The following is a 72089-nucleotide window of genomic DNA, read 5'->3' on the forward strand; positions in this document are numbered from 1 at the left end:
ACAGTATTCTAGAAATAAGCAACCAAAAACTAGCTTGACATCGCCCACCCATTTATAGCATTGAAATTATGATTTCTTGTTCCATATTTTTCGCCCTATCTTCACTTCTCTCCTTGTCAAAACCCTCAACTTACCCACAAACCCCACTATTTCTTTAATTTATTTTTTTCTTCATTGTTTTAAATGTTACTAATATTAACCCTTTTCCTGTACCTACATTCAACTAAATTGCCTTTTTTACTTAATTAGAATAAGAGGCAATCTAACTGTGACTCTACTCTTAACCCCAGCGCCACAATATTAATATAAATTCTCATTACTGACTATTTAATTCATTAAAATGTAATAAACGTATTGTTATTCAAGATTCAACACTATAATTATTTCAATTTAAATTCATTTTATTACATTGATTTAAGGTACCACTAGTTCTAATTGTATATTTTAATGATTTATTTTACAATGACTATAATTAAACCAATAAGTAAGATTATTGTACCCTAATTCTTAACTCATTTTTTAGTTAATTACATTAAAACAAACCATACTTTGAAATGGAATATATTCCAATAAATTATTCAGTAATAATTTAGAGTATTACCTAAATTACAAATTCTAACCACAATAATCCTTTGGGAAAAGTGACCTTGTCACTCAGTAAATGTGACCAAAGTAAAATTGGTCCAGAAGCAACTTCAGTCCCATATGCAGGCTTTCAAATTAGGTGTAGCGTCTCAGGGAATACGATGGTGTTGCAACATGAATGTCCCCTGTGTGGTATATGAGTGTGTACCCCTGCTCTGCATGTGGAACTGTAAGCTGACTTTTATTTTGGCCCTGGTGTCATGTTAACTTAGCGCGTGCCCAGAGGCATAGGTCTCTCCAGGACAGTTTAAGCTCCAGTACCTGTCCTCTGGCCTGAGGGTGGGGTTGCGCCAAGGAGACCCTCATATAAGGCAATGGACTACTTACATCACGTAAAGCGATCTTAGCAGCGCACCATGTTTTGTGAATTTATAGTGTGACAAGAATTTTTTTCCAATAAGACCACAATCTATGAAGCCCTCTTGTGTAAAGTTCTGCTGTTATGTAGAACCCAGAACCTTGTGCAGTAATTCTGTTGCTACGTTGAATGTGGGTGTAGCGCAGAGCCTGTCTAGAACATGAATGGTAGTATGACTATGTGTTATATGACTCTGAGTTCTGGGGCCAGCGGAATCCGTTTTGGATGCACCTGACTTGGCAAGGCAGAAGATGAAGGGCATCACACTCAATAAGTCAAATAAGATTTATTGTTAGATGTCATAAGGCTCCAAATATTACATACCTCTAAGGCACCCTGTACACAAACAACTATCAAAACACATTAGACAGTTCATATCACTCACATTCAACAGAACATATATAGTGAGCCATCGGGGACACCCAACAGCACTTGCTACATGCTAGTCAATAGAACCTCTTAGTCAGTATTAACAGAATACATATGTAAGTCTCTCAACTCCAAACAACACATTGAACAGCACTGTCTGCACTCTCAAGTGTACGAAATACCACCAAAGTTGTATAGTTGGAAAAAGTGTTGCTGTCGGATATATCTACGCGGTACAAAAGGGGGTGGTGATGGACAGAGCATCTGAGTCAATCAAACACTCACACCCAGTCAACTGATCTGGGTTTAATCCATCACCGTTCTTTAGCCCACTCTGCCATCCCAGTTAAGACATGGCTATATGCAAATCAGTCTGACCCTGTGCCTCATGGGAACAGTCCAGCCCGAACAAAATATCCTAATCGCACACAATCATTCCTAGCCCAATTTACTGAGCATCTCATTATGAACACATAACACCAGCAAAACATAGCACCAATGACATATTGTTGGCCAGTTATTTATGCACTAACAACTCACACAACCACGCTTCACCGAATCAGCAGAACATTCTAGTTAGAACATACTGTGTGAATACACACAAGAGTTGATATGAAAATATATAGCAGGTAAACAGAGATGCTCATCAGCATAGATAGTGTAGGCTGGAGAATAGACAACCAAGCACCTCTTGGAACAAAAGAAATAGCAAAGAACTCACACACAATTGCAGGATCAGGCACGTTGTATTTGTCACACTGAACAAAAACAAACCATGAATAAATACAGCGGAACGCAGCCTAAAAAAATGGTACCATAGGGTAGGAAAGCAGAATATTATGTGGTATGACTGGGTAGCCGTACCATGCCATTTTATCACAATACCCCAAAGATGGTCCTTGGATTCACACTAATAAATCCTTAACTCAGTCCTGGTAGTGTGGAAAAGAGCAGCCAGGCTTTACTAGAGGAACATGTGTTAAGCATTTCAGAGTACCAACATGGGCGATAAGTAATTGACACAACTTGAAAAAAATCTGATACCAATTTATAAAAATGAAGTGTATTTTTATATTAATTTAGACACCAAAATGAATAGAATAGCATACATATAACTGGAGTTATAGATTATTGAAGCAATATTAAATCAGTCCAAAATAATACATGGAAATATACCATTGCAGTCACTGGCAAAATCCACTAGTGACAATTTGTCCCTTGCAGGCCGTGTTACGCGAAGCCTAACAGGCTGAAGGTCAATGTGGGCCCCTGGACCAGGCCATGACAGTCAGATCAATTTTACCTAGCCCGTAGATTCTGGGTGCAGAGTTGTCCTGGATGTCCCTGGTGCTGAACGGAGTTGCGGGGATTTTACTGCTTACACGTTGCTGCAAGAAATAGAATGCAAAAACACAACAGGTACATAGCTGCTGCCATCAGATGAAGGTTGAATGGTGTTCCCTGTAGATGCAGTGCCGAGTGTGGTTAGTTGCCGAATTGTTTGCCAACAAGCCTTGGCAGCGCTAAGCACATCATAAAGGTTTCGTAAACTCACTAGGTCCCGGGGAGTGAGGTGGTGGCCTGAAACTTTGTAGCAGGTGAGACTACAACTCCCAAAATACACTGGACCACCTTGATTTGGAAGATTCAATGCAGGGCCTGATGGCCAGTGATTCTTTGGATCCGGTGAGTGTTTTTACATGCAGTTTACAGGGTACTAGTGCCACTAGTCCAGGGGAGACTGAGGGTGCTCTGGCTTCCACAGGGGTCTCTCACTTCGGAGTGCCGAGTTTTAGCCAAGGGCAAGGGTCGTTCACTCAGTTCCAAGTCTGTTGCCACAGGGACAAAGTATCCCTTTTTTTGCTTTGGTGATGTGGGCATAGTCCTGTTGTCAGCAACACGGGTCTGCTCTTGGTACTTCTTTGATGAAAGCTGTTCAGATCTGAGGTTCTGGTGTCAGGGGGGTCCCTTAAATCCTAGATTATGGGGAATTAGGGGTTTGGAAGTATTACCCAATAGGCTACTAGTCCCTGTAGCTAGTCCGATCCTGAGGTGACCACTTACGGGGGTGTAAGTCACCTTTTCTACCCTGAACCCTTTATTCTGTCATTCCTAAAGATAACAGGAATCAAATTTAATGCACATACCCGGATGCCCAACCTGGAGGTGTGACTAGCCTTCTGGGGGTGTACACTTCTCTCCATAGCTAATTTCACACCTGGCCGGGTGCAAATATACCTGGGGCAGGAGGGGGGCTGTTTCCTCCACTCAGAGTCAGCTCTGATGCATATTAGATTGGGGTGCAGCCTTTGAAGCTCACTACCTTGATGTGCCACTTCACTAGCCTGCTTTGGACGAGAGAGGTATGACTTCCTTTCTGCCCAAGCCTTTGCTCCTGACACCTGGGAGTGATCACTCTGTCTGGCAGGATGTCTGAATCCTGTCTTGGTGGCAGCAGGTACGGGAATTTGAGGGCTAATCAGCTTGAGCACAGAGAAGCTGGGGCAACCAGCTAAGCAAACACTAAGGTGCCACCAGGGCGCATGACACGTCACACAGGGTATGAGAATCCTGTCAGGGGTGAGAAGGCACATTAGTTCACACCAGATATTAAATATTTAAGTGGTACCATAATGGAGCAGCCAATTTTGAGAGTGCCGAGTTGGCAGCCCATGTTATCCTATGGACTACTAACACTTACAGTAGTTTCCAATGGGGAACACCACTATAGGGACATATAGGCTTGCACTTATTTGCCCTCACCTCTAATATACTTCACCCTGCCTCCTGGGCTGTGGAGGCCACCTTAGGGTTATCTGAAAATATAGTAAAGGTAATGCATATGACTGTGCCCCACATGATGAGGGCACAGTCGAGTTCAAGCAGTTGGCACTGGTCTTGCAGTCTGCAATGGCAGGCCTGCTGTCAGTAGTTTGCTTAGGTAACCCAGGGTGGCACAAAAACGCGCTGAAGCCCTGGGAACCAATTGACCACCTATGCCCTGGGTACCACTGGTACCATATAGTAGGGACTTATTAGGGGGCACCGTCCTGCTCAATTTGGGTTATCAATTCACACATAACAGTTTTGAGGAAGAGCACTGGCACTGGGGCCTGGTTAGCAGGCTCCAGTGCCCTGTCAAAACTGCCATGAGGGCAAATAAATGGCTGAAATACACTTCACACATGTTGGAGAAACCCTAACCTAAAAGTACAGCAAAGAAAGAATTCTCAGAGCTCATGACATTCACAGGGCCCACTGTTTGCTTGCTGGGGCAGTAATATTTTAATTCCCTTATTATATTTGTTGCCTTTCTCTCTGCTTGCAGTGCCTCAAAGCCTCTTCATGCTGCCCGAAGGGAGCGTCTTGGAGCTACATGAGAAAACCAATATAAATGAATAACTGAAGAAATAAAGTGGAAACAGAGGAACCTGTAAGTATTGAGCACACTTTCCTAGCGGTCTCCTAAATTTGGATGGGCATGCTGGAACTTTTGGTTGTTTTATGACAGGTGAAAGTGTACACTATTGAGGAGTTTGCTGTACTTTCTCACCTTAAAAACTGTCTGCATCAGCTATTGCACTCTCAATGGTTTTAAATACATTTGCCATGCCCACGACCCACAACTTATGTTAACCTCAGTCCTATTTGTAAAACTGGTATCCTGTTTTCCCTGTCCTTTGCACTGTGTTTAGAATCCCATCCTCGTCGCCAGTGATAAAATGGAGCTCCAACCACGGACTGTGGTGTTCATATATCAGTCATCACCTTTTTGGTTGTTCGTCTCACCTGTTTGGTTATTTGTCTCTGAATCATAGAGCTTTGATGCAGGAGAGGGGTTGAGATGTGGTTATGTGCAATAACTGCCATTGACTGCAAGTAATATCATTGATGCCTGCAAAGGATATACGTTTAATTCAAGTCAAGTCAAGTCAAAACCACTTTATTCGATTAATAAAAATCATAAAAGTATGCTATACATATACAATACAATTAAAAATATTTAAAAGAAGTGTATATACAAGGTAAAAAATACTGTACAAATTCATTATGCAATCATTAACAATCATTTACAGTGCAATTGGGTAATGTACTTCAGCTGTTTTTAGGAGGAATGGGTTTCTTGTGCAGCTTTCAGTCTCGCCCTCCTACTTCTAACCGACATGGCAAAAAAGCTGGCAACACAAAACATAGTTAAAGGGGATTCCAACAATTGTAAAAAAAATAAGGCTGGTCTACACTGAATAAAGTTCATATTCTTCAGTAAAGGGAGAATAAACGTTTTCCTAGCATCATGGTACAAAGGACAAAAAAATGTAAAATGCAGAGTATCTTGGGGGGAAAAGTCATCACATTTGCACAGAGCTGCAACTTCAGGTCTACTCCACCCATGCAAATCCCACAATACCGTATGTATTTGGTTAAACCGGAATTTTGTCAGTAACCATCTATGGAAGGAATTAGTCACTGTAGACAGATAGGGAGACATCATTAATGGCATGGTAACCAGAACATGGCCCCTAACCGATGGTTTACTTAGTTCTGTAGCTTCCCGCTGTGCCTCCCTTAGCATAGTAAAATTAGTTTTTACCCACTCAATATCTGACTTACATAGAGATTCTGGGTTGTGGAAAATTTCCGGTCTCCCCAAATATACTGCTAACATTTTTATGTAGGCCAGCCACTGAATTTCCATTGTGTTATCTAGGTTGATACAATCCTTTAAGATCTTATGATTTAAGGAAAGATTTGGATTCAACCAGATTCTAATCCATAGCAGAATGGGGGCTATATTAATTATATCTGCTATATACCCTATCCCCAATTCAAGGTGGATAGAATGGGTAGCTGTGGATTGCGGGAGGCCTAGAAGTGTCCGTAGGAATTTATTTTCTTCTATTTGTATGTGGTCTGGTTTAGTAAAACCCCATATTGCTGCCCCATATCTTGCAATAGCCAGGGTCTTAGCCCTGTAAATTGCCAGGATCGCCTCAAAGGGTTTCCCCCCCAACCTTTTCGCAAAACCTAGCACTGCCGCCGAGGAGCTTCTCACAGCATTTACCTTCAATGAGACCTGTGGGGACCACGTACCCCTGTCATCAAAGACTACTCGCAAATAGGTAAAAACCTTTACTCTGGAGATTTCTTCCTTTCCACAGAAAAATGTCTTAACTTTGTTTTTAGAAACACCCAATGACATGACGTGTGATTTGCCATTGTTTACTACCAGATTCAGGTTTTTCATAAAATCCCCGAATGCATCCAGCAATCTTCGCAGAGCCAACGGGGTCCTGGCTAGTAATAGTCGTCCGCATGTAGGAGCACCGAAATCGGGGTGCCTCCCATACGAGGGACGTCGGGCGTAGCTGTTAACAGGTTTACCTCCAACGAATTTACATATAGAGTAAACAGCATGGGAGCTAAAATACATCCCTGGCGTACCCCTCTACCAGATTTAAAACTTGATGTACATTTCCCCTCATTAGTCATCCTGATTGAGGCCTATAGATCTCTATGCAACTCGGCCAGAAAATACACTAAGGACCGGTCGAGTCCCATCTCCAAGAGCATGGTCCACAGCTTTGACCTATTGACAAGGTCAAAGGCCGTGGACAGATCCATAAAACCCAGGAAGATAGAGCCCCTGGCCGCCCTCGTGTATTTAGCTATGATCAGGTGAAGATTCAGGAATTGGTCTTCCGTGCTCCTCCCTGCTCTAAAGCCGTATTGAGCGTCGGAGAGTATGTTATTGACCGATGCCCACTTAGTGATCCTTGCTAAGATAACCTTTCCCAAGATTTTTATGGAGGACTCTAGCAGGGATATAGGCCTATAGCATCTGGGGTCTCCTCTTTGACCTTTTTTAAACACTGGGATTATTATTGATCGGGACCAAGACTTAGGGGGTCCCACGCAGGCCGAGGTATTAAAGACATTGGTCAAGATGTTTGCCCAGTACAAGGGGTTTGCCTTGTACATATCAGAGGGTACCCCGTCTGGGCCTGGTGCCTTTCTCCCTGCTGTGCCCTCTATTGCTTTGATGACTTCCGCTATGTGAAACCTTATTGGCGTAACAGGGGGTTCCGAGGTTGGGGCAACAAAGATATCCAGGTCCATATGGCTTCCATATATTTTTTCAAAATGGTTCAACCAATCCTCCTCAGATATATTTACTTCTAGTGCATTGTTTTGGGAACAAGAAAACAGAGGAGTATTAATAATGGACCAGAACTTTGCACTATCTTTTAGTGTAGCTTTGTCCATAAGCTCCGCCCATGCATCCTGTTTAATTTCATTTTTCCTTACTTGTACAGTTTTTGAATACTCTCTTCTAAGCTGGGCTACCCGGGCTTTGTTCCTAGGGCGCTCCTGAAGAGCTTTTTTAAGGAGGTTATGGGATTTAGTACAATTATGGTCGAACCAGCCCATTACCACTTTATTTTTAGTTGGTCGGCTATTGATAGTAAGATCTTTAGCCACCAGGGCGTAGATGGCTTCAAATGAAGTTATTACTTCCTCCCCGTTGGAGAGGACATCCTCACAGATGTTTAGATCATATGCCACCTTATTGGTAATGGTAATAAAAAACTCCTCCGGCACAATTTTACTCCACTTTAGCCTCCTCCCCTGATCTTTAGCCTTCACCTCCACTACTGCCCGTGGCAAAGCAGTTTTGTTTAAAAGAGAAAGGCCATCTACCAGCTCAATCATCACTGGATTGTGATCACTAAAAGATGAATTTATAGCATTATACTCGATAACATATCTTAAAAGTCCTGGAGAGAAAAAAATGTAATCAATTATTGTTTCACAATCCCTGCCTATATACGTGGCTATACGAGTGCTTTTATCAGAAAACCCTGCTTCATACAGGTCATTTGTAGACAGGAGTTTTTCCAAAGCTTCCCCCTTATTAGTATGTTCAAAATGCTGCGGGGATGTGAAATGTGGACCATCATAATCAAATAAAAACAATTCTCACTACAAAGATGTACATTAAAATCACTCAACAATATATATTGGCAGAAAGTGGTTTGCTTTACATTATAGGTATTTAAAAATTCTGTCAACCAAACCAGATGTTCATTTGGGGAATCACCTTGCTGGGAGTTATAACAATTCACAAGAATCAATTTGGTATTATATGGTAGACTTAGTTCTAAGACAAGAAAGTTATGTGTAGCACAATCTACCCTTTTCACTTTTCCCCTTATGTTCACAGTTACTAATAACATAAGACCCCCTCTGTCTCTTCCTGCTGTTGACCTCAATTCAGGGACAAAATACGAGGTGTAACCATCCATCCGGAAGTCACCGTCCCAGTCCCTATCCCAAGTCTCTTGGAGAGCCACTATATCATATTTTTTAACAACGTTTAACCAGTTGCTATCCTCTCTCTTGGTTCGCAGACCAGCAACGTTCCAGCTTATCATCTTAACCGTTTCCCCCACACCTTTGTACTTTGTTACTGGAATGCAGTGGGTATGACAGGGGTCGGTATAGTTTGGTCTGATGTCAACGAAACCAGGGCAGGGGGAGGCTCTTCACTGGGTCCCTCAATGACCTCTTGTCAATCACACAGTTCTAGCCCGGAGAGAGCATCAAATCTATTTTGTGTGACAATATTATGACCATAATTAAAATAATTTTCTCCTCCTGGTCCCTGTGCAGAGCCTGGTGTCTGGACCAAAGCTGGTGTATAAGGTCTCCTACTCATGCTGTGCTGGGATGCTCTAGCTAGGTGATTATAAAATAAGCCAAGTGGTCGCACTCCAATACTATTTGCATCTTGCGTCATAGAGGCTGCCCTTAACAGGACGGTAGCTGCATGTTGTGGGTGTGTAAAATTTACAACTACGCAGTCTCCTGTGCAGTTCTTCCTAGTAGGCCCAATCCAGTTTGCCCTTCTAGTTGTTATAATATCCGGGGCAAATTTAATGGGAAAACCACACTTCCTGTTTAGCCATGCTACAGTTTTGTTTTTAAGGGAGTCGTGCTTCTCCTCAAGTGTCTGGGCAGTATGCGTGTCCTGAGGTGGAACATTGGTTAATACCACTACATAGGGGCTACATTCAGGGGGAAGATTTAGATATTTACTTCTTCTCACCGGTATGTTACTAGCTATAACTTCAGGCCCCATTATTGGACGTGTGACTACACTTATCGCTCTGGGACAAGCCTCTGTTACTGGGTCAGGGCTTAACATCGGGGTGGGTGGTGGCTGGGTCTCAGATGTAGTTCTCTGCTTTTTCCCACCCATGCCTTTTCCCATTGATTTTGTACTATCTACTACCAGCGGTTGTTTAGCTAGGAGCTCCCTTAGTCTCTTCAATTCGGCAGTTACACTGTCAAGTTTGCTAATACGTTTAATTCATTCAGAGGATAGTGGGTTAAGATTAAACAATTAAATGCAACCTTGCCCGCTGGCGCCTTGCCCACAGTAACCAAATGCAGAGATCTACTTCTTCCTCACAACATCTCCAACCCCTGGTAAAATATCTGTCTTGCTTTCCTGAATAATAATTCTCAAACACATCGAAATTGAAAACGCCCTGGAGGATGTTTATGGTAGCCAATGATTGGGAAATGTTGGCCTTTACCACAGATACAGCATTATGGCACCCCCACCCTCCCCTCACGAAGATTGCGACATTGCCTAAAATATACGTTATTTGCAATTACTTTTTCATATTGAGCACACCTTACAGGCAGGGTCACTGTTATGATGCAGCAGTGGAAGGCCAAATTATGTGGCAGGGTTGATTAAATGATGTGGCAAGAAAAGGCAAATTGTGTGGTATAATGCAGGACATTTTGTGATAGTAAAACTTGGTTATGTTAGAGACTAGTTGATAGCTTGTAGGAAGATTTATGAAGATGAAGGGAGGAAGGCAGAAGGAAGGCCCGGGTGATGAGCAGGGTAGGCTGACCCCTTTCCATGCAAGGGTGGTGGCCTACCACCATTTCAGTCACACCTAGGCAGCAAAAGGGTGCAAGTCTTGTTGGAGCGAGGGGCATTAGACAATAGGACTAGATTTCCTGAAAAGCATCTATCTTGGGGTGTTTTAGGAAACTTGAGAGTTTCGTGGAGTGCAACAATCTAATACTGTTTGGTCTCTGTATGGCAAATGTTCGCATGTGGCGTATTAGACTTTAAAGAGTTCCATATACACTACTCTTGTTCCCAATTGATTCTGTGAGTAACAGAATTTCTCTAAGCTTGCAGCACCCTCTTGCCATTCTGGCTTGACTCACGCTATAAATGCATTTAATAAATACAAAAATGTTGTTTGCTATGGCATCACGCGTCTGCTAGCAATCCCCTCCTGCTTCTGGCTGCCACGTCATCATGCCCTGCTGTACATGCCACGCCATCTTTTCTCTCCCACCCATGCCATTCCACATTTTCCTGCCAAGACTTCTTGTCCCTCTGTATATGCCATGCCCGGCTCCGCCATGATGTTTCTGACTGTCCCCCAATCCTGTCTCGTTGTGGCATGCCACCCTGTCTCTGTGTGCCTGCCTTGCTTCCTGTCTCTCATGGCCATGACATCATGACTTGACCTGGCAGCCAAGCCATCCTCTCTTTGACTGACATGCACCGCTGCGCCTTGCCGTCACCCGGCCGGCGCGTGCAAGCATGCCACCCTGCATGTGGGCGAATGCCACGTTGTCGTCCCTCTGCCTGCCTGCGATGGCAACACCCTGTGGTATGTTTCAGGCGGCAGCAGAAGAAAATCCCCCTCCTGGAGCCCGGGGAGATGTCCCCTGCATCTCTGGCATTTACAGCTACGGGAAACCACCAATTAAAACACGTTTCAGTCTCTGGACCTCCTGGGGTCTAAAGACTAATGAGACGTTAATTAAAATCTTTTAGCTGAGAGCCAGGCTGAAGAATCACCAGAAAAAAAATCCCCAGAGACTTTCACCTCTCAGAGCGGCATATTTACAAGCCCTTAGCGCCACCAGAGTGTCATGTTGTTTTGACTCTCCCGTGGTGTTGTGTGTTGGCCCATATTTACGAGGCCAGGCAAAGCAACTTTGCCTCGCATTGCACGGCCTTGTAAACATGGCCCTCTTTCATGTAGTATTCTGCGTTAAAGGGACGTTTGATGGGTGTTGCTGTGGGTGTTCCCATGCAAAACCCATGGGGCCTCATTTATGAAAAGTGACGCATCGCTGCGTGAAAACAGCGATGCGTCACTTTTCACTGCGCACTCCTTACGACATTCCTGATGCGTCATATTTAATGTATGACCCATCATGTCGCAAGGAGTTACAGATATGTCAGTATTTCTGATGTATCTGTAAGCGCAAAAGTAACGCATTGCTGGAGTGTGTCACAAAAGTGACGCAACTCCAGCAATGAGTCCTTTCACATGGGGAAAGCCCCATGTGAAAGGGCTTGCGTCAGTCTTACGCCTGCTGTGAGGCAGGTGCAAGATTTTGACGCAACAGCGTCCTAAAAGTGGCGCAGTGAAATCTCATAGATTTCACTGTGTCACTATTACGAGGCTTTTTGCGGGGGAACGCCCCCTCTGCATACATTATACCTGACGCAGGTATAATGTGGCGCAGGGGTTTAAAAAGTGACGCATCTACCTAGATGCGTTACTTTTTAAATATGGAGCAACTGGGCGCATTTTTTACACCGCTGGTGCGTCACAAAAAGTGAAAACTGACGCAAGGCCTTCATAAATAAGGCCCATGGCTTTTTGACACTGCTCCAGATTTACAAGGATTGGTAAATCCGCTGAGGCGTCAAGAACTCATGCCTTTCAAAGGAAGGCATTACAATGGTGCAACGAGGAGAAATACTTTTATTTCTCTTCGTTGTTTGCTTTTGCTGTGTGCTGCATTCCGCAGCACACATAGAAGGAGCAAAACACCATTAATTATTGTTTTTTTGTAGAAAGTGGTGCCTTCCTACACAAAAACAATCATCCCCGAAACATGGTGCCAGGATGCCTGCATTTGCGCATGGCTACTGTTTTAGCGCCGGCGAAGGGGAGAGCACCGGGCTGCGCCATATTTCTGTAAATAAGGCGCATCCCTGTATTTTTTTTAATGACGCAGCTTGACGCAGCAAAATTGCTTGCAGTGCAGATCTGCGCCATTTCATTATAAGTATCCCCCAGAGATAGGGCAGCTTCCAGAGCACCATGCATGCCAGAAAGACCGCATACGCCTACATAGGGGCCCCAGCCTAGGCACAGTAGAGTCAGATTCATGGTAGATTTTCAGGGTAAAAATTAAATGGATAAATGTTTTTCATTCAGATTAATTGTGAGTAAATCTATCTTCTCCGGATATAATGAAAACCCATCATTGATGTGTACTTCCTCGACCAACATTCCATTGACAAGGCATTATTGGATTTGCCTATAACGTTTGTCCTTATAGATGGATTTGCACGAAATTTGACAGTCACTTGGCGTAGTCAGGTAAGGTCTGATATACCAATTTGTGTGCATATACGTGTAGGAAGCAAGAGTTAATTGAGAATGGGTGTGAGGGGATTTGAAAAAAGATGTGATTTGCCGTTCAGGTTACACAAACATTTAGCTTTCACCTACAGCCCAAACTGCTGAACAGATTTACCCCAGCCTTTGCACGGAAGTGAAACTTTACTCAGAAAGCATTCCTTTGTTGGTTTAGTGTAAATCCGTTGAGTTGTTTGTGAGATATAAGCATTTAAACAGTTGCAGAGTGTGCATTTAAGGGGTAACAACTTCGTATATGAGTGACACTTAGGATTTAGATTTAAAAAGAGGATGTAATTGTATGAAGGACCCTTTTCTGTGGTCATCCCTTTTGAATTCGCAGTACCAGAATAGCTCAAATAAAGTAGGAGCCGTAAGGCCTGATTACGAGTTTGGCGGATGGGACACCATCCGTCCGTCATATTACAAGTTCTACAGGATATAATGAAATTGTAATACGCGGATGGGATATCTGTCACGTTTGTGATGGAGTGACCCTGTCTGGCAAACTTGTGGTCAGCCCCTCAGTCCCCAAAGGGAATCCACCCCATGACCCAGATAAGAGTGATGGTTACAAATAATATAATTGTTACAGATTTTTGCAAGATTTGTGTGTGGTCAATAACATTGACATACCTACCTTCCCAGTGGTTCCCAATCTGCTACTATTCTAGCACACATTCCTGCATCAGCAAAATGGATTAGTTTTTAAATTGTGTTCTGCCTTCTTCTCGTTTCCTATTCATGAAGAAAGACACTATCTCTTGTCTTTCAAATTCGTAGGGCAGCTGATGTGTCAAAGGCTCCTTGAGGAGTTTAGATTCCCTTTCTATGTTTGTCCAAGTCCTCAAAAGAACCTCAACACTCTAATCTTTCCTGAAGGGCCCAAACGTGTTTAAAATGTTAATGACTTGTTACTAGCTTCTGCCACTTAGGACCATTGAAAGGTTGACTCCATATACAATGAGGGTTTACGCTTTGAAAATCAGTTCATTGTATATTCTGCCATTTACCTTGCAAACCATGCCCGCAGCTAAGCATGTGAGACCGAAAACCACAGCATCTTTGTAGAACATATTGTGACTTCATTATCCCTGTCCCAATTTGTGATTCAGAACCAGCATTCCCACTCAAAGTGCCCACAAAAGTCCTGTACCAAGGTGTAAAACTCAATGAACAGTTCGGAACTAACTTTGGGGCCGATTAGGATGGCGGTGAATCCGCATCCTCCGGGCCGGCGGAAGCCACCGCCGTCCTGGGCGATGCGGATTTACCGCCGCGGACATTGGAAACACCCACCGCCACATTAGGATGGCGGTGGGATCAGCGGCGGATGGCAAGTCTGTCCGCCGCTGATCAAGGTGTATGCACGCAAATATGGTGGCGGTGTCTGCAAGACACCGCCAGCCATATTAGGATGCAGGCGGAAACATGCTTTTCCACTGCGGATTTTCCACCGTGGAAAAGCATGTGGTCTTTTGTGTTTGGGGGCCCGTTGCAGGCCCCCAGGGTGTTGGGGGGTGGAGGGTGCACATGGGAGGTACCTATGGTACCCCCCTGCTTTGGCATGCACAAGATGGTAGGCACCACGCGGTGCCTGCCAAGTTGTGCATGCCAAAGTTAAACATGCATATTTTACAAAGCGGCGGGTGCTGCTCAAAGTAGCACCCGCCGCAATGTAAACTATATGGGATGTGACCGCGAGGGTGGCGGTCACATCCTAATTGCTACGGAGGGACCGCTGCTGCCCCTGCTGTCAGTCCCTCCACCTCGGGGGTCCATCCTAATCGACCACTATGTTTGTGGGGAACAAGACCTATGCCTTGTTTGGTCAGGAACCTGTTTCCCAACTTTTGTTGTCTATACCATGCATCACACTCCCAACCGACTCACTCGGCCTAAAAGATTACCGCAAGCTATCTAAGACACCAATCGTTACTTCGCAGTGCTGTTTCCCTGGTATGGGATTGGACTGACCATATACAAAGTTCAAACTCTTGCTACACTTTGTAGGTCTCGATTGCAGCAGTTTTCGCACTGAAATACAATTCACACCAATTGGAGGATCAGAGATCTGTAATGCTGCAAAACTGAATGGCTCTGGATGTTGTCCTTGTTGCCACAGGATGACTGTCCGCTATAGTTGGTAAAGAGTGTTCTTCCTTTATACTGAATACTTCCATTGGCATCCATGAACACACAGGTCATATTAGAGAAAGCGTGCAGGAATTGAAGAAAAAAACAATGGATTTGATTTATATGGAGCATAGCCTCTGGCCCTTGTTGAAAGGTCTGTTTGGGACATAGGGGATAAGGATTATTGCACTTTTGTTGTCTGAGTTCTTGTTTCATATGCATATTGATCAGCATGTGTATCATTCCTCATCTCATCACTAATAATGGCACCGCCTCGTCTTTTCCCTGACAGTTTTTTAAGACAATGATGATACTAACAGGGATACTGGTTTTAATAATAAAAAATATTGGTGGTACTTACTTTGATGCCAAAGTTATTAGCCTAATATCAATAGATGTGTTGTAGATGTTGCAAGCCTTTAGCCTAATTATGAAGGATTGAGAAAGCATGTGAAAATTGCTGTAAAACCAACACAATAGCTGACGCCACATTGCGCCATCAACTGTCATCTTGTTTTTGTATTGTCGCCGTGGTATACACAGCCCGCTCTTCTTTACCCCTTCTGACATATTCAACCCCATTCTGATGTTTTGCACTTCCAAGCGAGGATCCATAAATGACCAGCTCAGAATCTGGTAGTTTGCAGTTCTTTTTCTTTTTCAAGATTCTTTTTCATTCTTATCATGAGAAAGTTGTACATGCGGCTTATTTGAGATTCGTTTTTTGTCATAGGTACTCTCCTTCAAAGTAATTCATGTAGAAAATCTATAAAAGTCATGCAAATAGGGGCGATAAAAATGCTTTGCACAGCAATATTGAACTTTGCTTGACTTGCTTAATAAATGTGTACAGACTTTACACAGGTGTATGAGTGTTTCATGTTATCTCTCCAACATAACCATTTCCTCCAGAGCATTTGCAGCACCATTCTCAGAGCACATGCACCGCTCACAGAGCCTGCGTCCTTATTTGAGTGTCCAGTCTCCAGTTGTTTACCTTTCCAAAAGTGCAGACCCTTTTTCAGAGCATGTGCCCCATTCTCAGAAAGCCCAGTCCAGAATACATGTACCCTTCCCATATGAGCATGTGCACCCTCTCCAGTGGTCATGCGCACTTCCCTAAATGCATTCCTCTTGAGCTCGTGCATATAAAAACATGGAAGAGAGTACATGTGACTCACAAGAGTGGGAGACTCGCACATCCTGGAATGCCACCAGAGCATATGATCACTTTCCAGAGAGCAAATCTTTTCCAGAGCATGTGTACTTCTCTCACACAGCCTGCATTAATTAATTGTATTATTATTATTTTTGTACTTACACATTGTAAAGCTTTCTACAGGAGGTGAGAGCTTTTTCTCTGTCTTTATATTATGTATTGTTTTGGGGGAACGTCCATGCTGCCAAGGCGACTTAAAAGCAGTTGAACATGAATGCATGAGTGCATGGGCGAGCAAAGGGTATATACCAGTGATGCTTGAAGTGCGACCTGGGGCTGCATGCGTCCCTCCTGACCATTACATGCGGCCCCCTTTTCAACCGCAGCACTGGGCTACTATTGACTTGGCTAGCACTAATATCAAAAAGATATTTAATAAACAGGCATGTATTTAGTTCAAGATTAATTGAAGTTGAAGAAAGGAAGTAACTGAGGTGTCCTGCGCTGCTTAATTTTAGGAGCACCTTAATTTTAAAAGATATCCTGCAGTAAAAGTCTCTTCGAAATACAAAAAATATGTAATTAATTAACATGCAGAGCAGTTTTACCTTAGTACATCAGATTACATTAGCAGGTTATGGACATAAAGGGGTCGATTCCGATTCGGAAGAAAAAAACGTCCGTATGATTCGCATCCGGAGCCCTCTCCGTACGAATCATACCCGTCCATCTGAGTCGCGTAGTACGATCCGTATTTCGTGAATCCGTCCGAATCGTCGCAATCCGTACGTATAGCAAGGCCAAAACCGTGAGCCGTACGACTCGTACACATGCCGTACGACCCGACGAGTACGATCCGGAACGTGTTATGAGAACGTGATTCGTACGGTCCACGTCAGGTAAGGGCGATTTGTACGGAAAAGCCCACATTCACATACACACCGTACGGTCCGTACGCCCCATAATCACGGGGTACGGTGCGTACCCCTGCGATCATGGGGGTATGCACCGTACCCCTGCGATCGCAGGGTGTACGCAACCCTTTACCCTGTGAACATGGGGTACGGTCCGTATGCCCCATGATCGCGGGGTACGGTGCGTACCCCCCCCATGATTGCAGGGTTACGCAATGTACCCCGGCGATCATGGGGGGTACGCACCATACCGGGGGGGGCCGTTCCGTATCTGTTTCGAGGCGTACTCTGCTTTTACGGCTGTTTTCGGCTGTCGTAGGAAAAGGGTCGTACTGTGCGTACCCGACACAAATCGTACTTGCTGGGTCAGAAAAACCAGCCGCGAACCGTATGGATGTCGCATACAGCGGGTCCGAGGGAGAATCGTTCGGAGTTTTGAATTGTACGGTCTTTGTACGATTCGTACGGAGTCCTGCTCCCGGTATGAATCGTACTTCGTCGTACATGCGGGGGACGTGGCATTGTACGAATCATACGGGAAAAACGCTCCAAACAGCTATTCAGAGCGGTTTTTCCCGAATTGGAATCGACCCCAAAGAGTGTCTGTCGAGCTGAGCAAAGGTTAGCCTGACAAACACTCTTTTCTGTCAGGTCAGGCAGCCAGGAGTTAGACATGCGCTTAATGCAGGCTCCTGGCTGCCTGAGCTGAACTCTGCTGGGCTGAGGATGTCACAGCTCCTGTGGGTGTGACCTCCTCAGATCAGCAAAGGTCCTCAAGGCCCGCCCCCTCATGATGAGGGGGGGCGCCAGTGATAGTCTCATACCTGGGCGCTTCAGTCCTAATCCCTGAAGTGCCCAGGGCAGAGGGTCTATCACTGAAACCTTGCCACAGAGTGTGGTGGGGTCAGCAGTCTCTCTGACCCCATTCGATTCTGTGACAAGGTAGGGATTGCTGGCTCCTGTCATTGGCTGACCTAAGCTCAGACAATGAGGGGTGGCAGCAGTTTCAACCCTCATGGCACCTCCGCGGCTTCCCTCCCTGAGAGCTCCAGCAGTTGTTATGTTTTTATTGACTGTTTGGTGCATATGTGTATGCATGAATCTATGTTTATTTGTGAGTGAGTGTTGTGAAGGGATGTGTGTGTGCGTGTCTGCATGTGAATGCATTGAGGTAGGTGAGTGTGTTGGCTCCCCTGCCCCCTCTAAGTTTTCTTACCAGCAGCCACTGGATTACATCAGTGCATTGAGAAGTATTTATTTTTAAGTGATAGTTTTCAAACATGAATTTAGAATAATTCATTATTCCCCCCTCCCTGACAACAATGCCGGTAGTGAACTAAGAGTCAAGTCTGATGTCATGTGCACTCTTTCGGTGGCTTGAGTTCCTATTATACATGAACAACATTATAGATTCTTAAATCAAACACAAAAGAAGATTTTGTACAGCGCACATCATAAAGTAATGTATTTCGGGGCCCACTTATAATTAAAAAAAGGAGGAAAAGTAAAAAAAACAAGTGCCTAGGATCACACAATTTGATTAAGTGGGTAGTGGGTAAGCCTGTATTAATCCTAGGTTTTCTGTTTTCATATTTTGTAGTACAGCCACTAGATGTATATGCTTCGCTTTCCCTACACCTACCTTACCGACAACTCCCTCCTCCCTCCACCAATCCCCCTCCCCCCAAGCTCCTGATATCTACCCTACTGGCATTAATGTGACCCTCGATCACATCACAGAGCATACCTTTTGCCCCCTGGGAAAATGTTTGTGAGTACCCATGGAATACGCATTATTTACAGGGATACTGGTCTTATGCAATCGTGTGGTCACAGTATTTTCTGCATCGTTATACATTTGTTACATTTGATACATAATTCATCAAATGAAGAATAATTTGCAGATTTTAACAACAACAAAAATGCATTTCTAGCTCAATTCGATCAAAAGTTCCTAACATGTAGCTATACATGTTGCAGTATAGTGGAAGGTCCATAGCAAAGGTTGACTTGTTACTTTTCAGTTGCTTATTGCTGTATCTGGATATTGAACTGGTACTGATAAGATGAAGCCTTAGCCCAGACAGTGTTAACATATGAAAAATGATAAATGAATGAAGCAATTCTATCAATAAATGTGCCCCATTGCACCATATAATTTTCTTTTTCTTGGACCTTTCTTTAGTTAAGTCTGCCGCATAATTTTGTCTCCTTCTTGCACAATTCTAGTGGCCCAGATTCTGGGTTGGGAGTTTCCTGTCATTGTCACAAATACTATGTTTAAAGTTGGTTTTCTCATTCAAACTTGGGGCCATATTATCAAGAACAGCAATAACATTATCGCCGCTTTAGCGGCAGGAAACTGCTGCTAAAGCAGTGATAAGGGACTTGATAATATGCACTCGAGAATTCTAATAGAAGCCCAGGCTCTGGTGTGAAGGACCACAAACCTGAGCTTCTATTGGAATTCTCTAGGACATATTATTATCGCCGCTTTAGTGGCAGTTTCCTGCCACTAAAGCGGTGGTATGGCCCTTGGATTTTAATGTCGCTTTTAGGCTGTTTTAAGAAAAAAAGATCCCCCCAGTTTCAAAGACGTGAGAAAACTGTTCTAAAGTTACTTGTTAAAAGATGGTGTATCCATTTTCTGCACCATTTAGCACTTGCTAATATACACAAAGGGATAAGGCTTGGAATTGTGATTCTGCAGTTCCAAGAGTGGCACACTGGCACGCTGGGCTCTCGTTATTGAGTGGTTTGAGCTCTTTTCAGAATTTAATTAGTGAAAGGCTGACTTGGAGCTTCTCTTTCTCAAACATCTAGATCTCAAGTTGCACATGGCTTGAGGTGGTGTAGGAAAGTGGGAAAAGCTGATGTCATTTGACATTGAAATGATGGCTGATCCAAATCTCGTCTGTGTGCACTTTTTCTTGGTGGAAGCCTTCCAGACAGCAAAACTGTCTGGTTTGCTGAAGACATTTTGGGAACATTCGGAAAGCTTCTCTGGGAATGCATTCCACCCATTGCTGACCATTGGCTTTGTGGCATGTAAACTTACATTTGCTTGTTTCTATTTGCTGGCTTTATTTGTTTTAGGCTGTCCAGCTTGTGTTTGCCCGTCTTGTGGAGCAATGCTTGTTTACTATATCCATCCGAGTGCTTGTTTTCTGTAAACAAGTCTTTAAATCTTGTTTATTATCTCAGCACATGTACTGTGCATTCAAAGACAGAGGTCAAATGTCAGGCTCTGTCTTCAGCGGGAGCTTAGTTTTTTCTTTCTCTGACTGCAAATTGAGGTGTTTTATGTAGCAATCTTGCTGTGAAATGATATGTTACAATCTTTCTGTGACAGCACACAACAAACTGTAAATGTCTGTAAATGAGCTGTGCAATTCCCCTCTATGCCAACTTCACTCTACTCTGCACCACTCCACTCCACTCTGCTACACTGTAGACCACTGCACTCTATGCCTCTCCACTCTACTTTGCACCACTCAACTTTATGCCAATGCCCTCTACACAACTCTACTCTGCACCACTGCACTCTATGACACTGCGTCCTATGCAACTGCACTCTATGGTAATGCACTCCAAGCCAATGCACTCTACTCTGCACCACTCAACTCTATGCCTCTTCACTCTACTTTGAAACAATCTATTTTACTCCACTGCACTCTACACCACTGCACTCTAATCCACTCTGTGCCACTCCACTCTGCGTCACTCCACTCTGTGCCACTCCACTGTACTCTACACCACTTTACTCTATGCCACTTTACTCTGCAAATGCTACACTGAATTCTATGTTAAAACACTCTATGCCAATACACTGCATTCTTTACCCCTTCACTTAATGCCAATTCCTTCTTCGCCAATCAACTCTAATCTGCTCTAATTTACTAATTTACTCTGCACCACTGCCCTCTCTGCCACTTTATTCTCCTCTAAATCATGGCACTCTAGGCCACTCTTTTCAACAACACTTCACTCAACCCTGAACCACTCTGCTCAATGCAACTGCACTCTACGCCACTCTGCTCTGCACCACTGTACTCTATACCACTGCACTCTAAGCCACTCTACTTTAAACAACTGCCCTCCACACTACTCTACTCTATGTCAATCAACTCTGCACCACTGCACTCTATACCGCCATACTCCATTCTGCAACACTAGTCTGCAGACCTCTACTACATTGTATTCTATGCCACTCTATTCTACTCTGCACACCTGTACTCTACACCACTGCTCTCTACCCTACACCACTCTACTCTATGCCACTGCACACTATGCTGATGTACCCTACGCCACTCTACCCCACTTCACTCTACGACACTGAACTCTACGCCACTTTATTCTGCATAACTGAACTCTATGCCAATGCTCTCCACTCTGCACAATTCTATGCCACTTTACTGCACTCTATGCCAGTGCACTCTATGTCACTCTACTCTGCATCACTCCACTCTATGCCACTGCACTCTATGCAACTGCACATTATGCAACCCTAATCTGCAGAACTCCACTCTCCAGCACTGCACTCTACTCTACACCACTCCACTCTGGTAACAAGACAAAATATCGAATTCAAAATATAGAATTACCAAAATATCAAAGTCAAAATATAGAATGGACAAAACATCGAATGGACAGAATATAGTGGTGAAAAATATCGAATTGAAGGTAAGTAGTATAATATTGATTTTTTAAAATATAGAAAGTCAAAATATCGAAGAATATAATATAGATATTAAAATATATCGAATTCTTTAAAGTGTTTTGAATGTTAGTTTATAAGTGAAAAGTGTATATTATTTTTGTAATTTATTTTAAGTAGTTAATTTTATGTTATTTAATTTTTGTGTAATTTAATTCTGTAGCGGGTTGTGGGTTTATAGGGGAATAGGGTGGGAAGTAATTCAATTATATTAAATTAAATATTAATTTTGAGAAATTACTAATTATTTTTAATTTAATTTTGTGTTTTTGTTCTGTCGCGGGTTGTGGGTTTATAGGGGAATAGGGTGGGAAGTAATTTAATTGTAATTAATTAAATCTTTTTATGTATTTATTGGTATTCATTTTGAATTAATTGTTAATTAGTTTTTAATTGGTAATTAATTTTTATTAGTTGATTAATTGATAATTGTGGTAATTTTCTTAATTTATTTTCTGTAGCGGGTTGTGGGCTTATAGAGGAATATGGTGAGAAGTAATTTGATTGTAATTAAGTAAATAATGTTTATTTGTTTATTGGTATTGATTTTTTATTTATTGTAAATTAATTGTTAATTGGTAATTAATTTTTATTAATTGGTAATTAATTTGTACTAATTTATTAATTGATAATTACGATAATTGTATCAATTTATTTTCTGTCGCGGATTGTGGGTTTATAGGGGAATAGGGTGGGAAGTAATTTAATTGTAAATAATTATATATTAAAAATACTTTTTGTGTATTGATAATTAATTTACTGTTAATTAATTATTAATTAGTATTAATGTTTATTATTAATTCGTTTTTGTTATTGAAAATCAATTCGTTGTTAATTAATTATGAATAGGTAATTAAGTTTAATAACTAATATTTTTTTGTATTGATAATTGATGAATTATTACATAATATTACATTGGCAATTAATTTTAATTAATGTTTTATTGGTATTGATATTTACTTTATTTTTATTAATATATTAAATCATTACTTTCCCTACTGTTAAATTCACTAAAGTGGGAATAGTAATTTTTTCCCCTACACTATCCAACACTTTTCCTACTGTTACACTCTCTGGAGTGGGAATAGTAATTTTTACCCCTACGCTATCCAACACTTTTCCTACTGTTGCACTCTCCGGAGTGGGAATAGTAATTTTTACCCCTACGCTATCCAAAGCTTTCCTTACTGTTGCACTCTCTGGAGTGGGAATAGTAATTTTTACCCTCCCGCTATCCAACTCTTTCCCTACTGTTGCCCTCACTGGAGTGGGAATAGTAATTTTTACCCTCCCGCTATCCAACGCTTTCCCTTCTGTTGCACTCTCTGGAGTGGGAATAGTAATTTTTACCCCTACGCTATCCAACGCTTTCCCTACTGTTGCACTCTCTGGAGTGGGAATAGTAATTTGTACCCCCTACGGTATCCAACGCTTTCCCTACTATTGCACTCTTTGGAGTGGGAATAGTAATTTTTACCCTCCCGCTATCCAACGCTTTCCCTACTGTTGCACTCACTGGAGTGGGAATAGTAATTTTTACCCCTACTCTATCCAACACTTTCCCTACTGTTGCACTCACTGGAGTGGGAATAGTATTTTTACCCCTACGCTATCCAACGTTTTCCCTACTGTTGCACTCATTGGAGTGGTAATAGTACATGTTACCCTCCCGTTATCCTACGTGAAAAATATTGTATTTTTTTAAATAATATTATGTTAATATATATATATGTATTAAAAAATAAAATTGTATGTTTTTTTAACTTAAAATAATGATTTAATAATTTTAAGGTTATTTAAGAATGTTTAAGTATGTTTTAGTTATATTTATTATTTCATTAATTTTAAATTAATTTTAAGATATTTAAAAAAAATCGATATTTTGACTAACTATATTTTTTAAAACAATATTTTTGATTCGATTTTTTTGTACTTACCTGTTTGTAGATAGGAATTCGATATTTTTGCATTCTATATTTTTTCTTCAATATTTTGGTAATTTTATATTTGTGTATTTGATATTATCTCAGTGAGCCCTCTAATCTATGACACCACACTCTATGCCACTCTACTCTGCACCACTCTACTCTGCACCCTGCAATACTGCACTACATGCAACTCTACTGTACACCACTCTACTCTACTGTGCACCACGCTAATCTATGCCACAGCCTTCAACAATGCTGCATTGTACACCACTGCATTCCATGCTGCTGTATTCTATGCCAATGAACTCTACGCCACTGCAATCTACACCTCTCTACTCTACTGTGCATCACTCTAACCTAATCTATGATGCTGCATTGTACACTGTTGCATTCCATGCTGCTGCTTTCTATGTTGCTGCACTCTATGGGACTGCACTCTACTCTGCACTACTACACTCTATGCCAATGCACTATACTCCAGCCTACTCTATGCCATTCCACTCAACTGTACACCACTCTACACCACTGCACTCAATGTCTCTGCACTCTGCACTTCTGGGCTCTATACCAATGCACTCAATGGCCCTCTACTGTGCACCAAGATAATCTACAACTCTGCATTCTATGACCCTGCACTGTGCACAACTGCATTCCATGCTGCTGCATTCTACACCACTGCACTCTACTCTGCATCACTACACTTTACGCCAATGCTCTCTATGCCAGTCCACTCTACGCCACTCCAATCCACTGTAAACCACTACACTCACTCTAAACCATGCTATGATGCTGCATTGTACACCACTGCATTCTATGCAGCTGAACTGTATGCTACTGCACTCTTCTCTGCACCAATATACTCTATGCCAAGGCACTCTACGCCAGTCCACTCTACACCACCTCACTCCACTGTACACCCCTCTACATGACACAGCTCGATGTCAGTCCTCTTCATGACTCTCTCTATACCAATCAACTCAACTCTATACTGCTTCACTACTGCACAACACTACTCCACTCTATGCCACTCCAATTTATGACACTCTACTCCACTCTGTGCCACTCTACGGCACTATACTTCACTCTGTTCCACTCCACTCTACAACAGTCTACTCTGCTCTACACAACTCCTTCTCCATTATAGGCCACTCCACTCTACTCTGCAACACACTACTCCACTCCACTCCTACACACTATAGCACTCCACAGTACGCCGCTCTATGTCACTCCACTCTATGATACTATGCCATTCCACTCTACAACACTCCACTCCAAGCCACTCTCCTCTATGCCATTACCTTTTAGCCATGCTGAGCAACATCCATGCTGATGTACAACATGGTTCAAACACAGTGGCAAAGCCAATAGCTCTTGTATAAGAGAGACCTATTGGCTTTGCCAATGCTTGGTTTTGATCTAGTACTAGGCAAGATATTTTGATGTTGCTAAAAATATAGATGGCATTCTTATAAGGACTTTCAGCCAGCCAATTTCATCTATTGGTCTGTTGATGTGTCATTCATATCATTCTTCTGCCCACGGCAGCACACAGCATAAGGACATTTTTCAGCCTACTTTAGCCATTGTCTAACTTCAGTGTGAGTGACATAATTCTGCTCTTTCACAATGAGCAAATCATCCCACACACTATCCTCCTTAACGCCAGAGGCTACCATGGCAACATGCGCATTTTTTAGCCCCAAAAAATATTTTTGCTTTTTAGCATTTTTGTTATTGGCAAGGTCCCAGCGGTGCCCCCAACTGCAAAGTTTTACAAAACCGATGACAAAACAAAAGAAGCATCGGCAATAGATGTGGATGAGCCACTTAAAGCTCGAGCCTGTAGCCTGACTCTGGCTCAGCTCGATCTCTTGTTGGAACCTTGCAAATGACACACAAAAAGACACACGTCAGTATCGCTACCCACGTGTTGCGAGGTGGATGGAGAGCATGCCATTAGAACTCTTCTTCAGTTCTCTTGATATTGTGCGCAGACATTGGAATTACTTCAATTATTGAAAACGCGGTAGAGTGTTATCTCAGATGCATGGTGGACATGGCACCATTACTATCACTTCGGCCTGCTATTACATTCTTGGTATCAGCATCAGCAAGGGATACCCATTAATAATTGATAGCATGGTGGACCCTGTGGGCATCCGGCCTGCACCTGACTTGAGATGGATTTAATGGAGTTCATATGAAGAAATCACGTGATACGCTATGCAAACTGATTGGTTCTTAGCAAATCACTTAGGGCTAGATGTATCATCCGTTTTTTTTGTCGCACACGCTGCGAATCGCATAAAAGCAGCATTTGCGACAAAAAAATCGGCAAATGCAATGTATCAAAAAATTGCACCGCAAAATTAAGGAATCGCAAAATTTCCAATTCCTTTATTTTGCGCAAGCATTTAAGGAATCGCAAATTGCGATTCCTTAAATGCTATGTATGTAGCATTTAAGCTTTGCGAATTTAGGCTAAGAAATCGCAAATTACCACCAACTTGTAGTTGGTGGTAATTTGCAAATTCTTTTAAAAAAGCACTTTTTGGGGGGGCGGAGCTAGCCGGCAACCGAGATGGCTGCCTGAGTCCGGAGCTCCTCCGCTCCGAACGATTATCCTCTATTACTCCTGCGAGCCCGAGGCTTGTGGAACCGTGCCCTGACATCTGGTGCGGAGGCGCACCGCGGGCTTGTGAAGCCGCGGCCTCGAGTTTCGCCCCAGCCAGAAGTTCTGCCCGACACCGCGCTTTGAGGCAGGACGCGGCCCGACGATTAAGGAGGTGAGCGTGGGTGCGTGATTTGTGCGGGGGCGTTCTTCTCTGCCCCCCTCCTCCTCCCTCTGGTGTGACCTTCTGGGATTGCTGGTCCTGGGCCCGGAGTGCTGTGTTGCTTCGGCCTGCTAGGAGCTGCCGTGCTGGGAGGAGCCTGGCCATCGAGGACACTCTTGAGGAGTGAGGCGCTACAGAGGCTGGCACTTGGGAACGATCATGATTGTCGGATCCAGCCCCCACACTTACTCTCTAACTTGGTGTCCTTCTGCAGGATTCGTGGCTGCGTGTGCCGCTTCCCCTCCTGTGACTACTGGCGGACTGCGACAGAGGGTCTCTCTCTGTGACGACCGCGGCCCTGGCTCTCTGTGGTTGTCCCTGGCCCTTCAGGAGGGGTCTTTTGCCTGCCCACTAGCCATCTGCCGGGAGTGCTGGTGCTGCAGTCGGGACCCGGTGGCCCTGTGGACTGTCCACCTACACCTGGAATCCCCGAAGCTGGGCGCTACTGCCTTTTCCCTCCTGGTGTTTCTTTGCTACTTGGCGGCTTGCTGGGCCCGTTGGGACTGCTGGGCCTCCTGCCCCTCCTGCTGAGCTGTTTTTTCCCCCGACGTGGCTGCTGACCCTTCCACAGGTGGTTAGAGTTGGGCGTGGACCTGGTGCGCCGCCTAGACGCCGCGGATGGGGGGTGTCATGGCAGTGGACCTGCACCTAGGATCTGGTGGTGCTTCCTTGGCACAAAATGGGGCGACCGGATAGGTCACAGCCCAAGCTTTCCTTCAGCCAGAAGAGCTCGAGAGCGCGGATGGTGCTGGAAGCGGTGGCCCAGCTGATAAGGACGTGACGGAGGAGACGCAGCAGCAGGACCTGCGAGGGATCCTTTTAGCCATGGAAAAAAACCTGCAGGGGGCATGACCACTATAGGCACGAAACTGGACGCTCTTACTTATCGTATGGATCATATGGCTGAGCGGCTGGATAAGCATGCGGAGCGACTTGATCTGTCGGAGCGACGCCTTACTGAAGTCGAGGAGGCCCATACCACGCCAGAGATGGATAACAGGCAGATGAGCAGAGCTATGCAGACGCTCCTGGACAAAACGGAGGACTTGGAGGCCCGCTCGCGTCGCTGTAACCTGCGCGTCACGGGCCTTCCGGAGAGCACCCCGACGGGTAACATGGAGCTATTAATGGAAGGTTTGCTGAAGAAACTGCTGGGTGACGATGCTTTCTCACACATGTTCATAGTGGAAAGGGCGCATCGCTTTTTGGGGCCACGACCCAAACCAGGCGCCCCCCCCCCCGAGAACCATCATAGCCAAACTCCTAAATTACCGGGATCGGGATGTTGCCCTAAAATTGGCTAGAGAAAAGCAGGCTTTGCTGTACGAGGGCTCTACCCTGTCCATATACCCTGACTTCATGGCTTGGGTGCAGGAGGCCCGGAAGCAGTTTGCTCCTATGAAAAGCCAGTTGCGTGATCTGGGCGCAGATTATGCGATGCTGTATACAGCGAAACTACGTTTCAATCGACAGGGGAGATCCCTGATCTTCACGGACCCCAAGGCACTGCAGAAGGCCCTGAGAGACTGGCAGAGGGAGAAGCGACCGCCGAGGCCGGAGAGAGAGAATCTGGAGGGGGGTTCCATGGAGGAACAGGATTGAAAGCGGCGTGATGCGGACTTGCTGGCGCCTGGTCATCCCTCGTCAGGTTTTGTTGATTGGGTGTGGGAGTGTCTGGAACCCTTGGCTTCCGTTCATTTTTTGTGGCAGGTATGTCTCTTGACCTGAGGACCTGGTGCTGATGAGGCTGGAGGGCCCGACATCTATTCTTCAGGTATTAGCTGCGCTGCTTTGCTGGACTTGTGCCTTTTTGCCTTAAATCCCTTTGTGATGACATTCCGCTTTCCGTGCCTCCTAACGGTTTGCCGTTTGACTTTTGTGTTTCATATGGACTGATGGTGTTTGTTTAGTCTCATATTTTGGTCTGCTGCCTCTGGTAATACTTGCTTTGTTGACCTTTTGGTATCTACGATCCTGTTTGTTGGGTGGGCCCTCTTTCTTTCTTTGTTCTTTTTTAATTTTTCCAATTGAGCATGCTGTGGTCTTGATACCACTCTTTATTCTTTAGAGTTCTGGGGCGGGGGGGTGACGGGGGGCAATGTTTGTGCTATTGCTGTTGAGTGTTCTTGGCACGAGTTGTGTCGGCTACATCTGCCCTGTGTGATTTCCACTGTTCTCAAAGTTTTTTCTTGGGGGGGTGGTGGTAGGGGGGTGTCTGCTATATGGATGAACGGGGTTTCTGTGGATGTTCCGTTGATGGGGGATGAATGGGGGGTGGGTGACTGTTTGCTGGGATGGACGGACGAGCGCGTCCTAGTTGGGGTAGGGCAGACGTGGGAGGGGGATGGGATGGCGATGTTATGGGTTTTTTTCCTATGTATTGTTGTGCGCTGGTTCTGTTGTTTGAGGCAAGTAAATGGACTGTGTGGGGTCACAGTACAGTCCGCATGATGTCCCACATCTTTGTGTTGTGCATGGCAGGTACGATTCCTTTATCCTTACTATGGCAGGAGACATGACAGGGGGGGAGGCTGCTTCTGACACATTGCGGTACCTTACCTGGAACGTGAGGGGCCTGAATGACCACCGCAAGGTCCGCAGGGTACTCCAGTATTTGGCGAAACACAGGATAGATATTGCAGTTTTGCAGGAAACCCACCTCCCACCGGATAGCCCCATCCTTAGCTATAGGGGACTCCGTGGTAATGTTCATGCGGCAGGTTTTACCACTCATGCCAGAGGGGTCCTCACTTGGTTTAACCCTAAGTCCTCCCTCGCTTGGTCACCAGTAGACACTGATAGTGAGGGTCGCTTTACAATCACGACCTGCTCCGGCAAAGGTATCGAAATGTGTATAGTGAATACCTACGGCCACAACTTTGACCTCCCTGGCTTCTACATGGCCCTGGCACAGAAGGGTTACACGTATGCCAACAGGGTCCTTTTCTGGGAGGGGGGATTTCAATCTGACTCGGCATCCTGCACTGGACAGATTGGTTGGCCCGCCGCGGGCGCCTTCGGCCTCTGCACGTACACTATCTATCCAATTGGCTAATCTTGACCTGACTGACATCTGGCGGCATCGACACCCGGCACAGGGCGGGTTCACGCACTACTCGGCCCCTCATGATATACATATGAGGATAGACTACTGGTTTGTGTCCTCCTCTTTTTATCTGAGTGTGCGCTCATGTGAGAACCTTCCGCGAACCTACTCGGATCATTCGCCACTTTTGCTTTCCTGTTCCATGCCCGTGCGGCGGATCCCACCTTTTGCCTGGCGCTTTCCCCCTTATTCCTTGCTACATCCTCTCTTTAAGGAGGAACTTTTTACGGTGCTGGAGACTTTCTTTGACGCTAATGTGGGCTCTGTGGACTCGTTCCAGTTGGTCTGGGAAGCGTTTAAGTTATATGCTAGGGGGTTACTATTTCTAAGCATGGAGGAGTGCAAAAGTCGATCAGGGGTCGCCTTGTTCTCTTGGAAAGTAAATTCAGGGAGCTAGAGGCATTGCGCTTGCAGTCTGGTGGGGACTCTATTGACCGGGAGATTGCTGGGGTACTTCGGGAATGCAATGATGAGGCGGATTTGGAGATTAAGCACCTAGGGAAGTATGCTATTGCTAGGACTTATTGTGAGGGCGAACGTCCGGGCGCAGTGCTGGCCCGCTGGGCTTAGCGGGGCAGGGAGCGCACTTCCATTCCAGTGATGAGGTCAGAGGACTCTGGACTCCCGCTCTCGAATGACACGATTACATCGTCATTCCGGGACTACTATGCAGCTCTCTATGCCTCGAGGGGGCCGGCTGCGGAGGAACGAATTGTGGATTACTTATCACACATTGAGCTTCCGTGGCTCTCTGATCTACACCGCAAATTTTTGGCACGTCCCTTTGATAGAGATGAGGTGGTACTGGCGCTATCTTCAATGAAGAGTGGGGGTGCGCCGGGCAGCGATGGCCTCACTGTGGCATTCTATGAGGCGTTTTCTGATCTTTTGCTTCCTCATTTGCTTAGCCTGTTTGATGACAAGGCCAACTCGGGCTCCATGCCGCCCTCTATGCGTAAAGCTATTATTGTGGCAATTCTTAAGCCGGGCAAGGTCCCGAATGAATGTGCCTCGTATCGTCCACTTTCCCTTATGAATGTTGACACGAAAATCTTTTCTAAGCTGCTCTCTAATCGCTTACAGCCTCTTGTCACATCACGGGTGGCCCCGGAGCAGTCTGGTTTCGTCCCTATGCGCAATCTTATTTATAATACCAGAACAGTCTTTGCCGCTTTTCAGCACACTTGCCGGAGGTGTCGGCTGTTGCTGTATTTTTAGACATGGAAAAGGCCTTCGACTCGGTGGAGTGGGTCTTCTTGCACCATGTCCTAAGCAAGATGGGCGTAGGCCTTCTATTTTTGCAGCTTCTCTCGGTTCTGTACTACAAGCCAACGGCCCGTATACGGATTGGCCCGCTGACTTTGGACACCATTGAGGTAGGCAGGGGCATGAGACAGGGCTGTCCGCTATCCACTATACTGTACGCCTTGGTAGCTGAGCCCCTTGCATGTGCCCTCCGCGAATACCATAGTCATCGAGGTATCTGCTTTCCCACGTACAATATCATCGTCTCTACATACGAGGACGACACGCTCCTCTATGTTAGAGACCCCAGTAGTCATCTATCCCCGGTATTGCGGGAGGTGGTCCTGTTCGGTTCCCTCTCTGGCATTCGGGTCAACTGGACGAAATCGATCATGTTCCCCTGACAGCGGCTACGGAGGAATTTGAACCTGAGTACCCATTGCAGTGGACCACTGAGGCGGTCCGGTACCTAGGTGTCCGCCTCCACACTGACTCGGAAATTGTCCTTCGGGAAAACTATGGCTGCGCTATTTCTAAGCTGGAGGATGACATTGAAAAATGGATCTCCCTACCGCTGTCTCTTCTGGGACGCATTGCGTTAATGAAAATGGTGGTACTCCCGCGTTTTCTCTTCCTCTTCAATACCATCCCTATGGTCCTCTCCGTCCACTTTTTTCATAGACTGCAATCTCTGTTGGTGCTTCTAGCTTGGGCGGGTAAGCAGTCCAGAGTGGCTTGGCATATTTTAATATGACCGTATGCATCTGCCTGAATGCCCCGGACTTGGAACTCTACTATTGTGCGGCACAATCTGCCCACGCCTACTCGTGGATTCACGGACCGCCTATGCCCCTTATGTTCGTATCGAGCGGATAGTTGCTGATCCGACGCCCCTGCCAGCCCTATTAATGCAATTTCGGGATCGCCGTACGGGCTTGATGGATTCCTTACTATCGGTTGTTCACGCCTGGCACTTCTACGTGAACTCCTTGGAGCTGACATGGAGGAGCCGGTGACAGTCGCTACCTTTGCTTATGTGATTCAAGCCAAATCTCCTATGAAATTAGTTTCTACTCTCTATCGGACAGCTCAATCAGAGCTATACGCAGAATACACTAAACCGCGGTTGGCCTGGCAGCGCGATCTGGGCACAGATATGAGTGAGGAACTCTGGAGCTATTGCTGCGCTAGCGTGCGTAAAACCTCTCTCAACGGCCGCCATAGGCTCACGCACTTCAAGTTCCTGAACAAGACGTATTATACGCCGGAGAGGCTCCACAGATATAGGCTTTGTGACTCCCCGGAGAGCGAGTGCTGCAGGTCCCCACTGGCAGATTTCCTTCACGTTGCGTGGTCATGCCCCGTGATCTTTTTCTTCTGGCAGTCGGTTTATGCTGAGCTCAACAGAACTGCGAACCTGGCCTTAGCCCCGGACCCTTTACTGGCCCTTTGAGGCTACTCAAAACCCTTGCGACCTCCGCAGCGGAGACTCGTAGATATGGCGTTCCTTATGGCTAAGCGTTGTATCGCGAGAGCCTGGATGAGAGGTCCCCCCCTATTTTAAGTGTGTGGAAGAGAGACTTGGTGTATTGCTGCACCCAAACTGAGCTGTACAATGAGCTGATGCCCCCCAAGAACAGGCCTAAGAACTTCTGGGCTGCGATACTAGACGGTACGTTTCTTCCAGGCATGCCTGCTGGCACAGCTGAGGTCGAGGATGAAGTGCGGGATGGGACAGAGTTGGAAGTTTTCAGTGCTGAGCCTGATACTGCGATGGATGATGAGACGAGTGCATGACGTGTTACCATGATGATGTGGTGGTGTTTTGAGGAGGGGCCGAGCCGCGACTGGTGGCTTCCCGACCTCTAAATCTGTCTTTACTCCGGGTTTGATGAGATGTGTATTGCCTACAATGCCTTATTGATTTTTTGTGTACTGCCATGTCACTTGACTTGATGATTGTCCACCTGCCACTTGTGATTGCCTACTTTTTTGTATTGTTTTATTTTTCTTGCTTGTATTTGAAAATGTAATAAACAGATAAAAAAAAAAACACACACTTTTTGAAATTTCTAAAGGTGCCATGTGGCGCTCATAAATGCCCTTAGGGCATGTATGTGCACCATATGCGCACACATTTCAATTTCAGGGGGTGCAGCAGGGTGTTCTTAAGACACCCTTGCACCCTTGAAATTATTCTCAATATGCGATTAGCAAATTGCGAATCGCAAATTGAGAATAACTGTCCATTCATTCCTATGGGCCTCCTGGCCCATAAAAATGAATGGGAAATGATTCCTTAATTGCGATTAGCAATTTGCTAATCGCAATTAAGCAATTTTAAGAACTCGCAAAAAAATAGCGAATTTCTAGATACATACCATTTAGCAATTCTCAAATAGCGATTTCTTAAAAATCGCTATTTGAGAATCGCTAAAGGGTCTCTTGATACATCTAGCCCTTAGTCCTGAGGAGACCCTTTCAATCAGCCTGGCTCGAAAATCTGCATCTTATCATTGGCTCACATTTCTGTTGTAAAACAGCAATATTTGCTAGTGCGTTTCTTAAAAAATAAAAAATGGATGAGCCTGGATTGTACAGTATATTGTGTTCACATTTATTTATTGTCACATTCACTTCCGCACTGAGTCGTTTGCACTTTTGTGTATAAAAAGTAAATTGATGATTGCAGAGAATTTTTGGGAAATACGTATGAACAAAAGAAACCCATGTCAGACCTCTCATTTTGAGTTGTAACTGAGAAACTTTCTCTATATCACAGGAGTAACTGCAGTAGTTGCGGGAATCACTCTTCCATGGTGCGATGCCCACCTACTGAATGATGCCCATGACTCCTTGTACAGATATATAAATCTTGAATGATTCTCACACATAGATAGTTTTAAATACCATTTTCCTTTCATGTATTTTGAATACGAGTAATCTGTTGAAGTTTATTACAGACCTTTTGCAAGGAAATGTTGTGTTTGTGTTTTTCACCACCATGCGTCATCCATAAGAAGTTTCCAGGACCTCACATATAAGAAATGGGAGGGGCGTTGCAGACATTATTTGCAATCATATTAGTGAGCTGCTGCTGCATTACACTATTGAAAACACACATTACAGTTCCTGAATATAAGATGGAAACACATTTATAATTTAGACCAGTGTGCCTGTGCACTGGCCAAAAAAGGGCATGAAAGAGATGTAATTGGATCATGAATACCATGCGGTACCAAACAGGGGTCCCCAAATAAGTTTGGCTCAGGGCCCCCAAAATCCCTATAAAATCCCTGTTGGGGAACCAGGTTCGAATCTCGGCGGTGGCTCAACATCCTGTGTTTCCTGGTGAATCACTTAATTTCCCCATCCTTAAAGCAATGAATGGTGGTCTTGTGTAATGTAGCAGATGCTTATGTAAAGCACCCCAATATCTTCGGGTCAAGTCTGCCAAAGGTGCACACAGCGATAAAAACAATGCCTTAGCATAATTAATATCGTTCTATAATAATCTGGGCCACCTACAGGGTTTATATGACAATTGTCTTGCGTTTTTCGTTTACTAATGGTTCATGTTTCAAACCTGTCATTTTTAATATAATATTACTCAGTGTAGTACTCTAACATTACGTATTAATGTAAAAGCTTCCACTTGCTAAAGAAATACACTTTTTTAAATTTTGAGGACACTTTAGCATATTTTAAGTGATGCTTGGTATATGATTTGCACAGCAAACATTTCCAGGGCTCAGCTCACGCGCAGGCTCTAAGATTCAACCTGGACCCTTGGCTCGTCTCTGGCTCGGCTCTCGCCTTAATTTGTTGGCTCGCCCACTTCTAATCGGCAAATCCAAAAGGCTGACAGCCATTACCAGACCTATTTTCTTTGCCAATATTGTTTTTCTCTTTGCATGTTGTTTTGTTTGAAAGCGAGCATTGAGAGAAATGGTTTGGGTGGGGGTTGGAGGGGGTTGGCTTCGTACACATGGCACGGAGAGAGCTGATGATGATGAGATCATCTTCTGTTAGTTTATGGAACTGTAGGACAACTCGTTGGTTCTCGCGCTACACAGTGCTGCATCCCATGAAAGTTTAGATTGGGACTTTGGGGGGGTAGCCAACTGCTCATGAGTCTTGCACTCCCAGGACTTTTGGGCCAATGGTGCGGCTTGGGCCCAATTGGGCTCTACTTTTTGGGCTGGAGGAGCGGGGTACTTATGCAGCCATTTTACCCTCTGTGCCACCATTTTGAGTAAGGTGACATGGTAGCCGGCCAGAGATATTAGAAAATGTTTCCCTCCCTCCCTAATTCCATTTTGGGGTTTCTTAATGTCCTGCATGGCTTTCTGGCCAGTGCCGGCCTGGCTACCGGGCGTTTTGGCATGCTGCCGAGCTGGGGGCTGATTTCGTTGATGGGGACCTGCGTGTGCTGAACGAAATTCGTTTTGCTTTGTTTTTTTTCAAAGCACACGCAGGTCTCCATCAACGAAATTAGCCCCCACCGCAGTGACATCAGCCCCCAGCTCGGCAGCATGCCACAACGCCTGGTAACCAGTCCGGCCCTGTTTCTGGCAGTTGTATTTAGCACAGGTGCACCGGGGGTTGTATTATAGTTGTTGCTTGAAGCAGGTGCAAGGCAGTTGGCAGCTAGTTTTTACATGGTTGCAGGTTACGTTTATAGTTGTGAACAAGTTACACCGGGGGGAAGCAATAAATGAGAAGTTAAGATAGGAGATACTTAGATGGGTAGATGTTTATAGAAGTAGGTAAGAGGTTAAGAGATTAACGTTTGACAGTTAATGACTGAGTAGGAGTTTTTAACAGTTGCAAGGAAAGGATATAATGGTGGGAACCTTAGGTAGTGGCGTAGCAAGGTCAGTGGGTACCCGGTGGGTAAAATTTCTTGTCACCCCCGGCTTGACAAAATGTCAATAATATGTGTTTGAAACAATTATTTTTGCCATTTTGTCTCCCCCCCCCCCCCTCTCAGTGATGACACTTGTCAACCCTGGCTTGACAAAATGGCAAAATATATGTTTAAAACATATTTTTGCCATTTTGTCACCTGCCTCAGTGGTGACACCGGGGCGGCCTCAGTGGGGTACAATCCAAATAGGGGGAGACCTTTTTCGTCTCTCCTTCTCTGTCAAACTGGTTCTATATCCAGTCACGTTCCAACCAATGTAAGCCTGCACCTCATCCTTAGGGATAACATTATATGCATCTATATCTCGGATCATAGCTACTATTCCCCTTATTAAGGCATTATTGCTCGAGTTATCTTTAAGGGAACGTAAGGGGCGTACCTCATTTGCATAGATAAACATGTTCTGAAAAGCCCACACAGACCCATTAAAAGAAATTAGTGGTATTTACTACTAACTGATGCTGATGCAACAACTGTATAAACGAGCTGTTGACAAATTCTGATCTCCTTGTCTGTTCATGTTCAAGCAATGTATAAAGCTGGTGCAAAGAAACAGTAGTGAAAGAAAGCATAGGTTGGGAGGTGGGTGCAGAAGTCTGTTGTGTAGCATAGACAGTCCAACCCACACAAGCTAATGTGATACTTAAAAACATCAAAAAGCACAATATTATAAAACATTTGCTATGTATCAATGTACACAATCTTGTCTTAAGATCTATTTTCTCAACATCTCTTTCAGTTATAACAGACTCCATCCTCTAACGTGCTGCTCGCGGCAATTTTCCTTCTTCACTTAAGTGTGCGTCCAGGCGTCCTAGACGTCCCTAGAACCGCAGACCTTTCGTCAATACTCCGGCCACCCCTTAAGTCTTATACCACGACCCTGCAGCTGAACCTGGATGGTGGTTCGAAAAAGAAAAATAGTCTCTTGTCTGAAAGAGTGTAATTCACAAAAAAATTCAGATGTTATTTGTCCTTTTTAGACCTTGAGTTGTAGCGTTCTTTACCAGGCACAGTTTGATATTGAAAGAGTGTCTCTGGGTGCGTAGTATCAAGTCTCAAACACGGCGGCACAGCTTCTTGCAAGACTTCATCATCCGCACGTTCTGACTGAGGCCATTCCAGATGTGCATCGCTAAAAGGTACAAATCTCGGAACCCTTTCACTCTCGGAATCGGCAACACCTTCCCGGACCCACTTATCATACGGTAAGGGCAAAAGTATCTTCTTGCAATGGGTACCATGTACCCAGTTTTTCTTGCCGAACACCTTAATAGCAGTCCGAGTTGATAACAGGACTTGGTATGGACCGGTCCATCTTGGTTCCAAGTTCTTTGACCTCTGGAAATTCCTGGTAAGAATCCAGTCGCCAGGTTGAATCGTGTGGCCTGCATCTACAGAAACTGAAGGCAAAGTGTCATGGACCTGTTGGTGAAGAACAAGCAATTTAGCAGTCAAATCATGTAAGTAGTCAACCAACATAGGGTACCCGATATCTTAGGCCTCGGCACACCCCAGACATTCGCCGGGCGTCCAAAAACAATCTCGTATGGGCTAAGTCCCACGCGAGAATGTACTATTGTTCTCATGGACATAAGTGCCAATGATAAGGCATCGGGCCATGTAAGACCAGAGCTCGCTTGCCCCTTGGCCAACTTCAGCTTCAGAGTGCCATTATAGCACTCGACCAGGCCTGTTGACTGGGGGTGAATCGCAGCGTGAAATTTCTGTTTGATACACAGACCCGCATATACTTTCTTCATAATCTGACCCACAAATTCACTTCCATTATCACTCCATACCATCCTCGGCAAGCCATATCTGGGAAAGAATTCTTTGAGCAAAACCTTGGCTGTAGACATGGCAGTATTATCCTTTAGGGGGTAGGCCTCTATCCATCTGGAAAAGTCACAAACAACCACAAGGACATACTTCAAGTTATTGCATCTTTCCATATGAATATAGTCTATCTGTAGCACCTCGAACTGATAAGTTGGAGGAGCAAAATGACCCACTGGAGTTGGGGTTCCCTTTCCAGGATTATGCATCAAGCAAATCATGCAGTGTTTAACCAAATTCTCAGCACACTTAGGAATTCCACCATTCTGCCATACCGGAGCCAACAACTTACATATCCCTTTTGAACTAATGTGAGCTAACCCATGAGCCATAGTAACCACCGGAAGCACATATGCATCCGGAAACAACCATCGCTGGTGCTCTGACAACTCAACCCAACAGCCTGCTGAATCCAACATTCCCGTACTCTCTCTCCACATTCTCAATTCTTTCTCAGTAGCTTCTGCCTGAATCATCTTCGCACTTTCTGTTGTATCTTCACACATTCATCCTTCCACAACCCATATGGCAGGACCTGCAACATACATCCGACTCGTCACATCTTTCGCCGTTTCTCTTGCTACTTCATCTGCAAACGCATTCCCTCGACCCACATCATCCGTAACCTTCTTATGCGCACTACACTTCACTATCGCAATTTGGGTCGGCAAAGTAAGTGATTCAAGAAGTTCACTCACTAATTGTCCATGCTGAATTTTCGTACCATGGGAAGTAAGAAATCCTCTCTCTTTCTACAAGCGACCAAAACTGTGAGCCACGCCAAATGCGTATTGGCTATCAGTATAAACATTCACTCTCTTTCCTTTTGACAACACACACGCTCTAGTCAATGCTAACAACTCCTCTGGTTGCGCTGAATTCTGTGCAATACGTGCTGTTTCAACAATCATGTGCAAAGTTGTGACGGCATATGCTGCAGTCGTCTCTCCATTCGGAAGCTTAAAGCACGAACCATCTACCCATAGGTTACCATCAGGATTCGAAAAAGGAGTATCTTTCAGATCAACTCTACCCTTCGTGTCCTCCTCTGTCCGGAGAAAACAGTCATGCTGTTCCTGAGCATCTGTCTCTACAAAAATCGGCAACAATGTCGCTGGATTCAATGTGTTGCGCCGCTTGATGTGCACATGACTAGCCAAAAGCGTCAACTCATAACCTGACAAACGTGCACTGGTAAGATGTTGAGTCTTCGTTCTATTCAATAGGGTATCCACTGCATGTGGGACCATCACAATCAATGTATTATCCAATACCAAACCAGCAGACTGTCGGATCGAAACAGCCACTGCCGCTGTAGCTCTTAGACAACTAGGCAACGCCCTAGATACCGGATCTCAAGTAGCTGAAAAATACGCACATGGGCGCTGCTTGTCTCCAAATTGTTACGTCAACACTGACAAAGCACAACCTTCTCTCTCGTGTACATAAAGTGTAAAAGGTTTACTGTAGTCGGGGGTACCCAACACCGGAGCAGAAGACAATGCATCACGCAATTCAGAATAACTCTTCTGACATTCATCAGACCAAGGAAGAGGGTGTGGTGTGTCCTTAAGAGTAAGTGCCAACAAAGGTTTCGCTAGCAAAGAAAAATTCGGAATCCACTGTCTACAATATGAGGTGATACCTATGTCTATGTGATATCTCTGTGTGCATGGCACAGTCATTTGGGCAATCGCTTGAATACGCTCTGGGGTCAATGCCTTCCCTCCTTCGACAAGAACTGACCTAAGTAGGTCACTTCTTGGCGGCAATACTCCAACTTCGAAGGTGACACTTTATGATGAAGGTCAGACAGGTGTCGCAATAAAGAAAGAGTAACTTCTTTACAAATCTCTTCATCATCAGCAGCAACCAACAGATCATCAACATACTGGATAAGAGTAGCACCAGAAGGCAATGCAAGAGTATCAAGCTGAGTTTTCAAAGCCTGACTATAAATGGAGGGATTCTCACAATAACCTTGAGGAGTGCGCTTAAACCGGAAACTGCGGCCTCCTAAAGAGAAGCCAAAAATATCCCTACTTTCCTCAGCAATCGGAATACTGAAGAAAGCGTTCTTCAGATCAATAACAGAAAACCAAGCAGCTGAGGCAGGGTTCATAGTCAATAAAGCAGTAATGTCCAAGACAACAGGAAACTGTGGCACAACGATCTTATTGACCTCTCGAAGGTCGATCACAAATTGATACACAGGTGGCTGAGAAGAGTCAGTACGCTTAAGGACAGGCAGAACAGGACTGTTACACACATTACCTCTCATTTCTTCAACCACACCTTTCTCAACCAAATCATAAATAATCGCTAAAAGAGCTCTTTCGCCATAACTGGAAATTTTGTACTGAGGAATGCGAGGTAACTTAGCATTCGACTTAAGGGTAACAACACTTTCTTACCCAACGTAAGATGTACTCCCGAAGGAGAACAATGTAATGTTGCATGCAATCTTTTCAACAAGTCCAAACCCAACAGATTCTCGCCACAGCCAGTCGTTAGAATAATGGGAGCCTCCAATTCACAGGGACCAATAGAAAGGGACAAAAGACAAAAAAACGGGTTACGAACTGGGACGCCAGAAAATCCTACTGAAACATTGGTCAAGCCAGACAAAGGTGCGCCGAGAAGTGTAGAGTGCATGATAGAACCATTTGCTGCACCAGTATCTAAAAGAAAAGGTTCTACCACACCTGATATAATCACTTCAACATAAGGTCCACTCTGGTCTACTAGAACTGACACTACTCCCTCCCTTTGTCCATGGCTGTCCTAACTATCATTAAAACCAGCACTCTCACTTCCAACATAATAATCATCAGTGTAGTACTGAGCGGACTGGATGGTCGGAACATTCTGTTGGTCAAAATAATTCATAGAATTCTGAGGGGAAAAGGAACGTTAATTCTGGGGAATTGTACCACGTCCCCTACCCCTAGGTACTTGTTGGAAACGACCACGACCTCTCAGACCAGACATACCATTCGCACGCTGTAGCAAGATCGGGCAACTATTCTTGAAGTGACCTTCTTCTTTACAATAAGCACACTGATTAGGGCCCAGCGGGAGTCGCGAAGCAAAAGATTCAGACTTCTGTAACAGTTTCTGAAACTGTGGGGGTTGCTGAAACTGGGAAGGTTGCTGAAACTGACGCTGATTAGGGAGAGGTGGATAAGCCTGCTGCAGAAGAACTTTCATTTTTAATTCTCTAGTCTTCTTCTCTACTTTATCCTTCTCGTCTTTATCTCTGTTCTCATAGTACTGTGCAGTAGCCAATATCTGGGTCGAAGAAGAAACAGCCCATGAACTCTCAGAGTCCTTTAACTTATTAGAAAGTTCAGGAAGTAAATTAAAAACAAACTTATCTACAAACAACCTCTGACCACCTTTTGTACTCATGTACTGACCACTATGATCAATGAATGTTTCCTCAAACCTAGTGAAGAAATCAGACACACTCTCGTCTTTCTTTTGTTTGCATGCTGCTAACTTGTCCCAATTCACCCGCAGAGGAGGCATCATAGTTTTCATTAAATTAATAATCCTACTAGGTAGTTCTGCAACTAAGGGTTCAGGTTTGGCACCTCCTACCTGCCGACCATATGCAGCAGTAATATTAACCCACGTATCTCCTAACTCTGGTGCGTGTCCCTCGTGACGGATCTTCGCCCACAAGGGTTGAGGAACTACATTACCCATCAACATATCTATGTCAGCTATATTCATAACACACGCCTCAACTGTCTGATACAACTCCTTGATTTTTACGGGGGTCAGGCAAGGTCTGCTTAAGAGCCAGGACCTCAGCTCTCTTCCAAGGGACATGCACCCACACTCGCTGAAAATGAGCCGGTGCAGCCGCAAATCCATGAGCGGCATCAGCCACAACTGCCTCTCTCCATACAGGGGGAACCTCTCTCATAGGATACTGCTACACTTTTCTCCTAATAGAAGGGTCAGGTTCGAACAATGACTAAGGTGGGAGTCTAGACCTAAAAGTGAATAGTGTCTCTACCGCTTCCTCAACATCGGAACCCACTATAGTCCCTTTAGCAAATTCAGACTGAACATTAAGCAATACCAGTGGAATTGAACCCAACTCATTATCTTCCCACTCCTGACGAAGGAAGGTACACATGACATCAAAAACATACCTTTGTTTTGGTACCTCCCACTGTAGGAAGATATCCATAACCACTTGTGGACTGTACTTGGAGGTATTCGAAACCCATCTACGAGCAAGGAGATCTAACACTGCCCGCACTGCCCGCTCTTCGGGACCAAGGAGCTGACTACGTCCCTGCTTACGTTCAGAAACAGGGGTCATATTCAGTGACCCAAAGAAAGGAGACAAAAGACTAGTGACAGTCTCAGTCATGTGTTGCTGAGCAGAAGGAGAAGAAGTTGACATGAGGACAGGAGACAAAGTGTTTTGAGGTGACAGAGACGTAGGGACAGAAATAAGAGAAGTCGAAGATAAAGGAGTGTAAGGCAAAGGAGTTTGAGGCAAGGCTGGTGGCAAGGCTGGTGGCCCTGGAGGGGGCTGCACCTGGGGAGGAAGAACCACCTGCGAAGCAACGGGTGTCTGAACAACAACAGGGGTTTGAACGACAAGAAGGGGTGCAACAACTGGAGGTAACAGAGGGGCAGTAGCACCCTGCACATAAGGGGGTGGTAAGCTCAGTAAATGTGACAACAAAGGATCCTTTTCAGGGTCTTCAGTCACATTTGAAAGGGGGGGTGGCAAAGCCGGGTAACATTTGTCAATGTCCATGCAATGTTGTCTATCTGACACTTCAATTGCACGATCTTCTTCATCTTCCTTAAACTGCCTAGCAGCTTGCATTACCAATATATTCCTTTCCTTCCTATCTCTCTTAGCTTGCTTAATTTCTCGCTGTTTGGCTTCCTTACGCCAAAGGCGGAAAGAGTCAAACATCGCCGGCCGGGCTTTCCTTGTATAACGGACCCATACTTCAATAAAGGTAATGGGACCTACACCATGCTTTGAATAGAGCTCATAAGTTGGAGTTCCAACCGGAGGTATAGGACACGAGTCCTCCAATCGGGAATCCCTATTACAACTACAACAAAACCATTTCCTAAATTTGCTAAAACCAGGCATCTTTTAGCTCACTAGTCTCGCTTCAAACTTCAAGGGGTTATCAAAAATGATACACTCGCAAATATACGAACCCCTCGGCTTCGACTATTGCAATGGCCGAATCAAAACCAAGAAACAAAACAAAGTCGTGGGAGCGACCCACTTATACTTAACCAAAATGTCTGTCACGCCACCAGAAGACCATCTAACGTCTCGCCTTACAAATCATCACAAGAGGGTCCAAGACAGGGCGACAGTCAGGGCAGCAGTCCTGCGCAGCTATCGGAAAGGGGAAGCCTCGCGGAAAAAAACCTTCGGTCCACGTCGACATGCAGGGGTCGATGAAGTGGCGGCCGTCCTCCAGAATTTCCTCACGGGGCTCCTCACAATCTTCGGGCTTGGACCAGTACCGCTGAAGTCACCCCACGTTGGGCGCCAGTTGAAGAACCAGGGTTTAACCCAGCGGCGTCAGGGGCATGCCTAAGATCTTCGAGTTCACCTGTCTTGGTATACAGAGACACGGAATACTTCTGGATGGCATCAGAGACCAAGTTTATTAGCTGCAGCTAGTAACAGTGATCCTAGAAATACATCACGGTTTAAATTCTCAGGAGACTGCTCATTTTACTAAGGCGAGACGTCTCCTTTTATACCCAATATTCACATTATAAATGTACACCCACTGCACAAAATTCTAGCCAATAAGGTACATTTTTAAACAAAGTGTCACATAACAAAAACTCAATTTACTGTATCCCAACCCAAAAGTTAATTATTAGGAATGTCCCAAATTCAATCTCCACAAGCCGGACAAACCTATAATTGAAAGCATAACCCATGTAATGAAGAAACACAAAAAAGAAACGGTAACAGATGCTGAACAAGAAAAGGCATGTGCAAGGAAACTAAAAGTTAACGATGTGCTGAACATTGATTGGCAATCTCAGACAAAGATCGATCAGGAAAATTGGCTTTGCGAGGTCAGTTTCAGGTGAAGAGTCAGTTTCTTACAGTTCATTTCAGAGTCAAAAAGAAACCTGGTTAATGTATACATGAACTAAGAAGGCCAGGCCACTTTATTCGCCAGGCTACCTTCACAGGCCTACGTGAGGGCAACACAAAATGGTGGCACAGAACAAAATGGAGTCAGACTCGAGAATTACAGAACCTCAATCCTTGGCTCACATTTCTGTTGTAAAAGAGCAATATTTGCTAGTGCATTTCTTTAAAAAAAAAAATGGATGAGCCTGGATTGTACAGTATATTGTGTTCACATTTATTTATTGTCACATTCACTTCCGCACTGAGTCGTTTGCACTTTTGTGTATAAAAAGTAAATTGATGATTGCAGAGAATTTTTGGGAAATACGTATGAACAAAAGAAACCCATGTCAGACCTCTCATTTTGAGTTGTAACTGAGAAACTTTCTCTATACCACAGGAGATACTGCATTAATTGCGGGAATCACTCTTCCATGGTGCGATGCCCACCTACTGAATGATGCCCATGGCTCCTTGTACAGATATATAAATCTTGAATGATTCTCAGACATAGATAGTTTTAAATACCATTTTCCTTTCATGTATTTTGAATACGAGTAATCTGTTGAAGTTTATTGCAGACCTTTTGCAAGGAAATGTTGTGTTTGTGTTTTTCACCACCATGCATCATCCATAAGAAGTTTCCAGGACCTCACATATAAGAAATGGGAGGGGCGTTGCAGACATTATTTGCAATCATATTAGTGCTGCTGCTGCATTACACTATTGAAAACACACATTACAGTTCCTGAATATAAGATGGAAACACATTTATAATTTAGACCAGTGTGCCTGTGCACTGGCCAAAAAGGGCATGAAAGAGATGCAATTGAATCATGAATACCATGCGGTACCAAACAGGGGTCCCCAAATAAGTTTGGCTCAGGGCCCCCAAAATCCCTATAAAATCCCTGTTGGGGAACCAGGTTCGAATCTCGGCGGTGGCTCAACATCCTGTGTTTCCTGGTGAATCACTTAATTTCCCCATCCTTCAAACAATGAATGGTGGTCTTGTGTAATGTAGCAGATGCTTATGTAAAGCACCCCAATACCTTCGGGTCAAGTCTGCCAAAGGTGCACACAGCGATAAAAACAATGCCTTAGCATAATTAATATCGTTCTATAATAATCTGGGCCACCTACAGGGTTTATATGACAATTGTCTTGCGTTTTTCGTTTACTAATGGTTCATGTTTCAAACCTGTCATTTTTAATATAATATTACTCAGTGTAGTACTCTAACATTACGTATTAATGTAAAAGCTTCCAATTGCTAAAGAAATACACTCTTTTAAATTTTGAGGACACTTTAGCATATTTTAAGTGATGCTTGGTATATGATTTGCACAGCAAACATTTCCAGGGCTCAGCTCACGCGCAGGCTCTAAGATTCAACCTGGACCCTTGGCTCGTCTCTGGCACGTCTCTCGCTCTTAATTTGTTGGCTCGCCCACTTCTAATTGGCAAATCCAAAAGGCTGACAGCCATTACCAGATCTATTTTCTTTGTCAATATTTTTCTCTTTGCAGGTGTTTTGTTTGAAAGAGAGCATTGAGAGAAATGGTTTGGGTGGGGGTTGGAAGGGGTCGGCTTCGTACACATGGCACGGAGAGAGCTGATGATGATGAAATCATCTTATGTTAGTTTATGGGAGTGTAGGACAACTAGTTGGGCCACGCGCTACACAGTGCCACATCCCATGCAAGTTTAGATTGGGTCTTTGGGGGGGGCAGCCAACTGCTTGTGAGGCTTGCACTCGAAGGACGTTTGGGCCAATGGTGCGGATTGGGCCCAATTGGGCCCTTTTGGGCTATACTTTTTGGGCTGGAGGAGCGGGGAACTTATGCAGCCATTTTACCCTCTGTGCCACCATTTTTAGTAAGGTGACATGGTAGCCGGCCAGAGATATTAGAAAATGTTTCCCTCCCTCCCTAATTCCATTTTGGGGTTTCTTAATGTCCTGCATGGCTTTCTGGCCAGGGCCGGCCTGGCTACCGGGTGTTTTGGCATGCTGCCGAGCTGGGGGCTGATTTCGTTGATGGGGACCTGCGTGTGCTGAACGAAATTCGTTTTGCTTTGTTTTTTTTCGAAGCACACGCAGGTCTCCATCAACGAAATTAGCCCCCACCGCAGTGACATCAGCCCCCAGCTCGGCAGCATGCCACAACGCCCGGTAACCAGTCCGGCCCTGTTTCTGGCAGTTGTATTTAGCACAGGTGCACCGGGGGTTGTATTATAGTTGTTGCTTGAAGCAGGTGCAAGGCAGTTGGCAGCTAGTTTTTACATGGTTGCAGGTTACGTTTATAGTTGTGAACAAGTTACACTGGGACGAAGCAATAAATGAGAAGTTAAGATAGGAGATACTTAGATGGGTAGATGTTTATAGAAGTAGGTAAGAGGTTAAGGGATTAACGTTTGACAGTTAATGACTGAGTAGGAGTTTTTAACAGTTGCAAGGAAAGGATATAATGGTGGGAACCTTAGGCAGTGGCGTAGCAAGGTCAGTGGGTACCCGGTGTGGAAAATTTCTTGTCACCCCCGGCTTGACAAAATGTCAAAAATATGTGTTTGAAACAATTATTTTTGCTATTTTGTCTCCCCCCCCCCCCTCCCCTTGACACTTGTCAACCCTGGCTTGACAAAATGGCAAAATATGTGTTTAAAACATATTTTTGCCATTTTGTCACCTCCCTCAGTGGTGACACTTGGGCGGCCTGCACCCACCTCATCCCCCTTCCTACCCCACTGACCTTAGGGTGGGGGAAGGAGGCAAGTAGGTGAACACATGTATAGTGATGTGCAGTTTTGTAAGGCAAAGGTCAAGGTTAACATTGTGTGGTGCACCTGTGGTCAATAAAGTGGCCTTTTTCAAACATAAGGAGTGAGTTTGTTGTCTGTGCTGTGCCTCTTTTGGCCCAACAAGTGGGGTATGAATTAAACGAAAAAGTGCCCAGCTCTATCTATGTCTCTCCTCTTCGCGATGCAAGCATGCATTTGTGCAGCATTAGGTCGAAATAAGAAGTTTTGAGTTCCTCTCAGAACCTTACATATAAACTGAATGCTTCCCACAAAGGCCACACTCCAACCTTCTCCCACTTTATCAACAGTTCGGCTGCACCGAATTTGGACAAGGCAACCTAACTCACAAGCAGTGGTCTGCACAGTAGCGTAGCCAGTGTGCATTGGATCCTAGTGCAAATAAGGAAATGCATCCCTGCAGCTGCTGTTTGAATTATAAAATACACCAATAATTAGAGCTCATTGGGCCCCAGGCTTCTGGGTCCCGGTGCTACTGCACCTGCGTTACCATCAGAAGCCACACCCCTGGGTCTGAACTGTACTGACCATGGCAACCAATCCTGCAAGTTGAGGCCTGCACCTAATCCTACAAGGCATAAACAGGACCACAGAGCCAGCACAGTGACAGCAACCTTTATACAAATGCCAGTACAAGCATCACAGTACAAACAGTGGAGGGCTGGCGGAGTGCCTGTACCTCACCTTCCTTGCTGTGCCTAATCCCTTTATAAGGAACATGACCGGCACCCATCTCCATGTCATCTCCAAGGCCACCTCCTCACAGTGCGCGTGCCGTGATCACCAGACAGCCTTCACTTTTCACACATATCACTGCTTCCTAAAATGCGTGACCATCGCAGCACGCTGCACATGATGCTTAAAGAGGGCGCGAGCGCGTTCGCCGTCCCCTAGTACGGTTCTCACTAGGCCTGGGCAGTAAATTCTGTTCCGCTCGTGGAATTTGTGGAATTTGGGTAATTTTGCGTTCTGCAGAGAACGTGTACTTGCACCACCTATACTTTTTCAAGGGGGTCCGCCTGCTCTCGATATTGTGATTTTAATCTGAGCTCGCGTGCTCTGTGGTCCAAGCGGAGGGGAAAAACGCCTCGTGTTATTTAATTGGGTTCAGAGACAGGGGGAGGGACGTTCAGTATTGGCAACATCCATACATCTTCACCACAGCCCATAACCAACTGGCACCAACCATTTGCCCTTGACCCCAGACTGCGCGCCCTGCCAACCTTCCGAGACAGCCGCATGCACCGTCTCCAGAGACGTACAATATCCAGGAAGAGTGGGCACCCTCCTCACATCGAGTTTGCACATGCTGCCGCACGAGCACCCTCCCAATGAAGAGTGCACCCTCTCAAGTTCGCTTGAGCAGTCAGTCTGCTGAACATGGAAACCCTAAGGTCAGCCAGTGTCACCTACTTTTCAAAATCTGTAAGAGAATGCCTAATATAGAAAAAGACTGCTCCCGATTTCACCTGCTTTAGAATGATGAAATCCTAAGTAGGCCCTGCCGCAACCGGAACCGGTTTTCTTTCTCCAGACTGCCTACAGATCTGTGCAGAAGGCGATTAATACTGTTTGCGTGGTTATTTAAAAGGGCGTCAGCCTTGCAAGCAAGCACTTGAAAGAGCAAACATACAGAACCATTCAAACAAGATCAAGGAGGGGGAACTGCGGATGAAAGGCCACCCCCTGCTGGTGAAAGGGCATTATCGGCAGGAGTGCTCGGGCAAAGAAATAGCTTTCTGCACTGTTTTAAACTGCACCTTCCTCAGATCCAGGCACAGAAGCCCTATAGTGTTTTTTCTGACACCACTAGCAGAACACGCTCCACTTGTGAACGGCCGTCTGGCTTGTATTTTCTGTCCTGGATCCGTAGGCAATAGAAAACTGCACTTTCATTTCTCCCGACCCACTGAAAACAGAGTTTACACGCACTACATGCATGGTAGCCAGTTTCGGCGACCCCCACACGTGGGCTACGCTTTGCTCACCTTCTTTAAAAAGTGACGCTCCGACCTGCTCCTGCGTTTGGAGGGGGAACTGTGAGCCCTTTTTGAGGAGAAAGCATCATACATTTTATTAGAAAAAACAAATAATCAGTCAGACTAACCAACTTCCCCTATCGATATCTCAGGCATAAATTAGGCAATCTGTTAGACGCATGCAGCTTCTGGATTCGCTCCTGCATATAAGGTCAATTAATTCATTTTACTTTTAGGTATTTGAATTGGTACATTCCTGCCTCGAGAGGCAGCAGAGAGCCTGTCAGAGAAGAATCTTACTGCATGAACATCACAAACCTAAGGTGCGCTGAACGGAACAACATGGGGGCTTATTTACAAGCCCCTTGCACCGCCGGTGCGCCACTTTTACCATGGAAAAAAGTGGCGTACCCGCGGCGCAAGGAGCTTGTAAATAAGCCCCATGGTGTTTATAGATCTGGTGGAAGTGTTTTCAGAAACTCGGATAAATTGTATTTTGCAGTTTTGGCGCTCCCTTTCGCTTAGGAACAAGGCCATTTTTAAACATTTGGTTGCAACCAGGGCCTCCCTTGTGCCCACCTGCCGCGGCACTGTGAAGCAGCTGTGTACATTGACCTTGGTATAGCACCGCCTCTCGGTGTTAGTGAGCCTGTTTAGAGACTAGGGGCCAGATGTATGAAGCTTTGTGAGAAGATAACCAGTCGCAAACTGGTTGCCAAACACAACAAGCATTGGCATTGGGACCTCATAAGTGTTTAGCCATGCAACAGTTGATGTTGTTGCACCAAGGATAAGGTGCTGCATAACTAAATACTTATAAGGTCCCAAAAGCGAGACCTATTGGCTATGCCAATGCTTGTTGTTGCATGTAAGTCTAAGGTTTATGTTGTAAATAGGTTAAGTAGGCAGACGTGTCCTGCTGCCTACTTAACTTAATTCCATTTACAACAGTGTACTATCTCCAGGAGTATAGTCAGTGCTTAATTTGATCTGGTGGTTTCCGGTGCTTGGCACCAGCACTTAATTGCAAACTTCGGCACTTAAGACAATCTGCCACATGAGGGCTCAGTTTGTGTAATTTTGGGAGCTCCACAACAACAGTTTAAAATTGACTAAAACTTGCCATCTAGGCAACTCTTCTAGCTTTTGGGGTCTTGAAATAGTCTAAAACGTCACAATTGTAGGGTGTATGATGGTTAGTAGTTGTGTTGCTACGGTTATTGGTGGGCTGGCAGGGGCAATGGGAAGTGCAAGCTGCAGTTGTCTCCTGACAAGTCCCCTGGCAGTTATGTATTTCCAAACTAAGAACTGGGTGCAAAACGAGCCATAGCTATTAATCGATCTTCAGGACTCCATATTCCTTCTGTGGAAATTAGTGGGCAATCTGATGGTCACATGCTCAAACCTCATTGCGGCCAATATAGCTTTTCATGCTTCTAAGTTTGAAAAACAAGTACATTTGAGGTAATTTATGTGAAGTATGAGTTAACAGAAAGACAGTAGTAGCAAGTGCCTTGTTAAAGAAGCACTGGCAAAGCCACTGTGTGCTGCCTTTAAAATGTGAGTGTAATGCTACTTGCTTTGCAAATGCTTTATTTATTTAGAGTTTTATGTAGCGCGAACAAGACCCTTTTGGGTTACAGAGTGCTTTACAAGACTAACGAAGAATGGTATGTTGCAAAATGCAATGCAGTATACAAAGGCATAGTATAAGCTATACAGAATAAGTTTACATAAGCAAATGATGAGGAGCACACATAGTCACATACTGGCACGAGCAAGGTCCGATGGGTGTCAGAAGCGATGTGTAGATGGCTGGGAGATGCAGGAGAAACAACTTAGATCTCGGGGTAAGGGGAAAGCATGGCTTGTTTGCAAAGTATGGTTGACAAAAAAAGTTAAAGGATAAATATAGAAAATATTAAAAATACTGCAAGAAGAGCAAACATGTTTTAAGGCCTCTGGTAACTGTACAATGAATTCAATATTTTCAATATTCATAAAAGGCATGGTTGATACTAAAATATTTTTTATGCAGGAAAATGTAAACATAATTAAAAAAAATATTAAACATTTTAAGTGTGCGAATTTAAAGGAAAATGCTCGACATGGGCTTATTTACTTTTGACGGGACTCTGGACTGACACAAATGCTCCAGCCATTTGGTGCCCTGCAGCAGCCGAGAGAGCCCCTAAGAGAAGACAACTCCTTTGCAGAGGTGATTGCAGTAATCTGCCACTCCTCTAACACTGTAAATGGTGCCTTTGTGTGCCAATGCCTGGGCTTTAAGCAAAAAGTGGAATAAATGAGGTGGAAAAAGCGAATTTGATAAAGTTTGCTCTTTCGTCAAAACACGGCAAAAAGATAGCTGTTACTGTGCTTTTACAGATGAGCTGAGAGTGCTGTGTAATAATATGGAGGGTGCAGTGTGAAGAAGTGAGGGGTGTGGCAGTACTTGGAAACACAGCAAGAAAACATGTACTCCCATGCTTCGCTCAAAGAAAAGGAAAAAAAGTAGCTCATGGATGTAAGCCGTGGAAGGATACAGTGCAACAAATCATAAGGATTGTAAAGAAGGAAAATGTAATAATCTGTGCAGTTGTGGTAGATACGAGTACTGTTTATTACTTCATAAGACAGCAACCTTCAGCCAGTTCCCAACTCTTTTTCAGCTATCACCATCAGAATCTCCTCCCCAACTTCCACAGCATCACCGTATTACATTACTATTATAATAATTCCCACACTATGTTCCAGTGGGGGGTGGACAAACCCAAGAGGAGGAAGGAACTTTATAGAATAAAAAGCAAGCAAATGAGAGTGACAAGAAAACTACCCAATGAAAATCGCTGGCCTGTCCCACAGCCTACTCTACATAATGAACATCATTTATGGGCCTCAACTGCGACCCCTGGATTCCCTCTTGTGACTCCTGGCACTGTCCTTGCACCCCCTTGGCCTCAGAGGAGGTCAGGCCAGTATTAAAAACAGAAGTTGTATGCTGATGACGGCCCCCAGCCGTCATGCACTACAGTGCTCGTGTGCTGATGACATTTGGGGGCCGTCATGACCGCACCCACGATCGGAATGTGCCGCACAGGCGCAGAATCGCAGCAGCATGCAAGGGGTTAAACAAGGCTTTAATGAAGACTTGTTTACTTAGCCTCTCAGCTACATTGTGTGCGTGAAAAGGCATGAAAACTATCAGGAGCACTGGGAGCTAAACAGGCATCTCAGTGCTTCCTGCTGCTCCTGGGCAGGTCAAGGGAGCAACAAATACAGGAAATACAGAATGGGACATGGGGTTGAGAGGGGTAACTAACAAAAGGAAGAGGTGCAAGAAAGATGGGTGAGAGAAAGTGATAGAGGTGTGTGTGTGTGTGTATAAGTGAGAGAGAGACAGGCATAGGGATTAAAGAGACATCAGAGAGAGGTGACAGCTGTGAGAGATATATACTGATCTGAAACAGTGAGACAGTTGAGAGTGAACAGTGATAAGACGCATAGAAAATGGAAGCCAAGTGAGAGATGGGGAGTAGAAAGGTGAGAGATATACAGTGATACTGAGACAGGGACAGGAAAGAGATAAAGAAGTAAGAGAGTTGGGAGGCAGGTGAGACAGATGTAAAAGACGGGTGAGAAAGCCAGGTGAGAGAGGGGAATATGTAAGAGATATTAAAAGGTCAGTGACAAAGCGGAGAAGACAGGAAGGGTAAGAAAAAGAGAGCAACTGTTGGGAAAGAAGTGAAAGAATACAAAAACAGACAGTGGAGAAAGTGCTGCAGGGATCGTGACAGGAAATTAAATGTAATATGACATCACTACCTGTGATGCTATTGATGTGAAATGGCCTGTGATGTCACTTCCGCTACCCCTCGGATTTTGGTTAATACATGCCCATGCTCTAAGTTTTGGTATTGTACACAATAGGTTTTCAGATAAGATATAAAATAAGTACAATTGTGTCATGCATGTAGCTAGAGATGTATTTTGCATGTAAGGATGTGTGCTAGAAAGGCGCTAAACCTCTTTCACATGAGCAGGCTGAAAGTCTGCATTTTGAAGGTGGTATTAAAACAGCAAATATTCATAATGTCAATGCGATAGGTGCCAAATGCATTATTCCCAGCCCTCAATACGACGGGTCGCCCCTGTAGGACTCATCTTCCCTCTCCAATCAGTGAAAAGCCTACCATAGACTACAACAAGATTACCTGCTCGTAAAATGTTCTTATGCTCCACAACATTCCTCCCATCAGTTGATTTCAATGCGATAGCTTGATTTCACCCTCCCTGGAGACCCGAAAGGTTGAGAGCGATAGCTAATGGCCCAAAATAAGTGTGATGTACATGCCTGTCAACATTTGGGAATAGGTTAAGTGGAAGAAATCGAAAAGACCAGAAACATTGAATTCCACAATTAACTTGCATTGATCTGCTCCAAGTTTCAAGCAAGAGCAAATCCAAATAAAATAATTTTCAGCATTGGCAAGCTGGAGCCTTCTACCTAAATCAGGCATTAGGATTAATTGCTGAATAAAAGTTTAAACTTATGTTGCTTGCTGAATTCAATTGTTCTCCTTGCAAGGGAAGACTGTTTGTGAATGTGTCAAGGAATGAAATCCCGTGTATGGTGTCCCTACTCGGAGAAGTGTGGCTCGATGATTAGAGTGGCAGACCCTGATGCAGAGGTCTAGCCCGGGACCAGGGTTCAATTCCCCGCCTCAGCGGGTCTTGGGCTCAAAATTCCACGGACCTAATAATTCTCGCCTCGGTGCCTATTCCAATCATAGAGTCCCACTCTGCAACTCTGGGCAATAGCTTGCTTAATCTCCACAACAGCCCCCACAATGCTAAGGATGCCTGGCCTCCACCTTGGGGGTGCCCAGGAGTGGACGCCTCACAGGGAAAGCCAGGATGGGTTCCACAGAAGTATTCGTACAAGCGCCTTGGGACCCTTGCGGGTGAGTACTGCGCTATACAAGTATCAATTTACATTACATTTACATTACTCGGTGCAGTGCTAGTACATGCAGGAACAGTAGTCACAAGTACCTGACTCCCCTCAGAGGTTGGAGTGTAAGTGCGAGTCTAGACTGATGGACACTGTGCACTAAGCATGGGTGAATTTTGCGAATCTGGCGTTTGCGAATTTGCGTATTTGCGAACTCGCAATCCGCAAAATCCGCGAATTCTCGCGAATTTGCAGATTTTTTTTGTGTTCGCAAGGGTTTCTGCCAGTTCCGAGGGTTTGGTACCAGTTCGCAATTGCGAACTTACTTGTCGGCTCGCAACGGTCGCGACTATGTTGTTTCTACGTCTGGTTCATCATCACAGGTTCCCAGCACCCTCTGTTTCACAACTGCCACCCTCTGTTTCCCCATGCCACTCTCTGGTACATCAATGCCACCCTCTGGTTCATCATCACTGTAGATTGTGGGGGGGGAAAGCAAGCACACCTGCCCTGCTTCAACTGACATGAATTAATTTGGGGTTGGTTTATTAATGTGTCACTGTTTTAAAATTCCAGTCTGGCACCTGCTTCCTTATCAGTAATTTGCTTTCTGTTGCAGTGCATTTTTTTTCCAGGACCTTTGTGGCCTACTTGTAGCTATTCTATGAGCCTGCTGTGAGGGTCAGAGCAGGGTCATACAATTATTCAAACTAGCAACTGAATTCTGGAGGGGCCCCAGTCAGGAAGCACTACAGGGAATGGTTACTAATGATGAGTTTGAACTTTTGCACCTGCTGAGTGCTTTCACTTTTGCAAAACTCGTTTTTCTGCAATTTCGCGGGATTCGCGGGGCGCGAACTTGCTCGAGATCGAATTCAGAAGCCGCGAATTCGTGCGAATATGCGATTTATTTTTTTGCGGCGTGTTAGTTCGCAAGGTTTGTGCGTTTTAGCGAGCCACTTGTAGCGCAACGGCGCAAAGTTACCCTCGCGGTAGTTCACGGGCGCGGCCATTTTGTTTGCATGACATATTTCCGTTTCCGGGCACGATGTGTAATCTCGCAATGTGTGCGGCTCGCTAGTACAATTTTGCGTGTGTTCGCAAGGAAAATCTCGCGCAAACTTACCCACGCGGTCGTGAATGGGCGCGGCCATCTTGTTTCTCATTCATTGCTATGGTTCTGGGCATGCTTCTTCTATCCTCTCTGAATCTCTGCCATCCTTTGCTTGTTTGAAGTTTTTTTGATCTATTTTACTTATTATCTATCCTTATATTTTTCTAGCTCTATATTTTTGTGTTTTCTGCTACTTTTGGTTAATTTTAAACTACTTTTTTAAACTCTTTTCTTTTCTTCTCTTCCCTATTCTATTTTCTTTATTATTTAGCTTCCTTTCTGCCCAGACCATGGTAAAGGGAGCCGGGAAGCATCCCGAGAAGGGGAAGGGTCCCGTACCCCGTGCCCGGCTCCCGTGCGGGCGTTTGAGGGGGGAGCAGGTCGCACCCCGGGAGATCTTCAGCCCGGAGGAGGTGGCCGCACTAATTTTTTATGTTCAGCGCTGCCTCCCCGGGACCATCATGGCAGGCGGCAAGATCGGTAGCGGGTACGGGATCCAGGAGCGCCCGAAGCGGTGGGAGAAGGTGTGCCGGGCCATGTACCACCACTCTCGGGTCCGGCGCACCTACAACCAGGCCACCCACCGCTGGACGGATGTCCTGGACCGGGAACGCGATCTGCTCGACCTGCTCGTCCTTGAGAACCCCGGGCTTGGTGAGTAGTAGTAGCTATTTCTTTACTATGTTTTCTCCTGCTCTGTGTGTTATTATATTGCAAATTTTTGTTTTTTACCAAGAGCAATAACGCTGCTGATTACATTGTAGGTAAATTATATTTCAAAATCTTCTGTGCATTTCAGGTGCACTGCTCTCCTCAGTAGCGCTGCTACTATGCTTAGTTGTTTTCGATTTTGTGCTCATTTCATAGGCCTGTGAAATTATGCATGAGTGTAGTTTAAAGAACTGCCTAATGCTAGACACTAAGGGTCAGATTTTTAATTACCGGTGCATCCCTGCAAAGTAGCAGGGATGCGCCAGTAATTGTGTGCCACGCCACCACCACCCATGGTGCGCCGTATTTACAATGCGGCCCACCATGGGCCCAAAACGTCACCAAAGCGTTACGCATCTGTGCCATAAAGGCGGCGCATTGCTGGAGTTGCGTCGCAATGATGGCGCAGCTCCAGCAATGCTCTGGGGTGCCCTATCTCCCCAATGCTGCGTCAAGCCGTACGTCTGCTTCAAGCAGGCGCAGGGTTTAAGTCACGCATCATTGTCCTCAAAGTGACTGATTGAAATCTTGTAGATTTCCCTCAGCCACTTTTTACAATGCGTTCCTGCGCAGGAACGCCCTCCCTTACGCCGGAACGCCCCCTAATGGCGCAGGGCTTTACAACGTGATGCATCTCCCATATGCGTCACGTTGTTAATATACGCCGCACCATGGCGCCTCTTTTGTTCTGCCGCTGCGTCACAAAAGTCACGCAACAATGGAGCAAAAGAGCGGCAAGGGGCTTTTAAATCAGCCCCTACAGACTCATGTCCAGTCCTTCCTTTGTACACATGGCGATAAGAAGAAATAGTGGTGGTGGATTGATAGTTTGAGTATTTTAATGACTGGTTAATGTAGTAGGAAACTTTAGTGTTGTCGCTGATCTGCAATCACGATGGACTTTATCTGTCACTTCGCGTGCTGCGGACTGCTGCCTGCCAGTCCTAGGCAAAACGTTTTAGTACTTTGTTTAATGAGTTACATAAGAACTTTCCAAGTCGACGGTCCGCAAATCAAGCAATACTAATAACGTAGTAGACCACATGAGATCGGTCAATATATCCCGTGGAATAGTTGTCTATTTGTTATTTCGCCAAAATATTTTGTTATTGTTCTTTTAAAATGTTTGATTTGGTTGACAAATCCCATCCATGTTTTCTGGTCTTCTTTCTTTCATGTTGTACATCAGCTCCCCCCAGGGGCAAGAGGGCATTGGAGGAGGCTGCTGCTGCTGCTGAACAGGATCGGTCAGGCGAGGGCTCCTTTGCTGGCCCCGGTAAGTTTTAATTTTAATATAGAGTACCTATTTTTTCCTAGCGTTCCTCATTAGATTTTTTCTAAATCGTCTTTGATCTTCTTGTAGACTGTATCTAAATTCTTATCCTGCCTCGACTATGACTCCCTGTGGTATTACTAGATTATTCTTATTAGTCTGTCTGTGTAGCTAAGTAAGATTGCACATTTGGCAATTCCAATGGACTCCCATTCTAGTCAGCAATAGCTCTATGTGCCGAGTGCAGTCCTTTGGGATTGTCCATAATGTCGTTTTAAGTCTTCTAAATGTTTATGCTTTGACAATTGCCAACAATAAAAAGGTGAATTAACACCAAGAATGAATAAGATACTACTTTACTTTTGGTTTGGATAGGAGGACAATCCATTCTACTACTGTTGCAGGGACAAATCTGCACAAACAGAACTATGGACACTAAATAGTGCATTGTTTATCAATTATAGTAGGCGCAGGTAGACTTTCCACATACCTCAGTGATATCAGACTTTGAAGAACCCCCAATCTCCTTACTGACTAGATAGTGTGGCAGAGTCATTTAGCTCCCGAATTCATCGATGATTGATCCATAATGATGAATGAATATCCAACGCAGGACAAGAGTACGGAGTCAGAGTCCAGAAGTGTCAGAGGCACGAGCTCATGCTTGCAAATTGCAAAACCTTTTGCTCATTCACTCATGACCAAAAACCACAGAGTCTATTTAAGTTTTAAAGCTTTATTAAAAGTAAAAATATTTATTAAAATCAAGCTTGTCATAAAACAGAAACGGTTGATTAAAAATGGAAAAGTGCTAATAGTGATTTATTTCAAACATTTATTGTGGGCGAGCCGAGCCCTCACCTGGTTTGAACTTTAATTTTTCTTTTTAGTGATGAATCTTTGGTCCCTCTGTCCTAGTGTTGAGGATGATGATTTTTTCTTAGAAGTGAAGCTTCTGTCTGTTATGAGAAAAATGGTGCGTGTTAAAAAGCAAGCATTCATCAGTTGTGCCAAAAAATGCAGCAAGACAAGACCCTTCACTGGAAAATTTTACTTTAGAGTAGACAGTCACAAATTATTAGATTGGTTTCTGTATTCACATTTCTTCATTCCTAGACAAAATGCTAGTGAGTGGTGTATGTCTATGACATCTAACATTCTTAAATGTACTTTGTAGGTGGAACATCTGGTGCTGGGCCCAGCGCGGAGGTGGAGGAGGGAAGTTCTGGGGAGGAGGCGGTGCAAGTGCCGGAGCCGGACCAAACTGCTGTGCGGGTTGCCACGGTAGTGGCGGGCAGTGGTAAGCTCTTATATTCCTTACTTATTGAGATTGCAGACTGCATAGTGTGCTTCTCCCTGTGAGAATGGTTTATCCAGATGAGAGACATGAAGAAGAATGATTGACATTTAGTCCTCCACCATAGAGTAGGAGGGACCGTCCGCAGGTGCAGTGGCGGTCCCTCCGTGGCAAATTAGGATGTGACCGCCACCCTGGCGGTCACATCCTGTATTTTTATCATTGCGGCGGGTGCTGCTTGAAGCAGCACCCGCCGCAATGATAAAAATGTAAGTTGTGCATTTGCATGCACAAAGCGGCATGCACCGCGTGGTGCCTGCCGCTTTGTGCAGGCAAATGCAGGGGGGTACCATAGGTACCCCCCATGTGCACCCCCCACCACCCCTTCACCTCTGGGGGCCTGCAATGGGCCCCCAAACAAAAATCTGTATGCCTTTGCACGTCGGAAATGCCACCGTGTAAAGGCATGTGTTCCTCCAGACATCCTAATATGGCTGGCGGTGTCTGATAGACACCGCCAGCCATGTTAGTGCTTTTCTGCCGCGGACGGGAGGCGACCGCGGCGGAAAAGCTGTGGACTGAAAAACGATCCCCCAGCCATCCTAATTTGGCGGGGGGTCTTTTTCAGTCTGCTGCGGATTTCCTGCATCCTCCGGGCCGGCGGTGGATTCCGCCGGCCCGGAGGATGCGGGAAATCCGCAATCCTAATCTGCCCCATAGTTTGAATGGATGGATGCCTGGATCATGGTACTATCTGAGTCTTAGATAGCATATGTGTATCTAAAGAGAGTAGACGGTCACTGGATGAACTAAGTGTTACTTTGAAGAGCATGTAACACCGCACCCGTACGTCCGTCCCAGTGTAGGAAAGGCAAGGAAAAGAAGTTGTAATTTTGTCCTAATACTACCATGCATAGTAGCAGTAGTTTGTATTGCAAGCACAGCATATATCCGGCTATTACGATGGCCACTCACTACCTCTGTTAATAAGTTCAGTAGAACTCGGTCATTCATGTGTGGATGTATCACTGTTCACTCAATAAAAAGCAAAGCACCTAAAGTCATCCCATATGTAAGTAAATACATATCATGTGCAGTGATAGATAATCAGATTATTTATCATCTTCATTTTCCTTTTCTAGTATTCATTGGCACTGTAAGCAGTAGCCCTTGTAACAGTGTATTCTCAGTGCCACCCGTAATGGAAAAGTAACAGCATCACCACCTGTATGTACTGGACTGGTACAGTAACGCAAGTCTGTCTCACTCATCATGGCGGGCGTCTGTTTTCCTCGGGTGCAAGTTGACTGCGCTGGCATGATAAGGTACCAATTTTGCTAAACAAGAGAGAAGAAGAAGAATAAGACTGGTGTACTGTCATAGTCGAATCTAATGGAGTGAGTCCATAGTGCTCGTAGAGTTGATTCCTTAAACTCCCACTAATGTTAGAGCAAGGGTGAAGAAGTGGGAGGTTAGATAGATACTGGCCACAATAGTTATGTACTGCACTTGCAAGTTGCTAGTTCTACTGTGACACAATTTTCTGTTGAATCATTTTTTGTAATCTTAAAGAGCATTGGTTACAGACTATGTCTTTCTTTCTTCATATAGATGCTCCTTCCAAACCAACCCGGAAGGAGCTGGCTACACGGGCCCAGCAACGGAGGCTGGAGGCCACTGTCGCTGAATATCGGCGGCTGGTGGCCCAGGAGGAGGGGGACACGCAGTCTACCACTACATCTACAGGGACTGCTGCATCCTCCTCCGCGCTCCCTGGGCCACCCAGACGGCGCAGGTCTCCAGCGGTACGGAGCCGGGGTACCGCAGCCACCCACCACCGCCGAGCGAAGAAATCAGCTGCCCCCACAGCAGTTGGAAGAAACGTATGCACCGCCTTTCCCTGAGGGTTTCCTACCTCGAGCAGGAGCTGCTCAACACCAAAACCCTGCTCGAGACCCTCCGCAAGGAGCATTCCGACCTGGCCCGGAAATTCAACAGCAGCAGCCAGCAGTAGGAGGAGACTGTCCTTTGCCCCTTTTTTAAAGACTTCTGGGGGGTGGGAATTGGGAGTTGGGTTTTTTCCTTTTTCGGACTTTTCACGGGCATTCGTTGGGGTTAGGGAGTGGGGGTGGGTTGGGTCTTGTGGGAGATTTTTTTTGTCAGGGATATAAATATACTTTAAACTCTATCTTACCATACGTGTTTTTTTTACTGCTTTTGAGGCTGGTGGGTGGGGGTTTCACAGTAACTTTGTTTTGATGACACTTAAGTGGCATCTTGATTCAAGTTGTGTAATTAATTGCCCAAATGTTTTCAAAACTAAGTGCCTCTCACAGAGTAAGTGAATTCAAGAGTGCTAGGACTTTAGTACTACTACCGTCAATCTCTCGTCTCTCCTAATACTCCATTATACTACCTCCCACCAAACGCTTATCTTACCTGTAATTTGTGTTTGAAAGTAGGGCTAGGCCCAGGGCTGGCTCCACGCGAAATGGCGATTAAGGTTGGCAATCCTGGGCGGATGAAATGTCTTCATTGCGGTGGTACTAGTGGTGTGACACAGTGGCAGTTGCATGCCTATGGAAAAAAAGAAAATGAAACCTGGTTTGTCCTTACTGTAGCATTACAACGGTACGATAGAGAATATAGCAGGTGACAGTACACTAGAACAGTGTCACAATGTAGCCTAACAAATGGTAAAGTATTGAAAATATAACTAGTACTTGCGTTGAATTTCTTTGACATTGGCTACTACTACAAGAAATAGTACTGAAGCTGAGTAAGTCTGGAATATATCCTCAGATTCCTTCACCAGCCTGTTGCTATGACCTTATCCTCCCCAGCAAGTGTGTGGAATTATTGATGTCATTTAGTCACACATCAATCAAAACCACACAGCCCGGGGAAAGAGGGTTAGGGTTTGGAAAATGGATGGGAATGGGGGGTTCTTTTTGGGTAGGTTTCGTTGAGAGAAAAAAAAAAAGCACAGCATGGACAAACAATAATTGAACATAAAGAAATCTTTGGGTACAAAGCTAACCATAAATCTTTTACGTGACATAAAGGAAGTGCATGCACTACTGAATGCATTGTTACTGAAAAGTAAGTAGTACTTTCGACAACCGTGAATGACAGAATGCGACAGTACAGGGCTACATTAAATTAGGTTTAAAAAATAGCCGAAGTAAAACCTATAGAATGGCTTTAGGGATCAATTTAGAAGCAGAGAGAGATCCAAGAAATGCTGTCACACTCATAGAAGAAAACAATGGATACTGTATCTGTATGTTGTTGTAGTTGTCCTGTTGAATTTGGTAAGTAAGTTGCATGCAGCAAACCATTCCTCTTATTAGCGGCACTCCTCCATTCCAGCTGACGCTTCGTCCATCAATGTTGGTGACCAGAAGACACCCTGTCCACTGCCTGCCTGGCGGATGCTGAATTGCGGCTCGCTAATGTAAAGCCTGACTCCATCCTTTATTCCCCATTGCACAGACTGAAACCCGGCCTGTAATAATTGAACGAAAAACAGGAAGTGATATTACAACACCGCTGATAAATAAATATAAGGTATGTATGCTGTGTAGTGCAAAAAGTCACACTTTGAGTTTCCTAATAGACAGTACAATATTTTTGAAAGTGCATACTCTGTCTGAGTCTCCTTTTTGTGTTGAAATTTTTTATTAGAAATTTTGAGATAGAAGTACAGATACAAAAAAAAATAAAGCAGGATAATATCTTTGACTAGTAAAATAATACAAGCGAGTCTCCTTTTGAAGGATAAAGAAGTATGGGCAAATTAATTTAGCAGATCTTTCCCCTCAAGCTAGGTGTACTGTAAACTGTGTTTTAGAACAAAATTAAACCTTCCCAGCAGTGCTCCCACCCAGACCCTTACTAAAGCCAGTCGCAAAAATGTAGAAGACCCCCAATCAGATCTAAAAAAACGAGGCCTAGCAGAAAACTGGTGACAAAACGTACTTTGAAAGTAAAAGTAGGCCCAAATACCCCCTTACCCACTGTGGATTGTAATCAAACCACTTGCAAGCAAGCAAAAGTATCCATAGCCAGCATCGCTCCAAGACTGGAAACCCCCCCCCACCCAAACACATGCAATAGAAATACTGCTAACCCTAACGAGCCCTAAGTTAAGAATAGTGGCAAAGGCTTTCTTTAACTATGCCAAATCCCCCCTTTCCCACCATGGATTTTCTTCAAATGACTTACAACCACAATTACACATTCCCACGAGTGCTCTTAGACCCCAGAACTCGGTTGCAAAAATCTAGAACACCCCGAAACACATGCAATCCTGCTGCTAGGGCTAACCCTAATGAACCCTAAGTTACAAAAAGTGCCAAAAGGCTTTTCCTTATGGATTTTGTCCAAACCACTTCTATCCAGTATTAGACCTTCCCAGCAATGCCCCAAAACCCGCCAACCCACCCGCAAAAAATCACAACACCCCCAAACAGCCAAAAAGGAAAATCTCATACTTACAATATTTCTCGGCCTTCGGTCCAAACGCGCTGTGCAGCTAGGTCATAACTCCCGTTTTCCACCACGGATTTCCTGAAAAGCAAATGCAATCAACATTAGACTGTCCCAGCAGTGCTCCCAGACCCCAAAACTCACCCACAAACACCCGGAACCCCCCCAAAGAGCACCTGAAAGGCAAGCAAGTCAGCAAAAATGCAAAAACAATTTCGCATCCGATTTGGTCCAAACCACTTTTATCCGGTATTAGAGCTTCCCAGCAATGGCCCCAGAGCCGTCAACCCAGGCGAAAACTAGTAGAAGACCCCCAAACAGCCAAAAAGCAAAAGTACAAAAATGGGGACTTAGTCATTTTTTTTTGCAATTTCCAAAATCACTCAGCGCGTGCTCTGCTGCTAGGCCCTAACTCCCCTCTGCCACCATGGATTTGCTTCAAACCTCTTGCAATCTAAAGTATCCATAGCCAGCAGTGCTCCCAGACCCCGAAACCCACCCACAAACACCAGAAAGCCCCCCAAACAGGCCCCCGAAAATGCTACATTGAGCAAAATGTCAGAAATAGCAAAAAAAAATCTGCATGGATTTTGTACAAACCACTTCTATCCGGTATTAGACCTTGCCAACAATGCCCCAAGACCCGCCAACCCACCCGCAAAAAAGCACAACACCCCCAAACAGCCAAAAAGGAAAATCTCATACAATATTTCTCGGCCTTCGGTCCAAATGCGCTGTGCAGCTAGGTCATAACTCCCGTTTTCCACCACGGATTTTCTGAAAAGCAAATGCAATCAAAATTAGACTGTCCCAGCAGTGCTCCTAGACCCCAAAACTCACCCACAAACACCCAGAACCCCCCCAAAGAGCACCTGAAAGGCAAGCAAGTCAGCAAAAACGCAAAAAAATGTTCACCTCCGATTTGGTCCAAACCACTTTTATCCGGTATTAGAGCTTCCCAGCAATGGCCCCAGAGCCGCCAACCCAGACGAAAACTTGTAGAAGACCCCCAAACAGCCAAAAAGCAAAAGTACAAAAATGGGGACTTAGTCATTTTTTTGCCAATTTCCAAAATCACTCCGCGCGTGCTCTGCTGCTAGGCCCTAACTCCCCTCTGCCACCATGGATTTGCTTCAAACCTCTTGCAATCTAAAGTATCCATAGCCAGCAGTGCTCCCAGGCCCCGAAACCCACCCACAAACACCAGGAAGCCCCCCAAACAGGCCCCCAAAAACGCTACATTGAGCAAAATGTCAGAAATAGCAAAACAAAATTCTGCATGGATTTTGTACAAACCACTGCTATCCGGTATTAGACCTTCCCAGCAATGCCCCAAGACCCGCCAACCCACCCGCAAAAAAGCACAATACCCCCTAACAGCCAATAAGTAAAATCTCATACTTACAATATTTCTCGGCCTTCGGTCCAAACGTGCTGTGCAGCTAGGTCATAACTCCCGTTTTCCACCACGGATTTCCTGAAAAGCAAATGCAATCAAAATTAGACTGTCCCAACAGTGCTCCCAGACACCAAAACTCACCCACAAACACCCGGAACCCCCCAAAGAGCACCTGAAAGGCAAGCAAGTCAGCAAAAACGCAAAGAAAAATTTGCCTCCGATTTGGTCCAAACCACTTTTATCTGGTATTAGAGGTTCCCAGCAATGGCCCCAGAGCCGTCAACCCAGGCGAAAACTAGTAGAAGACCCCCAAACAGCCAAAAAGCAAAAGTACAAAAATGGGGACAGTCATTTTTTTGGCAATTTCCAAAATCACTACGCACGTGCTCTGCAGCTAGGCCCTAACTCCCCTCTGCCACCATGGATTTGCTTCAAACCTCTTGCAATCTAAAGTATCCATAGCCAGGAGTGCTCCCAGACCCCGAAACCCACCCACAAACACCAGGAAGCCCCCCAAACAGGCCCCCAAAAATGCTACATTGAGCAAAATGTCAGAAATAGCAAAAAAAATTCTACATGGATTTTGTACAAACCACTTCTATCCGGTATTAGACCTTCCCAGCAATGCCCCAAGACCCGCCAACCCACCCGCAAAAAAGCACAACACCCCCAAACAGCCAAAAAGGAAAATCTCATACTTACAATATTTCTCGGCCTTCGGTCCAAACGCGCTGTGCAGTTAGGTCATAACTCCTGTTTTCCACCACGAATTTCCTGAAAAGCAAATGCAATCAAAATTAGACTGTCCCAGCAGTGCTCCCAGACCGCAAAACTCACCCACAAACACCCGGAACCCCCCCAAAGAGCACCTGAAAGGCAAGCAAGTCAGCAAAAACGCAAAAAGTTCGCCTACGATTTGGTCCAAACCACTTTTATCCGGTATTAGAGCTTCCCAGCAATGGCCCCAGAGTCGTCAACTCACCCACAAAGAAGTAGAACACCCCCACAAGTGCAGAGTCTTTCTTCATTGGGCGAAATCCAGCCCTCTGCTTTGAGGGAAATAGGAGTCTGGAGGAGGAGGAGAGAGGAGCATGTTCTTGTGAACTTGTGAACCTGAGGAATGCAGACTGCGGCACCTTCAAATCAATAAGCAAACAAGTGCCCCCCTGAAGCGAGTCTCAACCAGACGAGAGAAGGATGCCAATCAGTGGTTCAATCAAGATCTAAAAGCCACTAAACTGGCGGTTCGTCGAGCGGAGCGAGCCTGGAGGAAAAACTATTGCCCCTCTTTGCGACTAGAGTTCATTAACATCTTGACTCTATACAAAAAAAACATCTTGGAGGCAAAAACCATCTATTTCTCCTCCAAAATTCTCGCAGCCGAAAACAAATCGAAAGAAATCTTTTCGATCGTCCATAATTTGGCGTTTTCGGACAGAACCTCCCTCAAACCTACTCCTTCCCAGGAACTTTGTCACTCCCTCAATAACTTCTTTATTCAAAAAATCGCCATTATAAAAGCTAACATCCCCCTTCCTTCCCCCTCTTTTGTGGACCCTCAGTGCCCTCCCCCTAAGGAACTCCTCACTGCCCTTCCACTTCTAACTAAAGAATCTCTGACTGCTATAATCCCACTCGTCAAATCTGGTTCCCCACTAGATCCCTGCCCGGCCTACATTCTCCGTCACATTTTCCTCAGCTGTCCTGACCCTCCCCTCCACGCTCTTAACAGCTCTCTTTCTCAGGGCGTGGTACCTAACTCACTCAAATCCGCTGTCATTGTCCCTATATTGAAAAAAGCGGGCGCCGATCCCTCAGTCCCAGCCAATTTTCGCCCCATTTCCCTCCTGCCGTTTCTGGCGAAAGTTCTCGAGCGCCATGTTACTTCCGCCTTGAGTTCTTTCGTGGAGAAGAATGGGGTCCTCGCACCCCGCCAGGCCGGGTTTCGCCCCGCACACTCTACGGAGTCCGTAGTGCTTTCGGTCCTTGACAACCTCAGGGAGGGTATGGACACCAACCAACCTCAGGCCTTGGTCCTCCTCGATCTCTCAGCCGCTTTTGACACGGTGGACCATTCCATCTTGCTTTCCCGTGTCAGGGCGGCGGGGATCGAGGGCACGGCGTTGGTCTGGTTATCCTCCTTGCTGAGGGACCGCACCCAGGCTGTCCGCCTGGGTGATTTCACTGCGGACTTCTGCAATGTTCAGTGCGGGGTCCCCCAAGGCTCCTCCCTTTCCCCCTTTTTATTTAACCTATACATTTCCCCTCTTATTTTTTCACTGCAACAAATGGAGGTCGCCGTATTTAACTATGCGGACGACCTCCAGCTTGTCTTTAACCTTTCTTCCTCCCCCGACTCTGCTCTTAATTTTCAAACCATCATGATTCACATCCGTGACTGGATGAACCACAATCATCTTAAACTCAACCCAGACAAAACAGAGCTGGTGTTGACGGGTGGTTCATCCAGCCCCTGGTCCCCCATCTTCTGGCCCCCTTCCCTTGGTCCCCCACCTGCCCCCTCTACCTCAGTTAAAACTCTCGGCATCAAGCTCAACTCCCAACTCACCCTTCACTCCCAGGTCAGCTCTGTGGTTTCCTCTTCCTTTCTGGCACTGCGTACCATACGCAAGATGTCCCGTTTTTTCTCATTTGATGCACTAAAACTGATTACCCTCGCCATGGTCGTGTCCCGCCTGGATTACGGCAACGCCCTATATGCAGGTATTCCTGCATATAGTCTTCGGCGGTTGCAGCAGATCCAAAACCAGGCGGCGCGCCTGGTGTTTAAACTTCCTAAATCTCACCATACCACTCCCCTCCTAAAGTCCCTACACTGGCTTCCTGTCTGTGCCCGTGTCCAGTTCAAGCTTGCCTCTATCACCTTTCAAGCACGACTGGGCACGGCTCCGGCTTTCATCTCATCTGAGATTATCCCCTATGTTCCCGCTAGGGAACTGCGGTCTTCTACCCAATCCCTTCTTACGGTCCCACGGTTCCGGAGAAAGAAATGGGGAGGCTCTAAATTTGCGACCCTTGCTCCGATCTTCTGGAACTCACTGCCTTTGGAGCTCAGAGCTTCAACCTCGTACCTACTGTTTCGGAAACAGCTCAAGGCACATCTTTTCGCTAAATTTTTTAACTAATATTCTACTTCTCTCTCCTGTCCCCACTTAGCTTCCGCCCCCATGTCCAGTTCTCTGTCAGTTTAGCGCCATGAAACCGCTGGTGTACGTGCGCTGTATAAATAATTTTAAATAGAAATAGAAATAGAAGACAGTTCTGCTGATGGGATTGTTTTTGTGATTAGGTGATTAAAGTTTGAATTATATTAACTGTGCACAACAAAGAAAGACAGACACACAGGAATAAAAGTGAATAAGGACGAAAAAGAAAGTTATTGATTCATTGTCTCATTTTCAGGGCTCGGTGTCAGTGAAAAAGAATAAGGCTTCGTCATCATACTCTGCGAATTCAGGCAGTGTGGGGTCAGTGTCACCTAACAGAGAAGAAATTCCCTCATCTACGTTGCTGTCCACCTCGTCTTCATCCGGCGTGCTTTCTCGTACTTTGTAATCCGGTGGTATGAGGTGCTGATTCATCTTGATCATTGTTAACCTCTCCACATTTTTGGGCGAGAGGCAGCTCCGTTTGGAAGTTACAATGCCACCAGCAGCACTGAAAACACGTTCAGAAGACATGCTTGCGAGTGGGCAAGACAAGTAGTTTATAGCCAGGTTGGAGAGCTGTGTCCACAATTCTTTTTTCCCATGCCAATACGCCAATGGGTCATCATTAACATCGACCTCTGTTGAGTCATTCAGATAGTCCTGCACCATCGACTCAAGGTCCTCCAAGGTTCCTCCACTTTGCTTACTTTTTGCTGTGACCTTTTGAGAACCAAACCCAAGCCGAGTTAGCCAATCCTCTTCTGAATCCAATGTTACTGTTGTGTCTGGTGCAGATGATCCGGTTGCCGGTGTCTTTAACGGCTGAGAGGTCACTTGTGCCACAGCCACAGGTGCAGAAGTGGATTCTTTTGACTTGGGATGGCCTGCTGATGCTGATGTACTGCCTTTTCCTTCAATTTGCTGCCGTTCTCTTCCAAACCTCTTGGCTGACAAGGCTAGCCAACGTTTGTACTTTGTAACATCTTGATCACCAAAAGGAAAGAATGCTTGGCCTGCCAGCGCCTTTTTGTAGCGTGGATCCAGAATAGTAGCACAAATGTAATGCTGTTCTGAGTGGATCATTTTAAGACGTTCATCACCAAGTAGGCACTCTAATAATTTCTCCGCCAAAAGAAAAGCGTCTTTCTTTTCTTCATCTTTTTCAAACATAGAAGACACCGCCTTCAGTTGGTGCTCCAGCATGCGCAACAATGGGATAGCTTTTCCCAAATTACAGTCCTCCTTGGTGACTGAACGCGTGAAGACCTCAAAAGGACGAAGCATGTCTGTCAGGCTTTTAACTAGGTCCCATTGCGCCGCATCTAGCCTCAGGTCCTTCTGAGCTGTACCCACTGTTAAGAAATAGTGATCGAGTACCGTATACTGCTCTTACAGACGCTCAAGCATGTAGAAGGCTGAGTTCCAACGTGTTGCCACCTCCTGGATGAGTCCTTTCACTGGCATTCGACGTTCATGTAGCAGGCTCCTCAGATGCTTCCGGGCCTTAAAAGAATGGCTGAAATGGTTGCACATTCTTCGGCAGATGGCCACTAACTCGCACGCTGGACTGTCTTCATCACTCAAGAATTTTTTAACAACCAGGTTTATGCAGTGCGCCAAACACGGCACCCAGCTCCATGGCCTTAACTACATTGGCGCCTTTATCCGTGGAAACATAACCAATCTGGCGTTTTTTTGGGGACAGCCAGTGAAAGACCTTTGTGTTAAACTCATTCAAAATGTTTTCTGCTGTGTGACGTTTCTCCAAGCCAAACATGGCTAGTGTTGCATGTTTCCGAGCAGCTTTAAAAACTTGGTCCGGGTCAACACCTGCGTTTAGCTTTGCTTTAACCCATGAAAAAGAGACCCAGTGTGCAGCGATGCACATGTAATCAGCGCCTGCGCCACTGGTCCACATGTCTGTTGTCAGATGTATAGTGTGAACAGCACTCTTCTGCAAAGCTGCCCCAATCACCTCCAGCACATCTTCATGTAGTGCTGGAACCGCAACTCTGGCAAAATAGAACCGGCTAGGAACCTTCCATTTAGGGCAGAGCGCTGCCACTAATTCTAGAAAACCAATCCCTTCTACAAAAGAAAAAGGGAGAAGGTCCAGAGCTAGCATTTTAGCCAGCTTAGTGTTATACAGACGTGCCAGTGGGTGGTTGCGTTCATATGGCGCTTCTGTAAACAATATGGTTCTAATGTTGCCCTGGACCAAGCATTTACGGGATGATGATGATGATGACTTCTTCGACCCAGTTACGCTCGCTGATGAACTTTTTCGCATTGGTGTCTCACTCTCTCCCACACTCTTAGTGTGGCTCACATGGGGTGTGCTGCTGACAGGGGTACTGGGTGTAAGTGAAGTGTTTGACACGTCTTCTTCCTCCTTGTCATCATCAGATGAAACATCAACGTTTTCTTGACTTGCAATTCGGGCTTCCTTGATCTCCTTTAGGTGCGCAAACCATTGGACAGCGTGCTGTCTCTCAAGATGACCTCTCTGGCCTCCGGTACCATAGTTGGTACCAAACTTGCCACGCCTAACTGCATGCTTACAAATGCTACAAATGGCGAAGTTTTCCTTTTTTGGGCAAACACTAAAGAAGTCCCAAACTGCGGACTTGAAATGTCTTTGGGGGCCGGAGGAGGCGGCGTTACTGGAGGTGGTGGTCCTGCTGCTAATGCCAGATGAAGTGGAGGATGTGGATTGCCGAACTTTAGTACGTTTTGCACTTTCACCACCACTAATTGAGGTCGAGGTGGATGGAGGTCCCTTCTGGCGAGGAAGAAATATGGAAGCGGTACGTGTTGGTGTGCTAGTTAACTCCAATGATTGTGGTGTTTCCATTGCCTCCTCGTCGACAACATCATCATGCTCAGCAGCTTCTCGGGCTAGGGTCAAAATGTCTGTTTGCTGCATGCCCGCTGGGGCTGCAGTGACCTTTATGATGACTGGGTCATCGTCGTGAGAGTCTTCATCAGCAGCAGTATCCGCCACTTCTTGTTGAGCCTCATCACACTCCATAACTATGAGACTTTGGACGAGCTTCCTTTTACGCTTAACTACCTTTGTCAGATCATGGTGTGCCTCACTCTCAGACGGCAGTGGTGCTGGTTCCCAATTTTGATCCATATCATCAGAAGGAGGTGTGCTTGAAGAAGATGTAGACACCACCCTTGATCTCTTCCTTGCTAGGGGTGTGGAAGACAATGAATGATCATCAGGAGGAGTGGCTTCCTCAAATGATACCTCGCCTTGATTGTCGATTTCCTGATGTGCTCCTACTTCAGGAGGAACAACTATTGTGGGCACTTGTGACCCTCCATGCACCTCTGCTTGCACATCTCCTTGCGCTGCCTCTCCTTCCACTTGTACTTGGGCTTGTACTTGCACATGTGGTTGTTGTTGGGGCTGTGGTTGTTCAACACTCATCCGATGAATTACAACAACCTGTGTTGATTGAGGGACATTGCTGCTACTTTCTTGCGATGAGCCAACATCACTGGTCGATGGTGATTGAACAACTAGACTAAGTGCCTCTGCAGCACTCAAGGGCTTGGACTTAAGTTGGCGTGGTGGTGGTGGTGGCACTGAGCCCAATGGAGCGGGGGTGCTGCCCCCAGCTTGGTCCCCAGCAGATCCCGCTGCTGCGGCAGGCGTACTTTTTTTTGTACTCCCAAAAAATGTGCCGGGCGGCACACCAGTCTCCTTGGTAACTTGCTTCTTCTGCTCCTTACTGGCAACTTTCTTGCTAGAGGAGCTACGGGGAACTTTTTTTGGAGCCATCTTCTTCAGAGCAGGTCAGAACAGCAGGCCGCAGTTGCACGAGTTGCAGAGTTGTCTGTGGCCAGACGTGACGTCGCGTGATGTTATGCTGCACACACACACTGCTGCAGGACTTCTTCCTGGCACTGGTGGTTCTCTTGAGTCTTGTGCACCTAAAAGCAATGGAAGACAGAGGAACATCAGTTCAGTTATACACCCCAGAAAAACGAAAATCACAGAAAAATCAGCACAATCCCAAACTATCCAGGCCCTCCATGATGTTTAAATTCAAGACACCCCACAGAAAGACTAGGCCCATGCACCACTCACTACCCCTGGGCATAAAGGTTGAAAGCTAGGCAAAATGGTTGCAGACCTAAGAACACTGCCTGCATTCAAAATGCCCCCCTGCCTCCCAGCACATGGCCAGGGCCTGCCTGTAGCATCACTCAAAAGGGCCCCCACCCACATGGCCTGTCCCCATGAAGACCCCAAAAAAATCATCAAAAAACACAGAAAAATCAGCACAATCCCATGCCATCCATGCCCTCCATGATGTTAAAATTCAAGACACCCCACAGAAAGACTAGGCCCATGCACCACTCACTAGCCCTGGTGAAAAGGCCACAACAACAGCCCAAAAAAACGAAAATCACAGAAAAATCAGCACAATCCCAAGCCATCCAGGCCCTCCATGATGTTTAAATTCAAGACACCCCACAGAAAGACTAGGCCCATGCATCACTCACTACCCCTGGGCATAAAGGTTGAAAGCTAGGCAAAATGGTTGAAGACCTAAGAACATTGCCTGCATTCAAAATGGCCCCCTGCCTCCCAGCACATGGTCAGGGCCTGCCTGTAGCAGCACTCAAAATGGCCCCCACCCACATGGCCTGTCCCCATGAACACCCCAAAAAATCGAAAAACACAGAAAAATCAGCACAATCCCATGCCATCCATGCCCTCCATGATGTTTAAATTCAAGACACCCCACAGAAAGACTATGCCCATGCACCACTCACTACCCCTGGTGAAAAGGCCACAACAACAGCCCAAAAAAACAAAAATCACAGAAAAATCAGCACAATCTCAAGCCATTCAGGCCCTCCATGATGTTTAAATTCAAGACACCCCACAGAAAGACTAGGCCCATGCATCACTCACTACCCCTGGGCATAAAGGTTGAAAGCTAGGCAAAATGGTTGCAGACCTAAGAACACTGCCTGCATTCAAAATGGCCCCCTGCCTCCCAGCACATGGCCAGGGCCTGCCTGTAGCAGCACTCAAAATGG

This window comes from Lissotriton vulgaris, chromosome 2_1 (assembly GCF_964263255.1).
Source record: "Lissotriton vulgaris chromosome 2_1, aLisVul1.2, whole genome shotgun sequence".
Taxonomy (NCBI): Eukaryota; Metazoa; Chordata; class Amphibia; order Caudata; family Salamandridae; genus Lissotriton; species Lissotriton vulgaris.